General features: G+C 35.7%; 1 protein-coding gene and 1 long non-coding RNA gene across 2 annotated transcripts; both read right to left on the reverse strand.

The window, feature by feature from the left end:
• Positions 1 to 25,914: 25,914 nt before the first annotated feature.
• Positions 25,915 to 43,084, reverse strand: LOC105032385 (uncharacterized). The gene is made up of 8 exons (XR_012140850.1): positions 42,977 to 43,084; positions 38,346 to 38,387; positions 38,119 to 38,292; positions 35,069 to 35,425; positions 34,919 to 34,981; positions 26,763 to 26,864; positions 26,601 to 26,677; positions 25,915 to 26,110 (listed from the first exon to the last, which is right to left on the reverse strand). It is a non-coding gene; the product is annotated as an uncharacterized lncRNA (long non-coding RNA).
• A 6,899-nt stretch (positions 43,085 to 49,983) lies between these two features.
• Positions 49,984 to 52,286, reverse strand: LOC109504900 (transcription factor LAF1-like). Its single transcript, XM_019846268.3, has 3 exons — positions 51,786 to 52,286; positions 51,327 to 51,456; positions 49,984 to 50,692 (listed from the first exon to the last, which is right to left on the reverse strand). Exons 1-3 carry the CDS (start codon positions 51,919 to 51,921, stop codon positions 50,098 to 50,100), a joined length of 861 nt encoding a protein of 286 aa, XP_019701827.1. The 5' UTR covers positions 51,922 to 52,286; the 3' UTR covers positions 49,984 to 50,097.
• Positions 52,287 to 72,089: the final 19,803 nt, after the last annotated feature.

Consider the following 72,089-nt stretch of genomic DNA (forward strand, 5'->3'; position numbering starts at 1 on the left):
CGCAGGACAGTGCAGGCCCATGGGAATCATGGCTCAGGCCTACAGCATGCGGCCCAGGCGCCCGCAGGTGCATCTTAGCGCGGGCACACGGGGGCGTGGGTGCGTGGCCCAGGACGCTTGTGCTCCCACGTGGCATTTCCCTGAGGCGGAATTGGATGCAGTCCACCATGGACCGCATGGAATTTTGTGGTCCATGCAAGCATCATGGACCGATGCAGTCCACGCAAGCATCGTGGACTGACGTAGTCCACGAGCCAAAAATTGAGGCTTACAACTCTATTTTGCGCGATCCAACAATTGTGGGAGCTCATGGTCGCGATCGAATGGCAATCAAGCATTATCGAGCATGATTGGGTAGCCAGGAGCATGATCTTGTATGATTTGATGGCCAGAAAAGTTTGCAGGAAAGATCGGATGGTCAGGGAAGCTGTTGAATTCTTTTGAAAGTAGGATTTTGACCCAGATTAAGTTTTCTGATCTACAAAAGACCTTGATGGCCCGTGAAGTAGAGTGAAGGCATCAGGTAGGGCTGGCAAAATATGATCCGACCCACCAACCCAATCTGTATTCGACCTGCCATAAACAGGTTTGGATTTAGGCTAAACGGGTTTGAATCATAAACGGATCAATCCGTTTAATAATTGGATTAGATATGGGTTTTAAATATCTGATCAGTTTAACCCGTTTAATTCGTTTAATATTTAGGTTGGGTTGAGTCAGATAATCCATTTAACATGTTTAACTTGTTTAATCTATTTCTGACCCATTTAATCTGACCTGTTTAACCTATTTAAGATCTATTTAACCTGTTTAAAACATGTTTAACCTGTTTCTAACTCATTTAACTTGACCCGTTTAACCTATTTAACCCGTTTAACCTAATTTGATCTATTTAATAAATGGGTTAAACGGATCGGGTCGGATTACTTGTTTAATAAATAGATCGGATTCAGATTTGAATTTTTGATCTGTTTAATAAATAGGTCAGATTTGGGTTGACCATTTTTTGACCCGACCTATTTATGATCCGACCCATTTATGACCGATCCAATCCGTTTGCCACCCCTAGCATCAGGTAGTAGCCGCAGAGGTCTCAGATGGTGGCTGAGACTAGCAGAAAGTGTCCAAGGATTTTAGGGGACCTTGGTTCGGTAGGCCTGAGTCTTCTTGAATTTTTGTGAGAGTTTTTATAAAGGATGAGAGGTGAGAGCTTCTTATTGAAAGAAAGAAGTTTATGAGAGTTGAGAGTATATGATCTCCTCTTATAATTATTTTATTTCATAATGAAGCTTTTGCATGTTCCGTGGAGATAGATCTTGATCTAGTTCACATATTTGATTGTATTTTATTTTATTTTATTTTTTTATCATAATAATTGATACAAGATCCTCCAATACTATTTTGCTAAAAAAAAAAAAAATTGATGGCCTGACAAGCTTCAAAAGTACCTTGCTTATGTTGAAGCTAAGATGAACAAAAGCTTGAAATGGAGAACCACTACATTCTTAAACTAAATGCGATATTTTTATCCAAATGATATGCTAAATTCTTAAAAAACCATAAAGATTGATTAGAAAATATCAGCAAAAAACTTCAAATTTTAACTATGGATGCTCTGATGCTGCTCAATCTGTTTTTACTTCATAATTATGTATAAATAACTAGTCTCTTGTACTATATACACTTTGATGTAGACATGTATGCAATCATGATCCTAGCTCTTGCAGAAGCATAGTTGTACTTTTAGCTCATTATAAAACGATTAGATCTTTGCACGGCGCTTCTTGCAGAAGTGTAGTTGTTGCAGTCCGCCTACTCGAGAGAATGTTAGGAAGAAAAAGAACGTTGGTAAAAGAAAGTCTACTTGCTCGGGACCCTAGGGTGGAATATCGTCCTACTGGTATCCAGAGAAGGCATAAAGCATGGTACGAGGACTAAGGTTTAATCGAGGGCCAAAGAGGCACAAAAGTGATCAAGATTTCCCTATGGAAAAAGTAGGCCGTCGACGTCCTAACATCAAAAACTGAAAATAGAACCCAGACGGCTTCTACTGCCACTTGCACCCCCTATTAATTGGTGCAAACTCGATACCGCTGGAAAAATGTTATCGTGCTCCTCTGATACCCCCTCTCATCATTCCAAAATACCGCTCGAGGAGATCTTGGGACCTTTCCCATCACAGTGGTGGGTTCACATAGCTCCAGAAGAGGATCGATCTAACCCCAACACTGACGTTAAAAGCCCGCACTTATGCTGAAGCTGTCAAAGAATCTTACACCAGCAGGATATCCATTGCCTCTATATCCGAAAGAATTTTCTCTTCAACTCCCACAACTCGAGGTAAACCTCCTAAATCTTTCTCACTAAGCCAACCTGACCTTGTCACCTCTCATCCTTGACCCTTCAAGAAGGGTGAGTGCTTCCGGTGCAGAGGTAGCAATCACACCAAACTCTCTTCTAGAAACCTTATCAGATATTTTTCTTGCCATTGTTTTGGTCTCTCCTTTCAGAACTACTGAAAAGTCCCACTTCCAAAAAACACTACTCAGCCTCAAAAAAATCTCCGTCAAATTCATTTATAAACATTCGAAGACCTTCTGTTATGGACCACCCGCTCCTAGATCATCCTCTTCATGAGAGCCCTTCTCTTGCTAGTCTTGTCCCATCCGTGTGCAAGGCAAAGGCTTTCATTTCGAACTCCTGTAGATTGAATGAAACTCAAGAATACTTAATGAGAACCGTGTTTGTAGAGGCTATATGTTGTCCCATTAAGATGAATGACATTGCAATAACCCAAGCTCAAAGAGCTAACAAATCGGGGACTAGGACTATTTGGAAGCTCCCAAGGGAAAATTATTTCTTCGTCCCTCGTTCGCAGTTGTGCAAAACTTAGTAGCTTTGGGTCCAATACGTGGAGACAGTTTCACCTTAAGAGTACACAAATGGGATCAAACACAAGGAGGATCACCTCATAACCTGAAAATCAAGGTGGCTGCTAGTCTCCTTGACCTCCCTTTACTTGCCGGAATGTCGAAGCAGTAGGTATACTACAGTATAATGAAACATTGCCGGCACAAAAATAGCCCATTCTCGATGCTTATAAGCAATGCAAAAAAGAACACCGATGCTTTATAAAGCGTTGAAAAAGTGTCATCAGATGAAGTGTGGAAACTAATTTTACTTATGCTTAAAGCATCGGCAAGTTTACAAAATTTTTTGGCGCAAGCAAAAGCATCGAAAGATTTATCAGTGCCGATATTTATAAGTGTTATTGGCTACAAAAATTGCTGACGCCTGTCAGCATCGTCAATTTTATAATAATTGCTGATGCTTATAAACGTTGGCAATTGATAACTTGTCGTCAATTATGCTAATGCTTGTATGCATCATCAGCAATTAATAATCATTGTCGATGCTTTAAAATATCAATATTTTTTAAATTTAAAAAAATAAAAAAAATATATAATTCAAAAATAATCCACATAATAACACATATATCTATCCAAAATTTAAAATAAAATTTAAATATTATAAATATAATAAAGATTGTATGACATCACTTTAAATACATATCTACGGAATAAAGTACCACCGGCCCAGCATCATTATGGAAGACTTAATCATTAACTTGTTTCATAATAAAGACTGTATGAACATTAGATAGCCCAATCTGGGGTACGATGACTTAATGCACGTGTAATTTGATTGGAAGGTGTATTTGATGGAAGGCTGTAGATCCATCAACTGACAAAATGTATCCATTGCCTTGAACATTTCATATTGACGTGAGCTGATAACTGCACTCCCTTTTTTGGTTGATTTGCACCACATACATCACGAATGAATCCATATAATTTATTTCACTGCACAAGACATCACCCAGAGATTTGAGGTAGCTAGCAAGTGGGTTCTGGAACCAGCCCGAGTGCACACATATTCCCTTAATGTCCTTCCATTTAGTTCACCATGCTGCAGGATTAGTTCATGCACTGCATACGTATAAGTGCCAGGTACTTTCAAACTCAACATTCTAGAGATGTAAAATTAGTGCACGCATAACTACTAGATACACCAATACTAAGTACATTTTGTCATGTTAGAAAAAGGTCTAAGATGCTAAGGGGATGGCGTCATCTACCAAAATGGAGTACCGAATACAGATACTAAGCAGTTTGACAGAAATAATAGACTAGCAAGGAACTCGCAACATTGTTTCAATTTGCAAAATCAAATCTCAGCAGAAGTATGAGAACAAACAAGAAAAATATATGATATGTGCAATCACCAATTTATTTATCGGTAACGCTTTCCTCTCCTAGCAAAGGTACTATAAGCAAAACTTTGGCCAGAATATCTGATGGCTGAAAATAACATGTATCGATATCGACTTTTCTGGTTGCAACACATAAATATGATCGGTAGCATATGAACTCTAGTAATCTCAGGTGAATGCTTGAACTATTATCTCTGTTGCGGCTAATTCTCTGTTGCGTCTAACTCCAACGAAGAGCAATCTGCAAAAGAAGTTCATAAACCAGAATTATGTCCGACGAGGACCCTCCGATGCTTAAGTCAGTGGAGAGTGATAAACAGCAAATAGAATATTCAAAGTCGCAGAGTGTTAGCTCAGAAGAACTTTACCAATGCTGCTCATTTACCTCCCTTTTATAGATGAGTTGTTGGTGATTGTTTGTAACGGTTAGGCATGTGAGTCCTGCTTATTTTGGTGTTATGTGATCGTAGGATGGACAGTTAATGCCCACTAATGATCATGGTATGTGGCTGTTATGCGCTTTCTACGCTGATAATTTCTAATATATCGACTTTATGTCGATAGTTAAAGTGCGCTAACTGTAAGTCGGCAATTGTAGAAATCTGAATAACCATCGGTTGGAGACTCTGGTATACCGACTGGCCATTGATTTTGAAGTTGATAGAGTCACTATAGTTGAATTGTATCTATCAGAAAAGTTGATTGAGAGTTGCCGACTGTCAGTTGGCTTACTGATTGATAGTCGGTAATCTGTGCCTATTAGGATGATTGAAAGTCAGGTGGTATGTTACAATTGAGCCGAAATTCATCCCATAGTATAGCTTTGACAGTCTATTACTTGCAACCGACAGATGGTCGGTTGGCTGACTATGAATTGGAGAAGCAGATTGAATTAGTCTAACAGTTGCCCCTGACTTCCAAGTCTAAGGTAGTGTGACATGTAGATTGACACGTGCCTTGACACGTTGGATGAAGGAAGTTGTCACGTGTTACCTCGAGCCCTGATTTAGCTGCAGACATTAATGATTTCTTCAAAAAATAAAAAATCTTCAGCCATTTTGTAGCTTCGATGATCGCAAGACCATCATTGGGATGTCGATTCGAGAAGATGGTTAGGCGGCCAGACGATCTGATTGATTTAATTTTGACTAGTCGATTGCCACTACGTGTCCGGATGTTATTGGCTTTTAATCGTTCACGCGGATAGAGATGATATGACATGATTTGACGGTTAGTGCATCGAACCGTCCGATCAATGGTCGGTCTTGATGTGGCCACGTGTCAAAATCTGGGATAATCTTGATTTGAACAAATTTATCTCGACCGTTGACGGGCCCTATATATATATGATGTCACTTTCATTGGATTTTTCTATTTCTTTACTTGTTATTCACTCCTACAATTGAGGACTTTGTTTTGGGTGTTAAGAGCTTCAAGGTTCTAGGAGCTTTCCTCCTTGTATTTTCATGGTCTCCAAATCATCCTTTAGTTTCGAGTTAGGTTTCTCCTTTTTTTTCTTCCTCTTCTAATCTTCTTTGATTTCTTTCCCTCCCATTTTCAATGACTAGTAAAAGTAGAAAGGATAGAGAGAAAGTTAGAGTAGATGAGGCCCCTCGGGATAGTCGATCGAGTGATCTGATTGATGATTCTCTTTTGGGTCCAAACATAGAAGTTTCTTCCTTATCTGGATCCAATGTCGATCGGCTCCGAGAACAATATCATATCTCGGAGCAGTTTCAGCTCTTTGCACCTGGTCCAAACGGTCGGATGAGTTCTTCCCCTCCGGATCAGATGGTGATTTATATGGAAGACCTTCATGCTAGTCTTCATTTTTTGATTCCAGAGTTTATCTGGAATCTCTTTGATTATTACTATCTTTGTCCTGCTCTGCTAACTCCAAATTTCATTTGATTGATCATCAGTTTCACTCTGTTGTGTCACATGATCCAAACCAACCCTCGGCCTTGTCTTTTTTGTGCTTTTTTCGTTCTTCATCCTCATCCAAAAGCTAAGGGCTGGTGGTTCTTTAATTCAAAAAGGGTTTGTCTTTTATTTCTGATCTTCCTTCGTCCATCCACGCATGGAAGAACCAATTTTTTTTTATTTTTTTTTCTTTATCCTGGGGCTTTCCTTCATCCTGGAAAGATCCGAGAACAAGTTCTAATGAGCATAGTCGGATCAAAGTTATTGATCGAAAGGACTTTCTCTGACTGAAGAATATGGAAGTCCCCGCACAAGGAGAGTTGCTGATGGAGCAAGCTCTCTATGATGCCGGACTTAGTCCGATGACTTTCTTAGGCATAGCTTAGTCGATCTTTCACTTTACTTTTTATTTTTCTTTGAATTTTGTAACGGAGTCATTTTATTTTTTGATTGCAGCTATGTGACCAGCGGTGCGAGTCTCAGTAGCTGATATTCGATAATATGCCACTAAAAAGAGAGCAGCGACTAGTGCTAGACCATCCCAAATGACGAAAAAGAGTCGGGTCGATGGGGAGTCGGCATCAATGAGGGAGATCGAGATTCCGTCAGTGGTCATCCTATTGGATGTACACTCTAGAAGCCAATCTTGATGGAAGCATATCATATTTTTAGGACATATTTTTGTACTTTATGGGCATTTATATTACCATTCATGTTTCATCTATCCATAAATCATCCAAGAGATTAAAAAGATGTGACACATATTCTCAAAGAGTTGAAAATTTGAGATATATGTCACTGATGGTTAATTCCTAAATTGCTCCTGATCATAGGATCATCATGGAGATGGTGATTGATCCGGATAGATCAGTGCATGGATCGCTTCCTTCGGACAGATGAGTCTCAAGTCTATGGTATAGTAACATTGGAGCGAGAGTGCAGGTGGTTGTTAAAAAATAACTAGCACTGAGCGTGACCAACACGAGAAGTTACATAAATATCTGCTCACTCGTTAGTGACTTTTTCGATGCTGCAGTTGTATAACTGATCCTTTGACCTGCGGTGCTACAGCTGCTCGCAGTGAGACTGCTGAAATTTGACTACACATAAATATGGATCTCAATGAGCCCTTATAGTGGATGTTGGTGACAGTTGGTCCACTATAAGAGTAGGGTATGCACCTAGATGGAATCTATCGATCCTAGCAGAAGAGAGTAGTCCTATAGAATTTAAGAAACTGAGTCTTTAAGTCTATGGTCATAGTAGTGTGATTGATAAAAAAGAGTTTTTATGAGAATCATAAATAGACTTAAGCTAATTGAATCTATCATATGACCGATGTTGAGGTTTGACGAATCATCCATGACTTGCCATCTGATCGGGACTTATGATAGAGGGATTGTATCATACGTTAACTGCACTTAGAGATTCATCACTTTTTATTCTTCTGGATTACCACTACATACTGCTAGGTATCACTGATAGATTATGAGACCCTTGAGCATTATCTTGATGATCGATGATCCTTGATGGATAGAGTTGGAATAGTTCTAACCCATTAAAAAGAGTTTCAATGATATTATGATAGAGATCACAATATATCTCACTATCAGATAAAATAGAACCTATGGGATCACATACAAAGAGACTTTCGACTAATTAGATGGTTGAATTATGATTATGAATCGTGATAGGATTTGATTATCAATTTGATTCATGATTGATCCAATACAAAAATTGTATTAAGTAACTCGTTAAAGAGTTAGTGAGTTATAAGAAGATTATTTAGCAATTGGATTACTAATTGGCTCAATTTGATTGAGCTATGGGGCTTGCATCAAGTCTAGTTAAATTAGATTTAATTTGACTTGATATGGGTTTGATTTTTGAGTTATGAGATAATCAAATTGTATGGGAGAATGATTCCAAGTTGAATTAGGATTTGGGTTTGACTTAATTTCTAATTAGATCAGGATCTAAATAAGAGTGTTTGAGTTTCTATTTAGACTAAAAATTTTCATTTTCATAGGTACACCAAATTCTAATTGGATTAGGATTAAATTGAGTTTGACTCGAGCATCATGAGAGAGTCCAAAAAGACTAGGACTCCTTCTCTAATTAGGTGACATCTAATTTGAATAGTTTGAACTTCAAATCAGATTTGAATTTTCATCTATTTTGGTCTAATCAATTTCTAATATGATTAAAATTGGTTAGATCTTAAATTGGTTTAAATCAGCCACCTAAAGAAGAGTCACATGATGTTAAAACTTCCTCCTTTAATGCGCCATAAAAGACCCCATGCCCAAATCAGATTTGGATGTTAAATAACCCATGCCCTTTCCCTTTCTTTTGTGTGTAATAGGTCATGGTTTCTCTCCTTCTTTTCATGAGATTTGTGGGTGCACAAATAAGAGGTAGTAGGCGGCATAAAATTTTAGAGTCCTAAGAGAATTGGACTCTTATCTCCTACTCAAAATCTAACTCCCCTTTGTCTATTTAAACATAGGTCATGAGGGACAGTTAGGGACCTAATAGAGATCAGGTTTGATGCCAAAATTAGAGAAGATATGTGCGTGAAAAATCAAGGGAGAGAGAGGGACAGTGTGAAGGCCATGGGCATGAGGTAAGATGGTCGATATCTCTTCTTTATTACAAACAACCAAACATTAGTTGTTAGGACACCTTCTCTCTCATATTTTGTCCTAGTTTGGGACATGGTTTTTTGTCTCCTCTTCATCCAAAAATTGGATAAAATTTTTATATCTCTAGTATAGAGATTTGATGCATGGGTTATAGGAAGAAAAGAGAAGAAAAGATTCTTCTCATGATCTCTAGCATAGAGATCGTCATCCTCCTATTTCTTCTTCTTCTCTAAGAATGTCTTGAGAGAAAAGAAGATTTTTAACCATCAAAATACGATCTCTATAAGAGAACTAGCACCTTAGTGAGATCAAGAAGCTTCTGATTAGATCAAAATCTCGTGTGGATATCCGTAAAGATCGGATGCTTGTGCAGCTTCAAGGGACCTTCAAAAGACATCCATGATCATCAGTTCATGGTGAAGATTGATCCATGCCAAGGTATGAAGCTTATTTATTTTTTTATTTAATTTTTATATCTGAATCCTAGCTCACATATGTCGATCCTGTTTATGGTTTTAAGATTTGATCTTATGCATGCTTAGATTAAATTAGATTTAATCTGAAATTTTTTAAATTTTGCTACATACTTGTTTTAAAAATATTTGCATGCATGAAATCATGAAACTCCAATAATGGTATCAGAGCCACATCATATGTATGAGATTAAGATTTAGATCTGAAATCTGTAGGAAAAAATTTTAGATCTAAAAATTTTTGATGTCGTTCTGACATAAAGTTGCCCTAGCATAACTTGTTATGCTGTATGATTGTCCTAGAATGATATTAAAATTTTTAATTAAATAAAATTTTAGATCTGATTTTTTAGCATATATGTGATATATGTTTTATTGTATAAATCTGAAAAGAATTTTGAGATCTATTTTGATTCGTATATATGATATATGAAAGCATGTTTAGGACTGAAATTTATTTTTATGATATGAACTTATTTATGTATATGATATATATTTGTATGTATGATCTAAAAATTATTTTGAGATCAAAACATACTTTTCATGTAAAAAATTTAGATCTAAAAATTTTGATTTAAGATATAAAATTAGTGTTTATGCATGAGGGATTGATCATGGGTCAATCAAATTAGGTCATGTAATTAGATTACATTTAGGATTTTTGATTTGATTATATTGGGTCTAGATCGATTTAACAATTAATTAAATTGAGTTAAATATTAATTAGGATGAGGTCAATAGAGCTTAAGATCATACAATTATTGTGGATCGAATCGATTGACACCAATATGTAGAATCGATTAACCTAAGAATCTAATTCGGCTCTATGGCTTGAATCTAGTTCACCTAAGCTAATCTATTTGGACCAGTTAACCAATTGATATTTAAGGTAAGTAATTAAAAGATGATTATTTAATTAATTTTGTTCATTGATCTGGTCAATTTATTGGTGTCTAAGAAAAATAACGGGGGGACCCCCACTAGTTTCCACTTACCTGATCAATTTGAAAGATTGAGTCTCAAATATGGTTGCTTGGTGATTTGATTTAGCCCATGCCAATTAGATCAGTCATGTGATGATTGATTATATGAAATATAAACCCAAATCTCTCCATAAATATTAAATCCAATGGTCTTCCATCGTTGTAGATGTGTGGACGTGCTACCGGCATTGATTGTTCTCGGTTGGTCATAGTGGTTCAGTTGCATTGAAAACACGCAACCACTCTATTAGTAAAGAGTTACTCCAAAATAAAGATGGAGTTGGACCCAATATCTATTAGGTAAGGGACCCAATGACGGCTTTGCATCTGCTTGCGAACAGTGGATCTGATTTAACTAAGGAGTGCGGATAATAACTGTTAGGTGAGCCCACATGACTTAGAAACTAAGTAGCTGCAATATATTTGGAGAAGCATCTGGGCAAAGAGTTATCCATGCATCGGTGTGCGTATTATCAATAATTGTTAGGTAAGGTGCACGGTATCGGTGGGACAGCAATTCTCATTAGAAACCCAGTTGTCACATTAGAATTTTCGTTTCTCCATTCGAAGGTGTGGGAGATCTTATAAAATAGTGGGAGTCTTTTTGCATCTAAAAATCTCTAGAATAAATTATAAAATAAGTATAAATATCTAATTAGAATCTTTACTCTCTGCTGTTTATTGTGTCAGCTTCCAACCCTCTAGCTTAAATCCTAGATATCAACCGTTTGATCGAAACCAATTACATAGTCTGGCTCACAAACCTAGGAATCATTCTTAATCTTAGAAAACTATGCAATATTCTCTACTAGGTTATTCTGATGTTAACAACCTATCCAACCCAAAGTCAACGAGCTATACTTGATGAGTGGATGGACAATGACAATAAAGATAGGTGCTATATATTGAAGTCCATGTTAAATAAATTCCAACGTATGCATGAGCATATGTACACTGCCAACGACATATTGATTCATCTACAAGTATTGTGAGGTGATTAAAGTCGCACAGTATATGTGATGCATCATGGACAGTCAGTCTATGATCGTTATTTGATAATAATCGATGACGTTAAGGAGCTTGAAAGGCTCGACATGATTATGCACAAGGAATTACTTTTGAATTTGATCATATAATCCCCATTTAGTTTATATGGATAGTTTATGGTAAACTACTATATGAATAACCATCTTGACATATTATCTGAATTAGTCAAAGTGTTGATAAAAAAAGAACCATGAAAGAGTTTAGAGGTAAGTACCTGGAGAGTCTAAAAAAATAATGATACGCTTTAAGTAGGCATGTCAAAATTGCTCAATACTATGCTTATGATTTTTTCTTCTCCCAGTTGAGCTATAAACTCTAGTGATTTTATATAGAGTCGATAGAAAGGTAGAGGGCTGAGAAAGTAATCTTTAAAATTGGCAAAAGGACAAGAGTTGCTGCTGTGGCCATAAGTATCTATCCTTTATGATCATCATTTGGATTTAGTTTTTAGAGACAGTCTCTATCTTTTGTGTGGTGATGCATCTGTGAACCTAATTGAGCAAGCAGTGAATGCAATTGAATCTGAGAGATCCAGAGTTAAGATAAAATTAAAATATATGTGGAATCTTAGGCTAGATTGTATTGAAGAAAAAATAATTAACAAACTGGAGAAATATGGACTTTGAGCTCATTGACTATTGAGTCACATCTAGTTTGTGCATTATCTCTTTGAGAAAATATGATCAAGCTACTCTTATGGGATAAGAGAAAAAGGACCACTAACATACTTATCCTTGTACACATTTGATGTGTGTAATATGATGTGCTAACAAAGGAGTTGTCTCTACTTCAGTACCTTTATCGATAATCAATCATGGTATGGATAAGTATATAAGATACAAATCTGAAATTTTTGAAAGGTTCAAAGAATTCAGATGTAAAGTAGAGAAATAAATCGAAAAATTTTTAAAGGTACTTCGATCGGATCGACGATGCAATACCAAAAAAAAAATTTTTGATTATCTCATACAATGGTATAGTTTCATATTGGACTCCTCTTAGTACATCTCAGCTCAATGAGATAAGAAGAGCCATGAGATTATATGAGATATGGTCTGGTCCATGATGAAATTTATTGATTTATTTTTATTTCTTTAGGAACATGCTTTAATTCTATAGAATTGGGTTCTCTTTAAACCTGTTCTTATCATACCGTATAAGATATGGCATGATGAGAACTAAATCTTGATTATTTCAAGATCCAAGGATGTCCAACCTGTGTCAAGGACAGTGAATGGATATGTTAGAGGATAGGTCTATAAAGCTCATCCTAAAAGAGTTTGGAATGCTACTTTCTGAAAGAATTACAGTGTGATTGTGATCCGACATGCTATCTTCTTGAAAAATTATTTAACCAAGATGAAACAATGGGAGAAAAATTTAGCTCGAAGAGAGTGTCTCTGAAGAGCAGTGAGCTATAAGACCTAAAAAACCTATTTATGATGAGCTAGTATACATATATTCCTCCTCCACCTCGTACATATAGTAGGATCTCCAATCCTCTCGAAAGGTACTTGGGTATGCTTAACAGAGGATATTAAAAAATTATTTGTCAAGGAAGATAGAGAACATAGAGATGATCCCAAAATCTATAAAGAGACGATGCTAGACATCGACTTTAAGAAAGGATATGAATTAGCTTTCCTGACTAGATATCTTTTGAAGATTTCTATATGGAGTAGCTCATGAATTTCACTTCTTATAATAAGAGATCACAAAGTCTACGATACTCTTGAAGTTGGAACATTCATTTTGATGATATAATCAAATTCTTTGATAAAAAATGAGGAATTATATATTTTCAAAAGGGTCAGTGAGAGTGTCCAATACTGACATCGATTAATATATGGTTGTATATAGAATTCTCCATCAAAGACATAAAGCAAGCATCCTATATCCTGAGAATATAAAAATCTATAGAGATAGATGCAATTGGATGTTTGTATTTTCACAGATAAAGTACAGAGAGTAGATGCTGAAAGGATTCAACATAAAAATCTTGAAGAGGGGTCTACTATCCTCTTAGATATAGATGTATGCCATATAATATACTTGAACTGATATAGTTAATTCTGTGAATATCACAAGTAGATATCAGTTATATCCAGACTAAGAGCATTGGAATACCGTGAAAACATCCTTAAGTACTTGAGAAGAACTAAAGATTTGTTCTTAATTTTGAAAAAAGATCAAAGCTAGGAGTGGAAGGATACATCAATTCAGATTTTATGTCTGATATTGATGGTAGAATATCTACATCATGAGGTGTAATCATGTCGATATCTTGGAAGGGTTCCAAATAATCGATCGATAGAAGCTGAGTATACTGTAGATGTATAGGATGCATTCTGATTCTAATAATAGTTACAAAATTGGATGTCATACCATCAGATACCATGACACTATATTGTAAAGACAATGGCACCATATCTCTAGGTAAATAGCCTAGGTCTCACCAGATATCCAAGCACATAGAGCAGCAGAACTTGTGACTACCTCAAGTAGAAATATATAGAGGTGTAGAGAGCAAACTCCACGTGATGTGGTTGACCCACTGGTAAGTCATTTAGCTAGCCGAAGACTTAAGCCTATTTTGAGAAGATGGGGCTTGGTATATGACAGATTGACTTTAGTGCAAGTAGAAGATTGTTGGATGTATGCCCTAGAAGCCAATCTTAGCTAATGCATATCATATTTCTAAGACATATTTTTGTACTTTAAGGGCATTTATATCATCATTCATATTTTATATATCCATAAATCATTTAAGGGATTAACAAAATGATGACATATATTCTCAAAGAGTTGAGAATTTGAGACATATGTCATTGATTGTTAATTCCTAAATTGCTCCTGATCATAGGATCATTATGGGGATGGTGATTGATCCGGATAGACTAGTACACAGATTACTTCTTTCAGATAGATGAGTCTTAAATCGACAGTGTAGTGACACTAGAGCGAGAGTGCAGGTGATTGTTAGAGAATACTTAGCATTGAGTGTGATCAACACGAGAAGTTACATGAATATCTGCTCACTCGTCAGTGTCTTTCTCGATGCTGCAGTTGTATGACTAATCTTTTGACCTGTGGTGCTGCAGCTGCTCGCAGTGAGGCTGCTGGAGTTTGAATATACATAAACATGAGTCTCAATGAGCCCTTGTAGTAGATGTTGGCGATAATTGATCCACTATAAGAGTAGGGTGTGCACTTAGATAGAATCTATCGATCTTAGTAGAAGGGAGTAGTTCTATGGGATTTAAGAAGTTGAGTCTTTAAGTTTATGGCCATAGTAGTGTGATTGATGAAAAATAATTTTCATGAGAATCACATATGGATTCGAGCTGATTGAATCTATCGTATAATCGATGATGAGGTTTGATGATTCATCTATGACTGACCATCTGATCGGGACTCACGATAGAGAGATTGTATCATACGTTAACTGCACCGAGAGATTCATCATCTTTTATTCTGCTCGATTACTACTATATACTGCTAGGTGTTACTGGTGGATTGTGAGATCCTGAAGCATCATCTTAATGATCGATGATCCTTGATGGGTAGAGTTGGAATGGTTCCAACCCATTGAAAAAAGTTTCAATGATATTATGATAGGGATCACAATATATCTCACTAACAGATAGAATAAAACTTATGAGATCACACACAAAGAAGCTTTCGACTGATCAGATGGTTGAATTATGATTATGAATTGTGATAGGATTTGATCATCAATTTGATTGATAATTGATCTAATGCAAAAGTTGTATTAAGTAACTCGCTAAAGAGTTAATGAGTTATAGAAGGATTAATTAGTAATTGAATTGCTAATTGGTTCAATTTGATTGAGCTATGAGGCTTGCATCAAGTCTAATTAAATTAGATTTAACTTGACTTGATATGAGTTTGATTTGATCAAACCTAATTGGATTATGAGATAACCAAATTACATGAGAGAATGATTCCTAGTTGAATTAAGATTTAAATTTGATTTAATTTTTTATTAGACTAGGATCTAAACAAGAGTGTTTGAGTTTCTATTTGAACTAGAAATTTTCATCTTCATGGGTGCATCAAATTCTAATTAAATTAGGATTAAATTGAGTTTGACTCAAGCACCAAGAGAGAGTCCAAAAAGACTAGGACTCCTTCTCTAATTAGGTGACATCTAATTTAAATAGTTTGAGCTCCAAATCAAATTTAGATTTTCATCTATTTGAGTCTAATCAATTTTTAATATGATTAAAATTGGTTAAAATTTAAATTGGTTTAGATCAGCCACATAAAGAAGAGTCCCATAATGTTAAAACTCTCTCCCTTCATGCGCCATAAAAGACCCCATGCCCAAACCAGATTTGGATGTTAAATAACCCACGCCCTCTCCCTTTCTTTTGCATGTAATAAGTCATGGTTTCTCACCTTCTTTCTGTGAGATTTGTGGGTGCACAAATAAGAGATAGTAGGCAGCATAAAATTTTAGAGTCCTAAGAGAATTGGACTCTTATCTCCTACTCAAAATCTAACTCCCCTTTGCCTATTTAAATGTAGGTCATGAGGGATGGTTAGGGACCTGATAGAGATTAGGTTTGACGCCAAAATCAGAGGAGATATGTGCATGAAAAATCAAGAGAGAGAGGGGGACGGTGTGAAGGCCATGGGCGTGAGGTAAGATGGTCCATATCTCTTCTTTATTACAAACAACCAAATGTTGGTTGTTAAGACACCTTCTCTCTTATATTTTATCCTAGTTTGGACATGATTTCTCTTCTCCTCTTTATCCAAAAGTTGGATAAAATTCTTACATCTCTAGTGTAGAGATTTGGTGCATGGGTTATAGGAAGAAAAGAGAAGAAAAGAGAAGAAAATGTTCTTCTTATGATCTCTAGCATAAAGATCGTCATCCTCCTATTTCTTCTTCTTCTCTAAGAGTGTCTTGAGATAAAAGAAGATTTTCAACCGTCAAGATATGATCTCTTTAAGAGAGATAGCACTCCAGTGAGATCAAAAAGCTTCTGATCAGATCAAAGCCTCGTATGGATATCCATAGAGGTCGGATACTTGTGCGGCTTCAAGGACCTTCAGAAGACATCCATGATCATTAATTTGCGGTGAAGATTGATCCATGCCAAGGTATGAAGCCTATTTATTTTTCTCTATTTGATTTCTGTATCTGAATCCTATCTCATATATGTCGATCCAGTTTATGGTTTTAAGATTTGATCTTATACATGATTAGATTAAATTAGATTTAATCTAAAAATTTTTAAATTTCACTGCATACTTATTTTAAAAATATTTGCATGGATGAAACCATGAAACTCCAATACATCTTCGAAGTCGAGCCTGGCATTGCACTGTCTGCTTCGAGAGTGCTTCCACCAATCGATGCACAGCTTGTCAAAGAGGAATCGGCCAAAGATGGTGAGGTCACGACCGTCGTGTCTGTACTGACCAAGATGATGCCAATTATGGTTTCAGCAGTGGGGGTTCTGGCAAAGTCTGCTACTATGCCTGAATCAGAACTGACTATTGCTATGTCGATAATAACTTAGGCACCTTCGACTGGGCCGATGCTGTCACAGGCACCATCAACACCCGACTGGATGGCAGCCTCGAGTGAGTGACTACCATCTGGAGAGCAGGAAAAAGCACGAGCTATTTCTGCTGAAGACGGATTGTCGACAAACTTCACTGTACTTTTTGATGTCCGAATTTCTGCAGGTGAGTCGGCTTTGGCTAATCCAAAATTGGCCAAATGACTCATCGAAGCTGCAGTTGTTTTGACTGATAGTGAGAATAGAAAAGATCAGACTGTGTCTGAAATATTTTCATCTTTCTACTCGATGATGCTTAGCATAAGTTGATGATGCTCTTCTTCTTCTTCTTTTTTCGATCTAACTCATTTTTTTTCAGCTAGCACATGATATGCAGGAATTGAAAAGTGGGTATCAAAAAATCATTGACTTTCATCGAATATGGATGGAGAAAATCGTAGCTGCGAATGTCGAGAAAACTATGGCCACTGAACAACTTCAGATGGTGGCCGAGCGAGACACAAATTATCAAGAGAAGAACTCTCGCATGAAGGCTGAATTGGAATCGACAAGAGCCGAGCTGGAATTGACGAGAAGTGAATTGCAGTCGGCTCATACCGAGCTGGAATCCTTATAGTAGACTGTCAAATCTCAGGAGTCTCAAATAAAGAAGAAAAAGCATGAAATCAGTCGGCTCTGGAAAGATCATCACAGTTGCGCTAAAGAGTTGGAGCAGGAAAGAAAAAAATATCGGGCCACCAAATCAAAATTGGCACTAATCGAAGTAGAGTCGGCTTTCGCTAAGGAGGAAGCATAGTCGGCCAAAGATGCTCTGAGTCGGGGATGGGAGCAGGCTGTTGAGGATTACAAAGAATCACAAGACTTCAAAAATAAAATCCTCGAGGGTGGTTACACTTTTTATTGTGTCGGCCATGAAGACGGTAGGGATACGATTGGCAAGTTGTACCCAAATTTGGACCTGAGCAGCATTGCCGTCGTTGGTTCAAAAGAGAAAACTGTTGAGAAAATAGAGTCGATTGAAGAAGTTGCATCGGCTGCACCAGAGTCTGTTCCCACTGCTGAAGAAGCCGTACCAAAGTCGGCTGCTACTGAAGGCCATAAGATTGATGTTACAACGACTGTCGATATAGCCGAGGAAGAGGCCGACTGGTGACCAGTATAAAAAATTTTTCTTTCTTCGTAGTTGGACAATAATCCAACTCGATTTGTAATTGGACTTTTGGCCCAATTTTGTAATCCTTTCATTTATGAATGAAAAGATAAATTTTTCTAAGTATCGACTTCCTTTCTAATCTTGATGTACATTGTTGTTGATACTGTTGAGTACCAGTCGGATAAGTAAATGCCAATCGATAATCGAAGTTGTAGAATTGTATGTCGTTTACCAGCCAAGTGAATTGCAGGTGAAAATTTTTTCAAGTATTGTCGAATGTCAATGGACTAAATTTTTTAGATAAATTAGATTTTTTTAAACATTTTTTATTAAAATTTGATAGATGGAGCTAGCCAAATATTCTTTGACTGATCGAAGTCAAGTCAATTTATTATTTTGTTTAATCATAATTAAATCGACATATTGTTCTACTTAGCCATAGCTAAGTCGACATAAGTATCGTTCGACTTGTGTCGACTTTCAAAGTCATCCGATCGAGATGTGGTTGGTATATGTTGATCGATTATTTATCGATCTGATATCACTTTTGTAGATAATCGAACATTTGAAGAAGATTCTGAATCCGATCATTCTATTTCAAATGTATCGCATTTGTGAACAATTTTTTTCTGATAACACATTTTCAAATTATCGACATTTCAAGTCTGAGGAATAGCCATTCCATCGAGAGTTTCTAGTCGGTGTGCACTTGGACGAAGCATTTCAGTCATCTTGTAGGGTCCTTCTCAGTTTGAAGATAATTTTTTTTGGTCCAAAGGTCTTGAAGTTTTTGTCTTTCTTAAGACTATGTCTCCTGGATGGAAAACCTTCGGTTTGACCTTTGCATTGTAGTACCGGACTATTCTCTTCTGATTTACTGCCATCCAAATTTGAGTTTGTTGTCGAACTTCTACAAGCAAGTCTAGGTCGGCCCTTCAACATTCGAAATTACTTGGCTCGGCATACTGTTCGACCCTTACTGATGATAATCCAGTCTCCAGCAGGATCACTGCTTCTGTCTCATAGATCAAATTGAATGATGATTCTTCCGTTAGTATATGAAGAGTTGTCTGATATGTCCACAAGATCGGATATAATTTTTTTATCTAGAGATCTTTAGCTTCATTCAATCTGATTTTGAAATCATGTAGAATCATTCGGTTTGTCACTTCTACTTCACCGTTAGATTGTGGATGGTCGATTGAAGTGAGTTTGTACATAATATGAAGTTTCACACAATATTCTTTAAAATTTTGATAGCCAAATTATCGATCATTATCGATGATGATAGTATGTGACAAACCAAACCTACATATGATTAATTTCTGAATGAAATCTTTCATTTTACTTTCAGTGATCTGTACCAAAAGTTCGACTTTCACCTATTTGGTAAAGTAATCTATGGTGATCACTATAAATTTTTTTTGATCAGACGTTGGAGGGAATGGACCGAATATGCCGATTCTCCATTGTACAAAGGGCCACGGTGCAATGACTAATCTCAACTGGCTGGCTGGTTGACATTGTATGTTAATATATTTCAGACATGGTTCACACTTGCAAATAAGTTCGGCTGCATCTTTCTTTATGGTGGGCCAATAGTATCTTTATTGCAGGACTTTATAATCCAATGATTTGTCCTCCAAGTAATTTTCATAAATTTTTTTGTGAACTTCTCGGAGTGCATAGTCAGCATCTGTAGGTTTCAAGCACTTCAGCAGTGGAAGGAAGAATAATCTTTTATAAAGTTGTCTATTCATCAAAACATATTGTGAGGCCACCCACCTTAGTCATTTGGCCTCTGAAAGATTTTCAGGTTGAGTCCCGTCAGTCAAGTATTGGATGATCGAGTTGATCCAACTTAGTTCATCATTTATTTGTAGCACTTCATCGATTTTATCAGTACTCGATTGTTCAAGATATTCAATGAATATTTGATCGAGAAAGTTAGATGAAGTAGTCGTGAATCGAGAAAGTATATCAGCTCCAGCATTTTCTATTCTTAAAATATGTGAAATCTAGAAATATTTTAAGGTTGATGTAAGATCTTTCACTTTCTATAAGTACTTCATCATAATCGGGACTAGGGCTTCAAACTCACCCTTGACCTATTCGGTGATCAAATGTGAATCGATGAAGATCTTTAAATTATCTATATCGAGTTCTTTGGCAATTTGCAATCCAGTTAAAAGAGCTTCATACTCGGCTTGATTATTAGAGGCTTTAAAATTAAACAAAAGAAAATACTCAGTCATGATCCCTTCGAAATTGGTGAGGATGAGATTAGCTCTACTACCTTGAGCGTTGGATGCTCCATCAACATGTAACATCCATATCGATGCTAAGTCGGCCTCAAAAATTTCAATTTATTTTGATTTGTCATCGAGTTTATCTTCAGGATTATCATTGGACATAGTGCATTCGATGATAAAGTCGGCTAAAACTTGTGCCTTTATTGATGATCATGGACGATATTGAATATCAAACTCACTAAGTTTAATTACTCACTTTGCCATCCGATCAAAAGTATCAGATCGGTATAAAATTATCTTTAAGGGTTGATCTATCAAGATGACTATCGAATATACCTGAAAGTATGATCGAAGTTATTGTGCCGATATGATCAGAGTGTAGATCATCTTTTCTACCTTTGAGTATCATGTTTTGACACTATGGAGTACTTTACTAGTATAATAAATTGGTCATTAAATTCGATTTTTATCCTTCCGGATAAGTATCAAACTAATCACCTCTATTAAGATCACTAGATAAAGATACAATGTTTCTCCTATCTTCAGTTTTGTGAGTAATGATGAAGATGTCAGATATCTTTTTAAGTCTTCGAAGGATTATCGATATTCATCTGATCATGAAGAATGTTTCATTTGTCGTAAGGTCTCGAAGAAGAGTAGACATCTTTCTGCCAACTTTAAGATGAATCGGCTAAGTGCAGTGATCTTTTCGTTGAATTGCTGTATCTTTCTTTTGGAACTTAGATGCTTCATGTTAATAATAGCTTTTTTTTTCAAAGTTAGCTTCAATTCCTTGTTGCGATACAAAGAACCTCAAAAATTTTTTAACAGTTACTCCAAATGCACACTTGGTTGGATTGAATTTCATCTGTTATCGTCGAAGTGTATCGAAAGCTTCTTCTAAGTTTCGAACATGATTAAAAATTTTAAAATTTTTTATCAGTATATCATCGACGTAGACCTCCATGTTACATCCAATTTGTATCTTGAACAGTTTGTTGACTAACCATTGGTAAGTCATTTCGGCATTCTTTAAACCAAATGTCATCATTTTGTAGCAGTAGATGTCTTTGTCGGTTATGAAGGCAGTATGCTTCTCGTCTTTAGGTGCCATCAAAATATGATTGTTGCCCGCAAAGGCATCCATAAAATTTAAAAATTGATGTTTTGAAGTTGCATCGACTAGTTGATCGATCTTTGGTAAAGAGAAGCTGTCTTTGGACAAACTTCATTTAGATTGGTGTAGTCGATGCAGATTCATCATTTTTCATTGACTTTTCTCACCATTACTATGTTAGCGAGCCAGTTTGGATAATTAGCTTCTCTTATGAAGCCAGCTGCGATGAGCTTATCAACCTTTTCATCGATTATCTTCTGCCTTTTAAGAGCAAAAGATCTTTTCTTCTGCCTCATCGATTTAACTTTGGATCGATGTTTAACCAGTGAGTTAGTATTTTTGGAGGAATTCTTAGTATATCGATTGCTGACCAAGCAAAAATATTGGCATTTGCTCTTAGTAGGTTCATCAGTTGTTTTCGCTCCGGATTAAGTAATTGCAATCCGATTTGGACATTTTTATAGGGTAATCTTCTCTTAGTGGGATCGAAACCAGTTGTTCAACTGGTTCATCCCTTTCTTCATTTTTTTTTGGTCTAGTTTATCAACCGATAGAGGGTCTTCAAGTTTAATATTCCTCGCAGAAACCATAAAGCAGCATCAAGCCAATTGTTAATCTCCACGTATTTCTCCAACTCTACTTTTTATCGAAAATCGGATCAGTAAATGGTATGTCGACACTACCACTCTCAAGGCATTGAGTCCTGATCATCCAAATATGGCTTTGTAAGTCGAAAAAATTTGGATAACTGTAAACGTCAAGAGAACGATACTCTATTGTGGATCTATTCCCGCAGTTAGTGAGAGAGTAATTTCTCCTTCTACGGTGGCTGCATCTTCAGTGAAACCGACTAATGACGTCGAGACTCTTCTGAGTCGATCAGTAAGTAGTCACATTCGAGAGAAAGTTAAGTAAAATAAAATATTATTTGAACTTCTATTATCTATCAAGATTTTTTTTACATCATAATTTGCTATCATCATTGAAATGACGATAGCATCATCATGGGGAGTCTGTATTCTCCGAATATCATTTTTCGAAAAAGAGATTACATTATTATCAAGTCGTCACTTTTTTACAGACTCTTCTTGAAAAGTTGCCCTCCAATCTTTCGATTGCCTAGAAATCATGTTGATAACTCCCACCATTGATCGATTGTTGATTGCTTTCTCAGATTGTGGTTGAGGTTATCGATCAGTAGGAGGTTGAGTTGCACAGACTCGTCGAAATTTTTCAAGATAGCCTCATCAAATTAGGACTTCTATTTCATCCCTGAGTTGAATATATTATTCGATATCATGATGAAACCGATAGTACTTCTTCTTATCGCGGCTCCTTAGCGAATCTTTTATTGGTGGGAGGTGATGAAGGTACTCTTCTTCCTCAATCTCCATTAGGATCTACGCACGAAGAGCAGAAAGAGGAGTATAGGAGTCATACTTACCACTGTAATTATTTGACTTTGGGCTCCATCGATGGGGTGAAGCTCCCTTATTGATCGTTGACTGATTTGGTTCGGTCGGAGCTTTACTTTTCTTCTATTTCTTTTTCTGATCTTTTCCTTCTGTTTGGTGCCTGCAAGCTCCAAAAGTTCAGTATAAGTTCGAGGGAGAGTTTTATCCAGGGAGTAAGTAAACCTAGATCCCTTTAGACCTCTTTTCATGGTCTAGATGGCTATATCTTTATTGAGGTCCCTGACCTCAAGTGTTGCGGTATTAAAATGGGCCACAAAGCCTCTCAGCATCTCTACTTTATCTTGTTTGATGGAGAAGAGACTGTCTGATATTCATGATATTTTTTGATTGGTGCTAAAGTGGGCCACGAACGAATATTTAAGCTGTTCAAAAGAATTTATACTCTCCGATTGGAACCCAAAATATCAGGCTCGAGCAGCCTTCCGAATGGTAGCCGAAAAGCTAATGTATAGGAGGGCGTCAATTGCCTCTTGGATTATCATGAGAGACTTATAGCTCTCCTGGTGGTCAATCGGTTCGGTGGAGTCATTATATGGCTCCATTTATGGTATTTTGAATCAAGACGGGATTGGCTCATTCAAGATATGCTGAGAGAGAGGTTGAGAAATTTAGAAGTCAAGATCGTTGAAGGACCTTCGACCATCTCCTTGGAGTCAGACGAGTTGGCAATCGATCTTCTTAAACTTACATTCATAGTCATCGAGCTGCCGTTGCTAGAAAAATATAAGCGTAGAGTCTCCTGAAGAACTTTAGGATTGAGAAGTGGAAGGTGAATGCGGCCTCTTCCCCTTCTTGATGCTATATCCATCAGAAAGAGAAGAAGATCATCGTGAATGGCGGGCGGCACGATGACAGTGTGGAGAAGGTGGTGGCTCGACATGGTGAGAATATCGAGATGGTCATTGTTCTGAAGATGGAGAGAGACATTGATGTGGAGCACGGCAACTGTGCCTGGATGGCACTGAACGTGCCGCCGGCTCCTCCGCTAGTGGTTGCTGCTGCTGCTGTATTTATTGTTGTTGGAGGCTATGCACTGCCTCCATTAACACTTTTATTTGCTGTATTAAAGCAGTAATTTGGACGTCTGTAATGACTACAGGATATGAAGAACTGGGTTCTGCCATTTGAGATAGAGGAGGAAGGTCATTCCGATGGAAAGATTGCCTTGTAGAGCCTGTAGAATTATTTTGGGTTCTTGTTTTTGCCATAATTTTGTTTTGTTAATCTCACTTTCTCCCTTCCTGGCACGTCAATCTGCTGTGGCCAATCCCCTGTTGCGCCTAACACTGGTGAAGAGCAACCTGCAAAAGAAGTCCACAGACCGAAATTATGTCCGGTGGAGATCCTCCGATGCTTAAGTCAGTGAGGAGTGGTAAATAACAGGTAGAATATTCAAAGTGACAGAATGTTAGCCCAGAAGAATTTTACCAATGCTGCTCATTCATCTCTCTTTTATAGATGAGTTGTTGGTAACCATTTGTAACGATTAGGCATGTGGATCCCGCTTAGTTCGATATTATGTGATCGTGGGATGGACAGCTAATGCCCACTAATGATCATGGTCTATGGCCATTATGCACTTTCTACGCTGATGGTTTCTAATATACCAACTTTATGTCGGTAATCAGAGTGCGCTAACTATAAGTTGGTGATTGTAGAAATTCGAATGACCATCGGTTGAAGACTCTAGTATACCAACTAGCCATCGATTTTGAAGTCGGTAGAGTCGCTATAGTTGAATTATATCTGTCAAGAAAATTGGTTGAGAGTTGTAAACTGTCAGTCGGCTTACTGATTGATAGTCGGTAATCTGTATCTATTAGGATGATCGAAAGTCAGGTGGTGTGTTATAATTGAGTCGGAACTCATTCCATTGTATAGTTTGATGGTCCATCACTCACAATCGACAGATGGTCGGTTGACTGACTATAAATTGGGAAAGCAGATTTAATTACTCTAACAATCTCAGTGCTGCAAACATCAAACTGTCTGGCCAATGCTTGGCATTGAGAAAATTGCAAAATGAGAAAGGATGTCCTCTAATTTTTCTAGTATTACGAAAACAAGAAAGGTCATGTAAAAGAGCAAAAAGTTGATTTAGATTTCTCAGCATGGTCAGATACCTGAATCTCATGCTCAGCCACAACAAACTGTTTTAGAAGGCGGTTACCAAATGCACGTGACATTGCCAATACACCTGCTACCCTCCACGTACCGGCCAACCAAAGCCCCCTAATTAACTAACAGTTACAACTTACAATTGTGTGATCACTCAAGATGCTGAATCTTTTCTTTCCAGATGTAATTAGCATGCAGAACAGGTTAAACATCCTAGCACACAACAAAATCAAGTGTTTAATGCTGGCACCGAAATACTAAAATGTGAAGTATACTTATCCGATGGACGTGTTGTTTTTGCCCAATATACATTGCTGGCACCGAAAAGCTTTTTTATCTGCATAAAATACTCAGTGAAACATTTGACGTAGAGCATTAAAATAAAATTTTGAATAAAAAAGACATTTCATTAATTAACATAATTTAAATAGGTCATTGTTGGACTAACCTGACTCAAGAAGTAAGAACCCACTGCATCTCTTGTCCTTACATCTATAACCTTCCAGGATAGCATTTTCCCGAAGCTCCTCATATGAATTCTTGACAGTTTGACAGCAAAATCAGATCTTGGCGCCGCAAGAACATGTGCAGGTGAAAAAATATTGCTTGAGATCTTTTTGTTGTGTCTGAGTGGTTGCTGCGGTCTCTGTATAACTTATCAAGACCTTACAAGGATGAAGATATTAGTAATTTCAAAACCAAGTCCATGCAAACATACACAAACATAAACATAATAAAGAACCAACATGTCGTAAAGAATATGTACATGCAAACAAGCACACATGTATACACATTTATAAAAAGATTCAAACACCAACATAAACATAATAAAACTGTATAACATCACAATCAATATATAAACCTGTCCAATTATAACAAAATTCAAACACCAACATAAAGTCATAATAACATTCCATATCATATAATAAAGTCATGATTACACTGTCCATCATGTTCATGAATAACAATCCACAACTAAAGAGAAGGAAAAAAAATCTATAAAACTCAAAAGAAATATAGAGGCATCGAGCTATCAGTCATCCATAGAAGCATGATCATCATTAACTCCACCATTGCTGGAACCATCAGGAGCCTACAACAAATATATAAAAACTTCAGTGTTGAGAATATGAAAATTATAATATAAATTAAATGATTAAGTATATGAACAAACATAAATAGAGAAAAATATGTATCCTAGAAGAATCTACAAATGTCTGTAATGCGGATATCAACTGATCAACCTAAGTCTTCATAGCGGATATCACAGTGTCATAGTTCTATCTTATCACTTCCGCCTATGCCTCCACCTATGCTTGTATCTGCACCTGCACATATGCCTGTACCCACGCCTCCATTCGCACCTCCAGCTTCTCCTAAATTTATGCCTCCACCCGTGCCTCCACCTGCTGCTCAATCTGTGCCTCCATCCGAGCCTCGAGCATAAAAATATCTGTATTGCTAGAGCTCTCTCTAGCATTCTAAGTGTATCGACATATGTCAAATAACTAAGTAGGGGCGACTCCAACTCTATAATCCCTCACTTGACCATAGCGGTCCGATCCCAACAGTTTTGTCATCACCTGAGCCTCGACATGACTGATCTCCATAGATACTGAGGACTCGCCGACACGCTCAGCAACAAGAGATGAAGCTCTCCCTTATATTTAGAAAAAAATATATATTAATTTTATAATTGAAAATAAAACTATAAATCACTGCACTAAATGATTATACATACATACAAATATATCTCTCGACTCGTCAGTAACAAAATGGCCATCTCGATGAATATGAGTCATTTTGTAAAACTCCATCTGACCAGACTTCCTCTCATGCTCATCCATCTATAGAAAATATAAATTTTATAAAATATATAATCTATAAATTTCAATTGACAAACTATAAGAGTTTCAACAAAACTTATATGTATCATGATACATGATACGTAGTTTCAATAAGAAGTATTCAGATCGTATACATCAAATCAATCTAAAAAAAGTTTGTAATATGCTAAATATTTTGAAAGAAGTATATATATTTTTGTCTGCATCGTACAAAGCTCTGGGATTCTAATGTATGAGGAATAGACTGAGCTGCTTGTGCAGCTCTACCAATAGCAGAATATGCCTATAAAATAAAGTAAACAGTATAATATATTTTATATATATCTAAATTATCTATGTTAGTAATCAATATAATATAAGATATATAATAAACGTATACAATTTTCTGTCCGATCTCAGAGAACTAATAATTAACAAGCTCCCTTCACTGATGAGGATCTACATCAGAAGGACAAATATGAGCAACATTATCATCTATCAAACCCTCTCTCTTATAGTCTCTCTTTACCATTGCATTAAATTCTTTTCATTTTCGATTGAGGGACTTCAGCACCCATTCATGACTATCTTGAGAGAGTATAAATTTACTCTACAACAAAGTAATAAAGGATATTTAATTATTAAACAACATAATTAATTAAGTATAAACAAATTAACATAATTAATTATTAAGTCATATTTTTATCGCTACTAATTGTAGAATCTCAAGCTTATATACATGAAGCATATCATTTCATCTAGCATAATTCAAAGGACAATGCTGACCCTTTCGTGCAATAGTACCTAAGAAGCTCATCAACAATCTAGCTATCTTGTTAATGGGCTGCCCCATCTAGTTGCACCAGATGACAACCCACTCATCCTTAGCTAAGTGCCAAATATCTCTAGTCCATGTAGGTCCACGTCTAATTCATGCTCTCTTGGATGCATCTACAACAAATACAAAATAAAAATTAATATTAAGAATCAATCAACAAAAATTAATATCTAAGTCTTAATAGTCATGAATGTATAATACTTCTATTAAAATACCCTGGATATATATCTCATTCATAACAAGATCCTCCTCAGTAGGTGGATCCTACTGTGACTCAAGCTGCCGTAGGATAAAGAAGGACCAGCATCAAACTGTTGTGCAAATGATGAAAGACCGACCTCGGATTATTATGGCTGCCTCGATTGTTGGGATTGATCAGAAGACAATCGACTTTAAGAAGTATGTAACTCCATATCATCGAATCGTCTACGTCGAAGCATGATGTCACCCAACATTAACAAATAGAAAAAAAATCAGTGGACATAAATTATGAAATGATAAATATAATATGGATTAAATTGCTAATAGAAAGTAAGATCTACTAAATAAAAATGATAATATAATAAATGTCAACATCCTAAATCTCTTATCAATTAAAAATCAATCGACATTTTTTTCTTCAATATTCATCCTAACTAAGCTTGTAGCATTTAGATCATCAATCGATGTAAATTTATAATGCATATACTGCATATAAATCTCATCATCCTCTACTTCTAACCCATTTTTCATATCATACAAGTCTTGGGATTTCGTTCTCACCACAACAACCCATTTTTTATCTTTGGAGTCTTGCACAAAAAAAAAAACTTGACGAGCTTGAGATGAAAAACAAATGGATCATCTTTTAATAATACACCAGTATGTATCAGTTTTGAAAAATTTATAAGTATAAATTGATTCATATCTTGCTTTAAGCTCCTTGGCAAGTTTATGCCCATAATAATTACATTGAAATAATATAATTTTAATTTTTTTATAATAATCTAACTCAAAAATATCTATAAGTACACCATAATAAGTTTTTCCATCTACTTCTACCATGATGTCACTATTTTAGATTTTTCTAAATTTTTTACATTCTCATGTATAAAATTTAAATTCATTAATAATGAAATCATTATATCTATTCATAATACTATTATGACCTCGAGCAATAGTAGTTAATTCATCAGAATAGCTACTCATCATCATTGGTACCTAAAAATCATAATAAAATTGTTAATATATTATTTGATGCTGATAAATGTATTCCAACATTAATCCTTCCCCTCGTATAGATGACTAACCTATTTAAAAAGTCATTTAGAAAATAACTCGATCAACCATCATTGTTCAATCCTTGGACTGGATCGAATGCTATAGTTTGCTCATCTCTGAGCGACCAAAAATTTGCTACAAGAAAAATTAATTCATTACTTAAGAACATTATATATGATGGCAACAAAATAAATCAAAATATGACTATACTAACCTGCGATACTGAGATATTATGTTATTATGAAGTAACACGTCATGATAGACTTGTGTTTGGGATTTTTTGTTAGGAACCACACTTTCAACCTTCCCTAGAACTCTTCCAGCAGTTGAGAACATATAAATTTCTGAGTTATCGATAATATCATAATTTCTTTGAGATTGATTAAAAATAATTTTTACCCTTTCAAGATATCTTAAATAAAATATCAAATACTCTTCAGTAATATATCCTGTCACAATTGAGCTTTCAGGATAGGCTCTATTTCATACATAATCCTTTAAACATACAAGATACCTTTAAAAATTAAAAATTCATTAAAACATCAATATGGATTTGACATTACTTATACTAAAGATTTCTTAATTATAAAATTTAGTAACACATCTAAATAGGATACATCCATCTATAGTGTACTGACCCATCAATTTTTGCTTCTGCAACTAAATGAATAAGTAGATAAACCATGATAGTAAAAAATTTGGAAGAAAAGATCTTCTCCATATGGCAAAATGTAAATGCAGCATTAGACTCTAATTGATCAAGCTCTCGTGGATTAATAACTTTGAAATATAATGACTTAAAAAATGATGACAACAGAGCAACAATAGCAACCACTTATTTTGGCATTGATTAAAGCTAGTGAAAAAATATCTTGCATTAAGATATAGCTATCATGACTTTTAAGATTTGAAAGTTTCCACTTTTTGAGATTTACACATTTTGAAATATTTGATGCATAGCTATCAAGAATCTTGATATTCTTTAGAAATATCAAGAAAAGATCTTTCTCTCAAAAAGACATTATATACAATATAGGAGGTATATAGACTTTACCATTAGTAAATTTTTTGGGATGAAGCTCTTATCTTATGCCCATCTCTTTCAAATCTAAACATATCTTTAAATTATCTTTACTCTTTCCATCAACATTTCACAATGTGACAATCAAATTATCACAAACATTCTTGTTTATATGCATTACATCAAAATTATGCCTAAGAAGATTATACTCTCAATAAGATAAATAAAAAAAATACTCCTTTTCTTCCACAACTGCTTAACAACTCTATGTGTAGATACCTCCATTATGTCATCATCATTCTAACTTTTTTCTATATAATCAACATCATTGTAGAAGTTGTCAGCATCTTCAAACACTCTTGAATCAAGATTGTGAGTAATGACATCCTCTGTCAACCCTTTGTTGAGCTTTCAATATCTTTTCTTTTTCTTTTCTTAGAATACTTGAAAATCTTACAATACCTATAATACATGCCTTGCATTTTTATAAAAATCTCAATTTTAGATGGTGGTACAGGAGTAGATCATAATTCTATAGTACCATCAAATACATCTTATTGAAATCAAAATGGATGGTCAGCTTCCAACCATCGATGATGGCCCATATAGTAAAACTTTCCTCCATATTTTAACCAATATGAATGGGTAGAATCCCTACATGAGGGACATGCAATACGCTCATTTGTGCTCCATCCAGATAAATTAGTATACGTAGAAAAATTATTGATAGTCCAAATAAGAGCTGTTCTCAATTTGAATATCTGACCACTATAAGCATCAAATGCATCGATACCTTTCTATAGCTTTTTCAATTCTTCTATTAAAGATTCTAAAAAGACATCAATGTCATTGTTTGGACCCTTATCGTCTAGAATAACCATTAACAAGATAAATGAAGATCATATCCATGGTGGCAAATTATATAGAATCAGAACAACCGATCAAGTGCTAGAAATAAAACTCAGTATTCGAAATGGATTAAAGCCATCACTAGCTAAACCCAATCTAACACTATGAACATCTAAGGCAAAATTAGAATATCCATCATCAAATACTTTTCATACTAAACTATCAGCTAAATGTCTTTACATTCCATCTTTTGTATGATCTTCAACATGCCATCTCATCGATGCAGTTGTCTTCGATGATGCATAGATCCTTTTCAATTTAGGTATCAAAGAAAAATAACATAAAATTTTAGCCAATTTTTTTTACTCCGAGTAGCATTCACTTCGCTCAATACATGTGTCACATCTTCTTTATATGATGCCCATCGTGAAGTTCCACAGATATTGCATAATTCTTGGTTAGCATTTTTCTTCCGATACAACATACAGTCATTTGGATAACTACGTATCTTCTCATATTCAAGATTCAATTTCTTTACAAGTTTTTTGACTCACAAGAAAAAGTTGGTAAAGCAATACTTTTAGAAAATATATCATTTAATAATTAAAGTAGCATAGTAAAACTCTTATCAGATCATTCGTTCAAATATTTCAAATAAAATAGATGTACAAGAAAAGAATTTTTTAAAAAATTCTTACAACTTGGATATAGTTTTTGATCATAATTTTTTAATAAATTATGATATCGATGTTCTATCTCATCATTAGATGAATGTTGGGATCTCTCAACATGCATAAGATCAGTAAATATAGATCCCTCAAACATCATATCTATTTCTTGTCCATCACTAAAATCTTCTAAATTTTTAACATCAAATTCTAGAGCATCTTTGAGCAAACTCCTCATATCATCTTCTCTTGTAGGATTTCTTTATAGATTACTGGTTCCAATATTAGATCTATGTTCTATATACAAGTATTGATTATATGAAGATGGCATTATGGAATCTCGATGAAATATCCATTCTGTATATCCTCTTAGAAAACTATTCCATACCAAATGTTCTTCGATAATTTATGGATCGATAGAAGAATTATTTACACATTTTTGGCATGGATAAAAAATCTTTCCATTCCTTGATCCTTTTTCAATAGTAAATTTAATGAAATTTTATACTCTTTCAAAATAATCTTGACTAGATCTTGGCTTGTTTATCCAATTTTTGTCTATTGTATGAGAACAATAATTAAATAACAATTTTTCTAAAAAAATTATACGGACAAAATATTAGCTAAGCTTTCCCCACAAAAAATTAAAATATACACCGAATAGAGATAACTGAATGTTCCCCTATATTATCATAAGAAGAGACTGAAATTATTCTATAAAGAAATACTCATTAAGTCAACTACAAATTCTATAAAGAAATACTTAATCTGAAAAATGGCAATTACATGCAAATCCTACTAGCTTAAGACAATTATTCCTCTTATAGCCGGAATTCAGAGAAGAGAGTCAAGAGACACATTTCTTTATGGACAATGCTCAAGGTAGAAGAATGCCGTAGTAACTACATAACCATCTCCTTTAACTTTACTTCACACATAGTTATCAAGGTTGATACCTCATTTGCTTGATAAAATAGTAATCAAGCTTCATGACTTATATCCTTGAAGTAAAACTTATTTGCACTTAGACTAATAATAACTCAGGTAATATGCACTCTCACAAAGAAGTATACATACCTATTAAATCTTGAGCATATTCAAACCAAAAAATATCAGCATTACATGTAAGCTGGAAGCATACATTTGCATTTGCAAAAGCCAGGATCGCCTGCCTATCACTGATAGAAACAATTTATCGAAATCTCTAAAGCAAATTAAAATTCATATTGCAGACAGAAGTAGAGTGTAATGAACATGAATAGGAAATAAGCTTTCAACGTCTAGCAGTAGGACAAGCGGCAAATAGTGAATATAAAATAAATAATATAAAAGAGAATTTACAAACCCCAATCTCAACAAAACTGTAAAGAAAAACTTATGTAGGGAATTGATCCTAGAATGGTCTGTTCAGCCGTCCAAACAGGCCCTACAACTAAACTTAGGGTACGCCCTGCAGCAAACAGCTGCTATGAAGTAGTGCAGTCTGGTAATTTGCATGAAAGAGCTACTCAGCATGTGTGTAAAGTAAGGTGATAAAATAATTTAGGAAAGCCGTACCAACCACCGAGCGAACATAGAGCATCAAAGGACCAAGGTAATTCAGCAACCATGAAGAGTCACCTGATGTAAGACATGACTTTTATACTCTCTCTCAAAAAGAATGGAATGAGTAAAGAAGTTGCAACTAAGCGGAGGCCTTTAGGGATGAAAGGCAGAATATTGGATGCTTAGTTTATTTTTTTAGTAGAAAAAAAGAGGATTGGAGGGGGGCGACCCGGCATAACTATCTGAGTGACCATAGGGTCCCAATTCCTATTGAAGAATATTCGATTCAGGGAGTAATTTTAGGAAGAGACTCCCCTCCCCATCGTATGGACTGACCTATGGCTAAGCCCAATAGATGAGTATATCATCCCAGCACCACCGTAGATCAGAGGATCAGAAATCTCTTCCAGACCCCTGCATCTAGACCATCAAGATCAGTTCTCTCATGGTCATACGTGGCCTGATATTTAATTGAAGCTGCAGCATCTACTGACTCGAATCCGGGCCGCTTGATTGGAAGCCAGCGGCCTGTTCCACTGAATGCTTAGTTCAAGAAGCATAAACTTAGCCGTTGAAAATGGGAGCCCGTACAGGTGCACGTACAGGTGTGGGGATGCAATAATCAAAGGCTGCATTGCTCTGAAAATGTTTTGGGGCAGATACAGACTTTGTCATCAAAAGTCATAAAAATAGATGCAAACTCGACTGGGTTTATGTTTCAATGAATGAAGACATAAAGTTTTGAAGACAGAAAATTTGGGGGGATGCAAAATTCGTATTTGATTCTTCTGAGATGTAACAATCGGTTAAGGTTGAAAAAGAAGGATGGCTGTAGGTTGATGCTGTGGCTGCTAAAAGGAGAACGTAAAGAATATTAAGAAGGCAGAAGATGACAGTTTCGTATTCCGAAAAGTGAGACAAAAACAATGAAGAGAAATAAAAAAGGGGTAAAATGAAGACAAAAACATGAATATCATAATATCAAGCGAAATTAAGTGAATGGTTGAAAAGAAGAAACATGTCGATTGTGAACAGAAAATTGTGTCTTCATAATTCTTGTTTCACAGACAAAATCTTAATTGGTTAATGGATATGAAAAAAATCTGTGGTTTTATTCAAACTGGTTTTCTTCATCCTTGCTAATATTATCGACATAATTAATATTCCCAGGTTCAGTTTTTATTTTTTATTTTTTATTTTTTTGGGTTTCGGAGTAGTTGCTGAGAAAATGTGCTGCAGAGTCCTTAACTTTTCGTTGATATATAATATATTACATAATTCCTCAGCTTATGGACTAAGTAACACCAATATTTCTGCAAAATCTACTTATTTATTGCTTTTCTTGACAAATTATCCAACACTGATGACATGGTCAGAGGTTTCACTTGTGTCTTCAAAACCTTTCTGCTGGCATGGATGTTGATGGAGAGACTTTTGCATTCAAACTGTTATTCTTATTTAAGTAGAAATGAGATAAGAATTACCCTGTCTTTTTTCTTGATGGGTTTTGGGTTTGCAACTCTAAAGTGACATGTATTCATGCATGCTACTGTATGCAAGTAGTCGATATAGTAGAGCACCACCATACTATACGTCTACAGCAGCTTATGAATTTTGTACAAGTCCAGCCAACTCCAAACTATAAATGTTTGCCAAAACTAGCCAAAACTCATTAAAAGTTTAACTTTTAAAGTTAAGATAATTAAAATTTTATAAAATTATTAGGAATACATCTAATGACAATATATGTATAAAGGCATCAATAATATCTCAATGTTCTGTAAACATATCTAAATCATATTGCAATCCTATATACAGACATTAACAATGCTTTGCAAATATTTTCAACTGCATTAAAGGCTGTTAATGGGTCAGCTCATGAGCAAGAACTTACCCCAGTGTGACCGATTCCTACAAGTTCAAGAGCACCAAGAACTACAGGAAGCCTATCAATTGTCTGCAAAGATATAATAATTTTTCTAAGAATGATGTGGATTTCTTTCCATTTGCTAAGTCCTGGATAATGATTCTGAATCCAGCTCACCAGTGTCTTGGAACTGGTTAGGAAGAAGGCTAAGCTCAGCCGGTAGAACGCCGTCCGCCTCCCCCGCACTCGGCACGATGATGACCGATGACCAGCAACGCAGATCTGGTTACGTGCAGAACTCCTTCGAATCAAACCCCAAAAAAATGAGGTGGAGGTGTGGAGAGGAGGAGGAGCATGGTGGAGGGGCGGAGAGGCTGAAAGAGGAGGGAGACTGTCGGCGATGAGACCGGAGGAGGAGGGAGACCGTCGGTGATGACGCCAGAGAAGGAGGAGGGGGAGAAGAAGGATCGATGAGGGAGTGAGAGTTGATTTGGGGAAGGATCGAGGATGGAGAGGAGAGTCTAAATAGGTGGTCTATCAGTTTTCGATCGGAGATGGAGGGGTCTGAAGAGGTGGTGGATGAGGTGGAGAAGCTTTGGAGAGAAAGAGGGCCAAGGTTTCAACTTGGAGATAGAGAGTTGGGGTTAAAGTGAATTTTAATGGTGCATTATTGTCTCTGCCGATGCTTCTAAGTATCATAAAATTTCGATATTTCGATGCTTACAAAAAGCATAGGCAAATATAAACTGCAATTTAAATTTACCAAAATGCTTTGTCCTAGCATCGGCAATATAATATTGCTAAAACCCTTAATTTCTATAGTGGTAATATTCTGTCAAGCTTTAATATCCCTATTTGTGCTAGTAGGACGAGTACATACTGAAAAGATCTTTCAAGTTTTGATGTGTATTTCCTCTGCGAGGATCTTGACATACTGTCTAAAGTGATCAAAGTTACTCTTTACCTATAAAGTTAAACTTCAAATCAATTACTCTTGCCCTCACAACTCCTCTGAGGACCTCAGCTTCTCCCAAGATGATGATCATGAAGTGAAGGACAAGGAGGAGGCAAAGTTTTGGTTTGGTCCTATAGATTAAAGAGCCGGTCATTCTAGTTCGCAACAATTGTGACCTCTCTCCAACACCAACTCACTAGAGAACATGAACCACCGCCGCAAGCAATTCGGACCTCTCCATTGCTGACGTTAGCATTACCTCCAATACAAAATAATCTCAAATTGACCATTGGCACTCTTTCTCCACAATCTAACCATGCTATAGACTTTTAAAAGTTAGCTGTGTCACGCCCCGAATCCAACATCCGGGTCGGATACGTGATGGCCGCACACTCCTTAGAACAAGCCCTAAAGAATATGCAAGGCCAAAATAAATCATTACAACCTTAACATCCATAACAATTAATTTTAATAATAATTCATAAAATCTTGCATAATTACAATTTAAATTTCTTCAATTCTCTGATCATGTACTATGACACTCTATCTATCCATTTGCTCACTCATAAATCTAAGCCATAGCCAATCATGAACGTCCTGTATCTCTGAGAAGAAAAAGAAAGATGAAAGGGTGTGAGCTTTACAGCCCAGTAAGAATTCCCATATCACACTAATATAGTAATATAGTCTGAAAATAAGGATAAGCAATAAAATATAAAATCTCATGTTCAATGTCCAGAATAATGCAAACATCCATAAATTTTCTGTCTTATTAAAATAGATGCATCATCATATGTTAACAGGTGAAATACTTTTGTTCAACAATTATCTCATGTCTTATCTTTCATTTCTCCTTTCATAATCACATGATTCTTAACAGTTTCTTTCCGGTTCTGGACTATCCAAGTTTATACCTTGGTCATCATCCGGATCGAATCCACTTAAAAAATCTTTCAAGACTGTCCCAGGATGAGCTCCTGGCCGGCTGTCCCACGTACGGAAGCCCGTGAGAGGCTGTCCCAGGCATAAGCTCCTGGCGGGCTGTCCCAGGCATGAGCTCCTGATCGGCTGATCCACCTGTAAGCTAGTGGGGGCTGTCCCAGGCATAAGCTCCTGGCGGGCTGTTCCATATGACAAGGCTAGTCCATACCATATATCTCTTTCTTTTCATTTAATCATTTTGTGTTGATTTCATCAAATCAATTCCGACTTGCATTATGATCAATTCAGATATGTATAATCATGCCATCAATCTCTGATACATATATATATTGACATAACATACTCATGCTCAAAATCAAATAACGGTATCTCAGGTATAATAAATTCATCGATCTCAAATCCGACGATGCAAAATTAATAATGCAAGACCAACAGTAAAATAGCATATATATAATAGTGATCATGTACAGGGATTCTTACCTTTATCGGTGACTGACCCAAGCACAGAAATCAATATTCTTCCTTAATTTATAAATTTTTTTAACAAAATATTCCACTCGATATCATATGCAGACAATCATCTCTTCATGGCCCTGATCAATATAAAAAATCATATATGGAAAAAATTACCGATAATCGATCCTAATAACACAGATCGAGGACCTCTCTTAGGATTAACCAAAATTAGGACTTGTCTATGTATCAGGATCCTTCATTGATCCATAAGACTTCTAGAAAGAGAAAATCCATGAAGAGAGAGAAAATTCTAGAGAGAGAAAGTGGAGAGAGAAATTTTCATATCCTTCAGATGAGGCAATCATGGTCGAGACCATCAGAGGTCCTATCAGGGTGACTTAAAATGAATCAAGTGTTACAATTTCGAATAGGATCGGACTGAGATCATATCTACCGCATGAATTTCGGAGCAATCTCAAATCATCATATTTTTATTTCAAATTTATCCTAGGGTCTGTGATGAAATCAGAGAGAGAGAAAGACTCTAGAGAGATAAAATTCATAAAGAGAGAGAAAAAGTCTAGAGAGAGAAAATAGAGAGAGAATCTAGAGAGAGAAACTGGAGAGAGAAGGTAGAGAGAGGAGAGAGAAAATTTTTCTCTCCTCTTCTTCTTTTTATTTTATTTTATTTTTTTATTTTTCTCTTTCTCTTTTTCTTTTTTTTTTCTTTTTCTTTTTTCGTTTTCTTTTCTTTTTTTTTTCGTTTTCTTTTCTTTTCTTTTCTTTTCTTCTTCTTCTTCCTTCTTCCTTCTTCTTTTCCCGTGGGTTCCTTTGGGGCAAAACAGAGGCATCATCCCCCTCCATCTCCTCTCACCCTCAAGCGGCCAAGGAGGGCCGACTCCGGCCACCCTCCAACAGCAGCCGACGGCGACGCATCCACAGCCCGGGTGACAGCCCCAACGGTGGCCGTTGCCGGTGGCATGCGGGGGAAACAAAAATAGAACAGGGATGACCCTGTTCTTCTTAAATTCGGCGGCTTGCCGTCACTCTCCGGTGAAGAAAAAACAACCAAAAAGAAGAAAGAGGAGGGAAAGAGCTTACCTTGCTCCGGCAGCCGAGAAGAACACCGGCGATCCTTTCTTCCTGTTCAAAGAACTCACAGAAAAATCTTGAAAAAATCCCTCTAAACTCTTAATAATCTCTCAAAATCCTATGATAAAGACCTAAAGGGAGGGAAAGGGGGTCTTTATAGAGGAGGTTTCCTACCCTAGTCGGACTCCTCGAGTCCGATTTCGTCGGAAACGGAGAGGAAGAAGACTCCGGTTAGGAGTCTTCCTCCTCCTCTATTTTTTTTTTTAAATCTGGATTATTACATTCTCCCCTCCTTAAAATAATTTCATCCTCGAAATTAGGTTATGTCGTTTGAGATACCTATTTCAAAGTATACATTCTTCATGTCATTCTCAAGCTTACGATAATGTCATATATATTATTTATTTCTCATGATCTTATTATAAAAAAAAATTATTTGAAATTTCAAACTCATCCCTTCTTATTGATTTCTCAATTTTTTTGAAGAACTGTAACATTTTGGACTTGTATTAATATACTACCATTATTTATCTAATACATTTCACTCGAAATTCATAATTATCTCAGACTACCCTTGATAGAAAAATAAATAAAAGTCAAACATCGGGCACTCTTCACAATCATCGATTTCTTTCTTCTCTTGACCTTCCAACAAATTTTTACATGTAGACTCTCATTTTAAGAAAATCTCAATCTTCTATATCAGTTCGAATAATAATATTAAATTAAAATATATATATATGGGATCTGTGTTAAGATATTTTAAGTTTTAACTAATAACAAAACTATCAAGCTATTAGTAATCTTAAAATATCTAAATTTTTTTGGCATTATCTATAATGAAGCAAACTACTGACAAAATTATCCGGCTATGATCAGATTAGATCAAAATTTTATAGTATCCTTTCATTATCAATAAAATTCTTCCTTATTTGCAACTAATGTATTCCATCATAATTTCTTTTGATTTAAAAAAATTAATATTTCTAATCAATTCAGACCATCACGCTTTTACTGCGCACTCTGATTTTAATTCATCAAATTATATAAGTCTATTAAAGATAAAGATATCCTTATATGTTAGATCAATCTAGAATAGATCCAACCTTCAAATTTCATATAAGACTTATGACAAAATTTTAAGTTTCTTTATCTTTACTACCTTTGGGTATAGCATATAAAAGTTAAATCTTGATCCATTTCCTATGTTTGAACTTATTGCATAAGTTTCATCACTCTTCAAGAATCCAACATATCTAGAATCGATTGAAGTTAACCTTAGATTTACCTTATAATCATTTAGATAATTTTTAAATTAATTTTTTTTTAAAAAAAATTTAAATTTCAACTTGTCAAACTAGAAGAACTCAAGCCAACATCCTTAAGTAGAATCAACTTGATTATTTCTTAGAGAGCTCTCTTCATCACAATCCTTAATATTAATCAATAAATCCATACAAAATTTTTTCCCTTGTATAAGTCATTTAAAATTTAACACTAGCAAGATGTCTTAATTCAATTTTAAAAAAAAATTCAAACTTTGACTTGAATAATTAATACACTTCACCATCTTCAACAATCACAAGAAAAAAATTAAAAAAAATCTAATCCAAAGATAGTAATACGAATTATTAAGGATTTCATCATAACCTGTATATCATACTCTGACAAAATAAATTTTCTTCTTTAATTTAACAACAATATCAAAAGACTTTTGATCCACTTAAAAAAAATAAACTATTGACTTGAAATTCAATGCAATTTGAAAGATCAAGGAATTATATTCAGAATATGATATTTTGAGTAACCAAAAATTTTACCAAAATGTGTATCTCATATTCTCATAATAAAATTTAAGTATATTTTTCATCTAAGATTGAGTTTCATATATGATCCTCTTATAGGTTCAATACTCAAAAATATTTCTCTCTCATATGATGAAATTTCTTCTTAGACCATATCCTAACTTCCTTCTGATAAATTTAAAATTTATAATGCTCAGATAATTAACATCAAAATCAGAAAAGTTATCATGATCTTCAATCATATAAGTTTTACATTCCAAAACCATCTAGTATACTCAACATAACTTATCAATACCTCCCACTTCATTCCAAGGATCAACTCTTTTCATACTTAGGTCAACCTTACTAATTGAAATCTAAGATATAACTTATCAATTCTATTATAGATATAATATGTCACTTATACCTAAATTTCATCTTAATATCTATTGATTCGAAATCTAAATATTGAATCTTCTCTTTTATATCTATCATGCTCCTCATGATCATAACCTAAGTTTAAATATCACTAAAGTCATAATTTTAAATAATTATAATCTTAAGCTTAAATACCACTTAAATTATTTATTTTTTTTTTTAATGATCATAACCTGAACTATAATATCATTCTATTACATCCTTAATGATCATAACCTTAAACTCTGATATTATCTATCATACTCTATCGATTATAATCTCAAAATTTTGATATCACTTATATGACAATCCCTAGTGACCTTAAATCTGGACTCTAGTACTGTTCTGTCATATCCTAATCACTTGTATCATTGACTCCAAATAAACGTAACCTAAGCTCTAAGCTCTAAGCTCAGATGCCACTCTGTCACATCCTACTGATCTTACATAAGGTTTTAATATCTCTTTATAATCTCTAGTGATCTTAAACCTATGCTCTGATACCATTCTGTCACGCTCCGAACCCAACACCCGGGTCGGATACGTGATGGCCGCACACTCCTTAGAGCAAGCCCTAAAGAATATGTAAGGCCAAAATAAATCATTACAACCTTAACATCCATAACAATTAATTTCAATAATAATTCATAAAATCTTGCATAATTATAATTTAAATTTCTTAAATTCTCTGATCAGGTACTATGACACTCTATCTATCCATCTGCTCACCCATAAATCTAAGCCATAGCCAATCATGAACGTCCTGTATCTCTGAGAAGAAAAAGAAAGATGAAAGGGTGTGAGCTTTACAGCCCAGTAAGAATTCCCATATCACACTGATATAGTAATATAGTCTGAAAATAAGGTTAAGCAATAAAATATAAAATCTCATGTTCAATGTCCAGAATAATGCAAACATCCATAAATTTTCTGTCTTATTAAAATAGATGCATCATCATATGTTAACAGGTGAAATATTTTTGTTCAACAATTATCTCATGTCTTATCTTTCATTTCTCCTTTCATAATCACATGATTCTTAACAGTTTCTTTCCAGCTCTGGACTATCCAAGTTTATACCTCAGTCATCATCCGGATCGAATCCACTTAAAAAGTCTTTCAAGACTGTCCCAGGATGAGCTCCTGGCCGGCTGTCCCACGTACGGAAGCCCGTGAGAGGCTGTCCCAGGCATAAGCTCCTGGCGGGCTGTCCCAGGCATGAGCTCCTGGCCGGCTGATCCACCTGTAAGCCAGTGGGGGCTGTCCCAGGCATAAGCTCCTGGCGGGCTGTTCCATATGACAAGGCTAGTCCATACCATATATCTCTTTCTTTTCATTTAATCATTTTGTGTTGATTTCATCAAATCAATTCCGACTTGCATTATGATCAATTCAGATATGTATAATCATGTCATCAATCTCTGATACATATATATATTGACATAACATACTCATGCTCAAAATCAAATAACAGTATCTCAGGTATAATAAATTCATCGATCTCAAATCCGACGATGCAAAATTAATAATGCAAGACCAACAGTAAAATAGCATATATATAATAGTGATCATGTACAGGGATTCTTACCTTTACCGGTGACTGACCCAAGTACAGAAATCAATGTTCTTCCTTAATTTATGAATTTCTTTAACAAAATATTCCACTCGATATCATATGCAAACAATCATCTCTTCATGATCCTGATCAATATAAAAAATCATATATGGAGAAAATTACCGATAATCGATCCTAATAACACAGATCGAGGACCTCTCTTAGGATTAACCAAAATTAGGACTTGTCTATGTATCAGGATCCTTCATTGATCCATAAGACTTCTAGAGAGAAAAAATCCATGAAGAGAGAGAAAATTCTAGAGAGAGAAAGTGGAGAAAGAAATCTTCGTATCCTTCAGATGAGGCAATCATGGTCGAGACCATCAGAGGTCCTATCAGGGTGACTTAAAATGAATCAAGTGTTACAATTTCGAATAGAATCGGACTGGGATCAGATCTACCGCACGAATTTCGGAGCAATCTCAAATCATCATATTTTTATTTCAAATTTATCCTAGGGTCTGTGATGAAATCAGAGAGAGAGAAAGACTCTAGAGAGACAAAATTCATAAATAGAGAGAAAAAGCTAGAGAGAGAAAATATGGAGAGAATCTAGAGAGAGAAACTGGAGAGAGAAGGTAGAGAGAGGAGAGAGAAAAATTTTCTCTTCTCTTCTTCTTTTTATTTTATTTTATTTTTTTATTTTTCTCTTTCTCTTTTTCTTTTTTTTTCTTTTTCTTTTTCCTTTTTCTTTTCTTTTTCTTTTTCCTTTTTCTTTTCTTTTCTTTTCTTCTTCTTCTTCCTTCTTCTTCTTCCTTCTTCTTTTCCCGTGGGTTCCTTTGGGGCAAAACAGGGGCATCATCCCCCTCCATCTCCTCTCACCCTCAAGCGGCCAAGGAGGGCCGACTCCGGCCATCCTCCAACAGCAGCCGACGGCGACGCATCCACAGCCCCGGTGACAGCCCCAACGGTGGCCGTTGCCGGTGGCATGCGGGGGAAACAAAAATAGAACAGGGATGACCCTGTTCTTCTTAAATTCGGCGGCTTGCCGTCACTCTCCGGTGAAGAAAAGACAACCAAAAAGAAAAAAGAGGAGGGAAAGAGCTTACCTTGCTCCGGCAGCCGAGAAGAACACCGACGATCCTTTCTTCATGTTCAAAGAACTCACAGAAAAATCTTGAAAAAATCTCTCTAAACTCTTAATAATCTCTCAAAATCCCATGATAAAGACCTAAAGGGAGGGAAAGGGGGTCTTTATAGACGAGGTTTCCTACCCTAGTCGGACTCCTCGAGTCCGATTTCGTCGGAAACGGAGAGGAAAAAGACTCCGGTTAGGAGTCTTCCTCCTCCTCTATTTTTTTTTTTTTTTTAAATCTAGGTTATTACAAGCTGTCTCAACATCATTTTATTATCTGACCCCTACTCCGCTAGACCCATCAGGCTTCTTGTCAAAGACCAACTGCTCCAGCTTCATACTGTTGGTCATGACAGTTTTGAATTTAAATTTAAAACGATCCACTCTGCATGATAGTGGCTCTCCTTCTATGCTACCCATGTCTCATCCATTCTTATCTTGCCTAAATACTCTTTTGATATAGTCGACTTAGTCCTAGTTCAACAAATCTTCTCCACCCTAAAGAGTGCACTAAGCCATCCGATTAGTTACATGGATACACTCTCTATCTAGCACTTGGCCCCATCGCCTCCTTTAGTCACCAAGAGAAGCGCTCGCCTTCGCAACAAAAAAGCTAGGGCTCTTGGACTCCAAATTAACTTTCTGTCTGAGAAAGACATCCTCTTCATTAATTCTCTGATTGTAAGTGACCTCATCAAACTCAAAGCAAAATGTGGCATCAAGTTTCTTGCTGATTCCACCAATGTCTTATCAATACGATCAAAATGCTTGAGTGGGACCACTGTAGCAAATCGATCGGAGGGTTGCTGACTAGCATAGCTTGAAAATATAATGAATGTTATAACCTTTTGGCAAGCTATGTACAGTATTTTGGTTAATCAAATCTCAGGAATGCCCATATTGATGATCGTTCCCTTTACCCTAAATTCGTGCCTTTCAGGCATCTGTAGATAGATCCTTACCTTTTATAACCTACATACATGCAGGAAGATGTACTCAGTCTCTTTTAATACAAGCTATCCACATTTTGCTTTTATCAAGCTCCTGATCAGCGGTGTTTGTTGAACCTTCACAATGATAATTCAATGCTGAAACATGTGAGAGTTGGGTCGACCCTCCAAAAGACACATCATCAAGACTTCTATCCAACAGTCAAGGTGTAGTATCGCTTGCTTACAAGAAACAAAGCTTTGAACTTTTAATAAGAAGTTGCTTGAATCGACTTGTGGGAAAGAATTTGATCACTGGGCCATTAGGAAAATAGAAGGGTCATGTGGTGCAATAATTACATGCTGGAAAAGCTCGGCCCATCTTGGTAGTTATTTTCATTAAGGCTTGTTCTCCTTAACAACACATTTTCAAAAGCCAAACTCGAACACATTTTCAAGATTGTGACCTTTTCTTCACTGAGCTCAGGCAACCTAAGCAAATAATTCTGATCCCTTGGGTCATTTTGGGTGACTTCAATGTCACTAAATGACCTGACGAAAGGCATGAACATGCAAATAATACTTTCTCTTCTTAAGAATTCATCAACCTTCTAAACGAATTGGAGATTATTGAAATCAACCTGGCCCTTAGAAGATTCACTTGGTCTAACTTCAAGAAAAAGATAAGCTTGGCTAGACTCATTAGATGCTTCATCAACTTATAATAGCATGATATTTTTCTGCCCATAAATTGCTCCGCCTTGGCAAGAATCACATCTGATCATGTGCCTCTAAAGATTTCCCTCGCAACCTCGGTAACATTGTCAATCAGAGGACAAAAACTATTTCGATTTGAAAATTTTTGGTATGTTTACCCTGATGTTGAGAATATCATCAAATCATCCTAGGTAGAAAGTACAAATATCACTGATCTGAATGCAATCGTCATTCTAAAGTTAAGATATCTCAGAAAAATTCTAAGAAATTGGTGTAAAAATATAGTAGGCGACATTTTTAGGAGGAAAATTGAGCTAAGCTCTAAAATAGATGCCTTAGACAAGCTGGAAGAAGATTTTGGGCTCTCAAATAAAGAAAGATATCAAAGAACTCAACTCAGATTGCATCTCCAAGATATCTCTGCTCGAGAAGAGAGCTATCGGAGGCCGCATTCGAGAGACCAATGGATAAAAGAAGGTGACCGAAAAACTAAATGCTTTCATATAACTACCAGCAACTGTAGGAGAGAGAATAAGATCCAGAAAATATTTGAGAATGGGAACAGCATTTCAAATTAGGAGGATATACACCAAGCTTTCTTCTCATATTACTCAACTCTATTAGGCGCCCATAGCTTTGGACACATAGAAGCAGACTGAAAGAAGCTCTACCTGGAGGGGCCAGTCGATCTATAGAGATTTTGAATCCAACTTCATCGAGGAAGAAATCAGAAGTGCAATCTTCTCTCTTGCCGAGGATAAAGCCCCTGGGCCGGAAGGCTTTCCTATTTCGTTCTATTAGGGACATTGGGACATTATCAAAGAGGATGTTTTACATCTCTTCAGAAATTTAAATGTGGGGATGGCTGATCTTTCTAGATTGAATTATTCTATATCACCCTTATACCAAAGAAAGCAGAGTGCCCATCTGTAAAAGACTTCAAGCCAATCAGTTTGGAAAATAGATTGATCAAAATTATCTCTAAAGTCCTATCGATTAGATTAAGTAAAGTGATCGATACCTTGGTGGCCCCTTCTCAAGCCGCTTTCATCAAAGGAAGGCTCATTTTTTAAAGTTTTGCACCAGCATCCGAACTTATCAACCACTTCAAAAACACCAAGAAAAAAGGTGCACCGACGAAAATTGATTTTGAAAAAGCATTTGGCAGCATCTCATGGGATATTCTCTTTAAATTGCTTGAAAAACGAAGTTTCGGATCAAAATTCATATCTTGGATGTCAAAGATCCTCACAACTTCGAGTTTGGCCATCATTCTCAATGGGACCCTAGGGAGATGGTTCATAAGCAAGAAAGGATTAAAACAAGGTATCCCACTCTCCCCTCTCTTGTTTATTTTGATTGTTGATATTCTACATCGAATGTTAGATCAGTCAACTACAGAAAACCTCTCAGAATCAGTCGGTCCCAAAGAACTCTCGACCAACATGCATTCCATTCAATATGCAGACGATACTGTGATATTTTGCCATGCCTCAAACTCTCAACTCAACATTATCGATTTTATATTATACATGTTCAAACTACTATCCAAGCTTAAAATCAACTTCAACAAATTGCAGTTGGTGGGATTGGGATTAGGCTGAAAGGAATCATAGGGATGTACAGCCATCTTGGGTTGTAAAAGCTCAGAGTTTCCAATATAATACCAAGGAATCCCTCTCTCTTACAAGTCGTTGTCTGGAAAACAATAGAATTTTTTAGTGGACAAGATTGAGCGGAAGCTGATAGGTTGGAAAAAAAGCATTCCATCCATTGCTGGATGCCACCATATTCAACTCGGTACTAAAGGTGATTCCAACTTATTGGATATCATCAGTTGCTCAAATGCCTGCTGCAGTCTTTAAGAAAATTGATAGTACATATCGGAACTTTGCGAAACGGTGGTCATCGGCACAAGAATCTGAAAATCTCGGCAAAATGATCTCAGATCTGTCGTCCTAAAGTCTTGAGAGGGCTAGGAATCATAGATCTCAAAGTTTTCAATCAGGCTTCGCTTATTAAATGGTGGGATCGATAGACTCTACTTAGCTCATCAGGGACCTTGGAAAATAATGGTCAGGCACTGTTACTATTCAAGGAGATTGTCTTTAACTGCATCCTCTTACCCCAAACAAAAATCCTAAACTTTTGGAAAAATGTTATGGATGTTGGAAATATTATGTTTTCATTTACCTTCGCCTCAGTTGGAAATGGGCTACAAACTTTGTTTTCGGATGATATTTTGATCACTGAACCTAGTCTCAAAACTCTCTTCCCTATTCTATACTGGCTTGCCACAAATGAAACTTACACTTTGCGGCCATCATGAATAAGCATTACTGGTCTCACAACTTCAGAAACCCCATACCCTAGCAACCCAAACAATCTTTTGGTCTTGATACAGATCCTGAGAAACATCCGACTGACGGAACAAGAAGCTTTCTCGGTCTCATCTTGTTATAAGTTCTTCATTCATGGCGGTCATGTTTCTCATCGAAAAAATTATACGGAGGCTTCCGATCCCGGAGAAGTGCAAATTATTCAATTGGTTATGCTGCAATAGAAAGATTCGAAGTTCTGGAAAATAAAAAAGGGCTTTACTGGAGCAAATGCTCCTTGTGTTACAATGCAGGCAAAACTATTGACCACAAAATGCTCCACTGCACCTACTCAGTGGAAGTTTGGAAAACATTGTCTCACATATGCTGGGTAAACGAGCTTCTGCATATATAATGATACTGTGGCATGTTTGGAGAGAAAAATAAAGGATTATAGCAACCTCAAGAGCAGTGGACGTGCTCATTAATTGCGGTTACCTTATGGACGTTGTGGAAAGAGAGGAACAATAGGTTATTTAACTCCGAGGGTCGCAGCTGTAGCGGGACTGCAGGGACGATCATTTTTTTCTGATGGTGGACTGGACAAAGAATGCTAAAAGAGATGATTACGAACGTTCCTCTCGCAACTTCACCCCAATCATAGGGGAAAAGGGAGAGGGGAAAGTAACCTCACTTAATTAGTGCCTACGTTTGCATGGAAAAAAAACTAGCCACACACAACAATCAAAGCACCCATATCCGCAAAAAAACAGCCCTTAAGGCAACGGTCGGTCTCATCAACCTGTTACACGTCCTCTCCTTGTCATCATTGAAACCATTTTGATTAATAGTAATATAACACACCGTAATCGGGAAAGTGACTCACTAACGTCATTTCTTTTCAAATAAATAAATAAATAAGTGAGAGATATCTTCGTCACTTTGAAAGCGATATTTTTTCTCAAAACATAATTAAAAAAAAATTTTATGCACCACAGACGATATAAAAAATTCGACGTAAAATGCATCATTTTATATAATTGATCCATGTAGCCATCGCCTTCCAACGCGTATTTAACATCTGCAGTTTCACTTTTTCGTTTAAAAATTTTGAATGATGAAAATATCCTAACTCTTAAAAAAGAATTATAATATCCTATGATATATTATGACTTCCTACACGCAGAATATCAAAATATGATTCAAAAAATTATGACATCCTATGATATATTATGACATCTTACGTCAAATTATGATTTTCTGCATATAGGATATCATAATATGGGTCAAGATGTCATAATATAGAAAGAATATTTTTGCCTAATTACTTGCCAACATATATTTAATACTTTCAGTTTTGCTTTTTCGTTTGAAAATTTTGAATGACGAAAATACTCTTGTTCTCTAGAAAAATTATGACATCTTGTGGTATATTATGATATCCTGCATCAAAATTATGATTTTCTACATGCAGAATATTATAATATGGATATAAGATATCATAATTTTTTCTACAGAACAAGAGCATTTTCATCATTCAAAATTTTCAAACGAAAAAATGGAACTATAAATATTAAATATGCATTGAAAAACAGTGACTACATTGACCAACCACATAAAGTAGTGCAACCCACATTAGATTTCCTACATTGCCCGTGGTACACAAAAAATTTCTCTAATGGTTAGTTGTTGTTTCATCATCTAATTGCCTTCAACTAAGATTGGCAATAGAACCACAAATTGGAAGATAAGTGTTCTTTGCAACTTCAGCCGCCCCATCATAGCTTGACACTGAATTACAGATGCAATATACAACCATGCCTCCCTCTGATTCATAGGGTATTCTAGTCTGCATTATAGGCTTCTTTTTTTTTGAGGCAAGTGAACAACACTTAATTACTGCTTTCGGGTGGACTCCCTTCCCACGTACCTCTCAGCCTTTGTTTCTAAAACAATTTAATCCCTTCCGTTCTTGTTGAGAAAAAATTTATTTATAGTTAGAATTCTGAACATTTTTTTTCTCAAAAAAGAATTCTGAACACTCGAATTGAATTTGTTCTCTTATCATATAACCAGCTAAGCATAGGCAAACTTGGATGTTTGAGAACTTTTCATGTTCTTCAAGAGGCAGATAGAAGGCCTTCTGAACCGAAAACATTCAACCACCCAACTCCCACAGATAAGTATAGTTAATAATATGTTTTTCTTGCATCTCTCTAGCACTTCATTTGTTAAAGCAAATTGTTATATTATGTCATGGTATTTTTTTGGTCCCTTAACTACTAGTCTTTTTTTGAAGAAGAAATGATTAGATGGAGGTATGTTAAAACTAAAATATGTGACGAGAGTTGAAATTATAAGGAATGGACCCATCAGAGCCCTTGTTCTCTTCACCAACTCTTTCATAAAAAATGAGCCCTTTATTTCTCCTTATCATACATGTTAATTATTCAATGCCTGTTCTTTATACACCGGTTCCCATAAAAAAATGGTACTGAACAATTAATATATATATGTGCCGACAAAATGGTAGAAGAATCTATGCTGAAGTAAGATGAAGCAATATATAATCTGATGGCTAGGACTAACGAAAAAATTTATAAAATGCAACATATTTTCCATCCAGTTTTGATCCCTCGTCCACGTTTCTTACAGTATCAGACATTTTTTTCCTCGATTTATTAATCTTTGCCCATGCTTCCTGCAGAAATAAAGCATCTTCCGAAATAACAATCTGTGACATTTTCTCTCATAAAATGCATTGATGTTTAAATCCCATCTCTCTCTCTCTCTCTCTCTCTCTCTCTCTCTCTCTCACCAAAAAAGGAAAAAAAAAAGAAGAAAAGTCAATGTCACATTTATTCGCAATCAGTTCTTACTACATTAATAATCTTATGCGATGAATCAATAAATGGCATCATGGTTTGTGCCACAACTACCCCCATTCTCATCCATCGACAGATAATTGCAAAATGCACCTCCCAGGAGCTGATCTCCATGCTCAAACTGCAACTGAAACTCCCCACAGAAGCTGCTGTCTCCAAATCCATGGAGAAAATCACTGCTAGAGGGACCATCTGCTTGAAATGATCCATACTTGAAAAGATCAGCATTCGAATTGGAGTCCCATTGGCAATTCATTTCAGCATCCGAGTTTAGCAAGCTCTGATTGGTGGGATGGTCCATGGATAACCAATCTGCAAACAGAACTTTGGGAAAGGGAGGAAGGAGTGTCCCTTTAAAAGAATCATGGTCCATGCTACTTTGCATGGGTGGTTCCAGTGGTTCAAGAGAATCAGAGCCTGGAATTTGTTTATTCTCTTCTTCAGGAATCTGTCTCGTCTCTGGGCTTTGGTTGACCGAGTCTTGAGATTTGGTTGGTGAAGCATGAGAATTTGATCCCCCTAACTTTACAACCTTCTTCTTAAGGTAGGAGTTCCAGTAGTTCTTCACTTCATTATCTGTTCTCCCTGGTAGGTGCATTGCTATCTGAGACCACCTATTAGACCAAAAGCTGATTGCATTAAGCTGGTCTGCTCCTATTGCGATAATTTTCATAACAAAAACAAGAGTTGGCAAGACAGATGAATGGACATGGTGTCTTTATCACTCAGGAGGTAGAGGTCTACACGCAACTCGGCATGTAAATAAAGATATAAAAGTATAATTGGAAGAGCACTATAGATTGAAAGGAAACTATGATAAAAAAACAATATATATAGAATGAAGGGAAACCCAGCCAGGTTGCTTAACATGACAACCTATATATATTCATTTGAAAATGAAAAATAGCTAACGAAATGACATGAAGCTTTCAAACATATAGTCCATTCAGCACAACTGCATGCCGGACTAAAAATTACGATCTCTTAAAAAATTGCCTATCCCAAGGTGCATTTTACTGATGAACCTATGGATTTAAAGCTGGAACTCTTGGAATTTTAGTTCAGTATTTGTTCAGCTAGAGTTTCTTTTTTTTCTTTTTATTTTGTTTTTGGAGAACTAGGATGGGAAGAAGCCCAGTCAAAATTAGGAAGAAGAAGACAAATAAACTTGGTAACACGTAAGTGATATCTGGCCTTGGTTAAACAGTAAGATCAAGAGAGATAAGATACACTTTGAGAATTGCTTACTTGTTGCCCAATATGGCATGAAGCTTTATAACTGTTGCCTCTTCCTCAGCAGAGAAAAAGCCACGCTTTAGTCCTGGCCTCAGGTAGTTGATCCACCTCAATCTGCAGCTCTTTCCATTTCGTTGCAAGCCTGTAAAATAAAAGAGACCCGATCAATTACTTCGGCAGACATGGTTTGCTAATTAAATACTGTTGCAGCTGAAATTCTTAATTGGTTCTGTCAGTCATCTCAAATCCATCTATGAACTTCATCAACAAATAAAACAGACTGGTCCATTTTTCAGTGGACCAGCTTCATGCAATTTAAATCAAATACCCAAGTACAGTATGTAGATAAATTGTTTCTTTATGATAAAAATGAAAACAAATTTATCACATTATATCTCTTGAAACATTGTTTCTGAAGTTAAAGTTATCATTGACTACATGGAAGGCTTTGATGGAAATGGGGAGACTCACCAGCTTTGGCAGGAACAGTGCTCCAGCAGCCATGGCCATGCTTGAGGATGTAATCCCTCAGTTTCTGGTCCTCATCCGGCGACCACAACCCCTTTCGATGGCTTACCTTTGGCTTTTCACATGTCTTGCATCCCATTGCCGCTAAATGTCTGTAGGCCAGCTATCCAATACGGATGGTTGAGCAAGTATGAGATATAACTCAGCCTTTGTGGTGCACTCCGAGAAGAGGACTACAATTTAAAGAGCGATATATTCTGGGCTAAATAGTTTTTGGAACACAATAACAAATTAAACAATTACATGGAAATAAAACAGTGCAATAAGAAACGAGTGAAGAAGTCTTCTGACAGTTTTAGCCACTCTTTGCACAGCACGTCTCGGGGTTTGATTTGCCTAGAGATCAGATGGTGCTGTGGCTAGTCCTGCTAGCATGCAACTGGCATTCAGTGGTTTGCCAAAGAAAAATAAATGAATATGACCATGTTTCTGATATTAAACAAAGAAGATTGCATTCATTTATCAATCATTGTGGTGATATCCAACTCCTATGATGTGTAATGTCAAACAGACCTAAAAGACATGGGTTCCCTGCACCACTTTCTAAAATGCTTCTAAAATTTTAGACCTCTAATATGAAAATGGATGGGATCTTAGGAACAAGTACAGGCGTGCTCCTTGCAAGGAGTATTTATATATAATAAAAAGAACCCACAAGCATATATTGAAATGACTTGGAAGGTCAACTTTGTGCTTCATCGTTTGTGATGACACAAAAACATCACCTTCCAACTAATCTCTGTACTTGCTATCATTTTTCTTTTCACATGTGCTCCGAAAACATAATGCTGCTAGGTTACTAGAAAATATTATAGATTGTCCTCGTCGACAAGGAAAATCTACTCCTCATTGTTGTCATGACTTCAGCTGCGTGCTTGTGACTTGTCATTCTTGTGATGGCTTAAACCGATGAACCAACCTGCGACAAAGAAGCTTGTTCCATGGAACATGGCTCCAGAAAATACACGAGATCTAGAAAACCGTACAAAATCTCATTTATGTTGGGGAAGATATAAAGTATAAATATTATTTCAAAATAAAACAATCAAGCTTCATGACTAAAAGATATACATATGTTAACTAACAACAAAGATTTCTGAAGTCCAAAAGATAACTAACAGATTCTTCATTCACTGGCTATCCAAGGCCATGGAAGAGTATCTTCGTACACAGACATAAATTTAAATATAGAAATTAATAACAACCATCCTACAAACAAGATAATAATTAGAATATGATTATAGTATCACTTACACGAAAGTTCACATGCTGGTTAACTAGTTTCTATTATCATATCAACTACTTAACATGTCATAATTTATCATTGCATCTCACACATCCAAAATCATAACTAAATTGATCGACAGTTGTTCGAGTAGAGGCTCCATTATTATTTCATTATGATAGAGTTCAAATTCAACAAGACAATCCAATATATTGGTGCACTTACAACATTTCTAAATGCATTTACAACATTTATATATAGATCTAATGAGCAGGGTTTTCAAATTTTTCTTGAACCATTTATAGTGGAGTTCATTGATGATATATTGGTACACTCAAAGAGCCAAAAGAAGCATGAGAAGGATTGAAATAGTGTTGCAAATTCTCGGAGAGATGAAGCTTTATGTGATGCTATAAAAGTACAAGTTTTGGTTGTATGGTGTTTCCGATCTCCTGGACATATTCTTTCTCAAAATAACATTCATTGGACAACCCCAATACTAGCTATTCCATATAGGATGGGAGGTTTTGATCATTTAGGGGGCCTTTGGTGTATTACATAGGTAATATTGTTATGGTAATATGATTACAGAGGGAATGTGATTACCTGATAAAATAACAGAAAATCCTATATTGCAATGTTTGGTATGTGCAGTAATGTTATTGTAAAATAACAGGAAATCCTATATTACAGTATTTGGTATACAATTTAGATTATATAAAATATAAGCTAATTTTTTCAAAGTACCTCCATCCTTGCTTATTGATTATTGTCTATTTTCTACATGGACAACTTAATTTCGGAACCCAACTATTTTCGGTGACATCACCAGCCGAAACCACCCATTATATTTTTTTTATTTTCACCAATCGAGACTATCCATAATTTATTTAATATATATTTTAATTTATTTTGGTGGAGGTATTTGGATTCTAAAGTTATTTTGTTGCAAGATTGCGAGATTGCAAAATTATATATAATCACATAGCCATCTCCCCTTAGGCAATCAAATTACCTCTTTTTGAGGTAATATTGCATTATATGTAATGCAGCATTACCTGTGAAAATGGCAAAATAAACAGTATAATCTGATTATTTATTACAAAATTATATGTAATCCTGTCAGAATTACATGCTACCAAATATCCCCTTAGAGTGATGTATCTTGGAAGTGTTTGGGTGGTATGCTAACTGTGGTTTTTGCTTTAAAAATATAGAGACAATCTTTGTATGATGAACCTTGTGAGATATATATTTTTTGATGATAAAGATCTAAAATTTATTTTCACCCATAATGAGTTGAATATGAGGTAGAGAAGATGATTAGAATTATTATAGAATGATGCAGACAATTAGTTATCACCTTGGGAAAGTAGATATTATGGTAGATGATTTAATCAAAAAATCCTCTGGCGGCTTACTCTAATTGTTTGAAAGAAGCACATTTTGGAAGATTTGAATAGGTTGGGAATTGAATTACGGTAGCACAATCCTGATTCCCAACTTGCTATCATCAAAGTCAAAGTGTAAGCTATCTTGATTGAGAGGATCAAAACATTCTAGGAAGGAGATCCATAATTATAGACGGTTACAAAATAAGTATAATCTGATACCTAGTTAGAATTTAGAGTGGATGAGGATGGTTTTTTATGATTTAGAAATATCTAGGTATTCACAAGATTCTAGAGTTAAAAGAAAGAGATTTTGGAGGAGGCTCCTAACACTACTTAAACCATAAAATAATGAGGCACCAAAACATATAAAGATTTGATGAAAAAATTTTAGTGTAATGGAATGAAGAGGAAGACTACTCAATATGTCATACAACAATTGGTGTGTCAATAGGTGAAAGCTAAGGATTAAAGACATGCAAGATCATCGTAGTCTCGTCTTATTGCTTAGTGGAAATAGGAATATAGTACCATGGAACTTTGTGATTGGTTTATGCAGAAACCTCAGGAAATGATGTTATTTGGCAAATTATTGGCAAATTGACAAAGTCGGTTGGTAAAATTTTATCCTTCAAAATCAGTCTTTTCATGTAAAGGTTGGTATATTTGTATATAGAGCAAATCATAATGTTGCATGATTTTTCAGTAGTTATTATGTTAGATAGGGATATCAAATTTGTGTCTTAATACTAAATATAAAGAGGACCATAATTCCATGATTAAATTAAATTTCAATTCAGCCTTCCATCCATAAACTGGTAGCGAGATAAAGAGGACCAATTAGATACAAAAAGATATGTTGAGAGCCTGTGTCTAGGTGCATTGAACAATCATTTATCTCTTATGGAAATTACCTACGATAATAGTTACCAATCTAGCATGCAAATAGCTTCTTTTGAGGTCTTTTATGGCATGAAGTGCAGGTCTCCAATCTACTGGGATGATATTGGTGAAAGAAAATTGTTAAGACTTGAGATAGTGCAATAAAATATGGAAAAGTTTCAGATAATTGAGGAGTAGCTCTATCAATTTAAAGCACGTAGAAAAGCTATGTAAATAATAGGAAGAGAGAGTTAGAACTTCAAATAGGGCACTATGTTCTCTTTAAAGTATCTTTTACTATGGGTGTATAAGATTTGAAAATTTGAAGCAAGCTTAGTTCCAGATATGTGGATCAATTCAAAATTTTAGATAGAGTAATAGAAGTAGAATTCTAATAAGCATTACCATACACTCTATATGACATGCAAAATGTATTTCATATATCAATATTTAAAAAGTACATATCAGACCCTAGTTATGCGGTGAAGCTTAAACATCACAGGTTTGAGAGAATCTAATTTATGAAGAGCATTCAACATGAATTATGGACAGGAAGGAGCATATTTTGAGAAGTCATATCATTCCTTACATCAAGAATCAATAAAACAATCTCACCAAAAGGGAGGCTGCTTGACAACTCGAAGATGTAACGAGGACCAAGTACTCTTAACCTTTTGATGATCTAGGTATATAATTTCGGGGTTGAAATTCTTTTAGGGGGGGAGGACGAGAGAACTCGGCCTAGTTTTCGAGCCATCCTAGATATAATTTGAAGGGTTAGGCAAGTGATCCAATGTCTTCGTTGGGCGAGACCCCTCGCCTTCAAATCTCTCAATGTCTTCTTTTATTCTATTCCCTGATCTCTTTCTCTTCCTTTATTCATTCTTCTCCTCTTCTCTAGCTTCCTTATTCTTTAACCCTCCATATTACGATCCTAATCTTGCTAGTCTTCATCTCCTGCTCATCGATCTTTGCTGCTGGCCACATAGACTGATTGATCTACTATTTAATCCTCTCTACTGCCTCTTACCCTCTTTAATTTTCTCATTTTCTTGTGCTATCTTACCAACTTTAGAGTCTCCTTCTCTTTGATTCAGCTAGTCTTCTTGTCCATTTTGTTAATCTTTGCCACCAATTGTCCTTATCTAGATATGTTGGATTTCTAGATGATTAGCATACAGATTTTTCATCTCATAAAAATACACAGTAAAAAGATAAAATTAAAACTATTTTAATTTTAATCATACTTGGATCTAATCCTACAGTCACCTATGGATCTTTCTAAACATGCTATAAAAAAAATACTTCAGATTAGATCTGAAAAAAAATCAGAAAAGAAGAATGATTACCTTAATCACTATCCTTTCTTCTTACTCGGATCGGATCTATCAAATATCTGAGATTTTTATCATAGCCGTGCAAGTATCCGACCTCTGCTAGTATCCACATAAAGATGGCTTGATCGAAGCACTAAGGCCACTGGAGTGCTAGCACTTTGTAGGCCTCACTCTTTAGCTTGGATCTGGATCTTCTTCTAGAACTCGAAGAAGAAGGCTGCAGCACGAACTCTTTGTGGAGATCTGATGAGATCTTTTCAGGATGTCAAGAAGAGATGAAGAAATATTCTTCTTCTCTTGCTCTCTCCCTAAACTCTCTCTCTCTAATCTAATCTCAGAAAGAAGTGGGCATCAAGAGGGAGAAGGAAGGGAAGGGAGAAGGGGTGTGGAGAATTTTTCATGCGGCAAGAAGAGTCACCTACACCTTCACGCATGCCCCAATTCCTTCTTATTTTTGTCGCACAAAAATAACTCCCAACATCCAACCTGATAAGGATAGGATTTTCTTTTCACGCACGCAAGCAACCAGACGTGTGCCCTCTCTCTTTCTACATGAAAGAAGAGAGAGAAGCTCAATAAAAGGTGGGTTGACTTCTTAATTTGATTGGATTTCAAATTAAATTTAATTCTAATCCAATTCGAGTTCGATTCGAATCAAATTCGAAAATGCTGTCAAACCTGATCCAATCAGGATTGAAATCCAAATTCAATTTGGATAATTAAACCCAATTAGCCTCAAATTAAGTCAAGCTCAATTAAATTAAATCTAATTTAAATTAATTAGGACTTGATCCATAATTTAATTAAGTTCAATTATATTACAACACTTACAATTAAGTCCTTTATACCAATAATTAGCAGTTACTAAATATGTAACCTTTACATAATTAGCAGTTTCTTAATTCAAACTATCGATCCAATTGATAATTTAATTATGATCCAAGCTATTGATCAGGTCATGCTCCTTTTGTGTGTGACCTCTCAAATTCTATTCTATCTGGTAGTGAGACATACTATGATCTCCATCACAGTATCATCAAAACTCCTTTTGATGGGTTAGAATAATTTCAACTCACTCCAACAAAGATCGTTGATCTGAAAATGATCCTAATGAGTTCTCACAATCCACTAGTGATACCTCACAATATGTAGTGGTAATCCAGCAGAACAGAAAGATAAAGCTCTAGGTGTAGTTATCGTGCGATTGAGTTCTTCTATCGAGAGTCCCGACAGGATACAGATCATAAAAATTTATCAAATTCTAAACATCCATCCTATGCAAAACTTAATTAGCTTGAGTCCAATTATAAATCACATAAAAGCTTCTTTCTATTATCACATTGTTGTGGCCACAGACTTAAGGACTCAGCCTCTTAGGTTGCATATGACTACTCCTCAACTACTAAGATCGATAGATCCTTTATAAGTGCACATTTACTCCTACAGCGAACTTACTGCAGCCAACGAACACCACAAGGCTTTGAATGGCTAGGGACCATATTTATGTGTTGTCAAACTACAACAATCTTACTGTGAGCAGTTAAGGCACCGTAGGTCAAAGAACACACAACTATAGCATCAAAAAAGTCATTGATAAGTGAATAGACATCCAAGTAATTTTTCATTTTTGATCACGTTCAGTACCATTATTCTTCAATAATCACTTGTACTCTTACTCTAGCATCCCTACACTATAGATTTGAGACTCATCTTTCGAAAGAAAAGTGATCCGTGCACCGATCTTGATGGATCAACCACCATTCCCGTGATAATTTAACGATTATGAGCAATTCATAAGTTAATCTATAATAACACATCTCAAATTTTCAATTTTTGAGAATATGTGTCATTGACCATTAACTCCTTCGACGATTCTAGGACACATTATTCTAGAATAAAAATAATTATTCATATTATTAATTTTAATAAATCAAATATAAAAATATGTCTTAGAATTAATACAATATGTCAACCAACAATTGATTTTTTAGGTCATACATCCAACAAGATAAACCCTCTCTTTAGAGCTTATTCACCCCTTTTTACTTTGTTTTTCTCAACCAGCCTCACTCTTGTGGGTGCCAGATTTCGCCTTGATCATACTACTTCCTTTTTGGCCTTGTCAGACTTATGTTCTACTGCATCCAACTGTATCTTTTGCTCCCAAATCTCTATCAAGTCCTATTCCTACGATGACCATCTTTGCTTCTTTCCCTTCCCCTCCACCATCTACCCATACTTGGGGTTCATCTGGAGCCTTGACCCTCACAAATCCCCTCCATCTTAGGTTTCTTTTGCTAGACGGTTGCCTTGGGTTTTTCATTTGCCAGGGACTCTAGTTGTCCCTAGATGATTATCTATTACCTGCTTAATATTTAGCCTCTTGGATGTAAGAAGGCTAGGATGGTCCAATTGCTGAGAACCCGATTGGCGGTTGTCTTAAAGTCCCTCTTTGCTTGTAAATATTCACTGAAAGGCATCTTTGTTAGACACCTTTGGTTGTTGTGGTAGCAAACTTAAGTCAAGTACCTTTTAAAGTTGGTTGCTCATGTTGATTTTAAGAATGCTATCAGATATTCGATTTTATAAAGCATATAAATTTTTATAATCTTATTAGATATTAATATCAATTTTATTGGATATGTGTAGGTGTATTGTTAGGTTGATTGCCATATCTTGATTGGGTGTTGCACATTAAACATAACAATCCTTTTGTATGTTTTCTTTATATATATATATAATAAGTAAAATTTGTTGTGACTCTTATTCATTACGAATGCTTATGAATGGCTTTGATGTGGTTTGTGGCAACAGAACAAAATTCTCCAACTTTAAATTATGATTTGGAAACCATGTTTCTTATCGAATATAATTACTTGTGTGTAACCCAAAATTTAAGTCGATTATGATGGAACAAAAATTTTCAATCTGAAATTTATATTTTGGAAACCCTGAGTTCATTGTAATGATCTTGTTTTTATCATGGTAATGTTGAGACCAATGGGTTGCATGCCAACTATTATAAATGAGATCTTCACGTGATATGACTAGAAGGTTAGGTATGAGCTCTGGACTAACCTATCATGTGCAGGAAATAAAACATTATCATCTTGTCATAGGTTGGAAAAATGGCACTATGGTGGCCTCATCATAGGCTAAAAATGTGGTATTATAATTACCTTGTTAAGGGGCTGGAAATGTATGAACATAGATGGTCCAAAGTTGAAATTTTCTCATTGTACACTTTTTGAATGTATTGTTTACCTTGAACGAAGATTTGATAAGGTGAACCAGCTACTTGAGCAACTATTAAATGATGGTATGATTTTGGTTGTATGAGATGCACTAATAAATTATGACATGTTGGATAGTTGATTGAGAATGTAAAAGTATTGATTAATTGACACATGAAAATTCCTGTTAATAATACTTTATCATATGTTAACTATTGTCATTTTTTTTTTGGGTTATGTTTCAGGATTTTTATTGAGCTTTTAAGTTCATATATGCTATTTCATGATTTTTCGGAGCTACAAGATACTTGGTACTCTTCTACCGCCTTCGATTGTTGGTGAGAGAAGGAACCTTTTAGAATGCATCAAATACCTTTGAGATTTTAGGAATCATTGTTGTCAGTCAACATATGTTGAGATGTTCATGGTGGATTTTAGTTATATTGTTTTTAAAATAATATTTACAGTTTATATCTTCTCCAAGCCATGCCCCATGGAATGTTTTTGTAAGCAGTGGGTTTCAGGTGTGACAGAAAAGTGGATTTTTTTTTGGGGGGGTGGGAAGGAGTGGGGTGGGGGGGAGAGGTTTTGTTGGTAGGGGCTGGGTGGTTGGGTTTGCAATTGATTAGTTGTGGCTGGCGGTGGAAGAGAAGATGGCCCGCAGCGATGTGAAGTGATGCTTAGAGGAGGTTTTGCAAATAGAAAGATGAGCAAAAGAAAAGAAACAAAGGAGAGTTTCGAAATACAAATGGGAACGGGTGCGCGTCGCATGTGATTGGGTCCCATATTTTGTTTTTTTTTTTTTTTAAAGAAATTTGTGCCACAAACCTTAGTAATAACATATGTATTTCTGAGAGCCATGCCCACACTGTGAACTCGCTGCTGATGCTACCTGCTCTCCAATACTTTTGTTCTTTGTAGTGGCTGCGTTCCCATCTAATGAGACAATGACTTCATCAAAACCGCCAATATTTTATGTTTTTCTTAAGCATTATGCTACCAATCGAATCTAGATGTTATTATAATATATATTACATCAAAAAAAAAAAAAACTTTTGCATAAGAATTAAGCATAATTAGATCAATAGTCTTTTTAAACAGTTCCCTTCATTGAACCCTAATACCCAAGCTTTTTTTTTTTTCTTTCACTTTGGTGACTATAATCAAACCAAAGGGAAGATAATGATGCTTCGTTGGATAGAAGTGTGGCAGGTAATTTACCTAAAAGCAGGAAACGGATACATGGGATTCTATATTAGTAGCAAATAACATGTGGACCTTAAAGTATTCAAAAGCTTTTTTCTCATGTCTAGGGAGTTCAAGATTTTGCAGAAATTGCTACTTCTTGGATTAAAATAGAAGCCGTAGATTACTTCAATGGCACTCAAACCCAAACCTCTAGAACGAGAACCAACTCTCTGGTACTATTTAAGATCTTCTTGGATGTTGGACTATCATTTGTATATAGCATGAAAATAGGAGATTTTTTTAATCTCAAGTTGATTGGGAACATAGGTTGGTGATTTGTATTTCTCATCAAAAAGTTGAAAAACAAAAAAGCTGGTAGGCTTGATTCCCAACAAAATTTTCTTCTCAGGAGATCAAAACAGTACTAAATCGTCTCTTGCATATATTTGACAGTTTACTAACATTATAACTTACAGTCTATATGCTTGCAAGAACAACAACTATTTCTGTTAGTCTCTTCAAATTCTTCATGCAGTGAAAAAGTGATTGGGGATAATCCACCGTCAGTTATAATCTACGGTTTCATTGTGTAACTCGACATTGTCAAGAAAGAGACAAAAGTTTATAAGTATTTCACCTATTGATGTCAGTAGCACTTCATAGATTCTGATAAGATGCAGCCAAAGTTAAATATTGCTGATAGTCAAGAAGGGAGCTGGGTCAGGTCATACATTAGAGGTCTATTTAATAACCAATCAACTTGGACTTAGATAAACTAGCACAGTACCTGCTCAATTATATGCAACTCTCATGATAAACTTCTTTATTTTTTCTGCAATCCAAACTGGCTCTTATTGAAATAGATCATAAAAGAAAACTAAAACAACAACAAATTGATGCTAAAGAATGAGAGTTTTCATGTAAAATATTTTTGTTGCCTTTCATACAGCTGTTATATGTGCCATTTTTTTAATCATTTGAAACAGTCTACATGATCCAACATTCATGAATTTTATAATGAATATGAACTCTAGAGATATTGAAGTGCACTGTGGATGCTAGTTTTCCATGCTATTGGTTCCATCTTCTTACTTTCTACTTGTCAATAAAATGATGGCATGTCCTAACTGAAAATTAAAATAATGGAACAAAAGCGAATCATGGTAGCGCTTACCTTATTCTTATTAAATTCACAATAAAAAGAAGATGTTGACTTGGGTTTTTCATAATTAAGTGCTAGCACCTACTCATTGAAAAAATGCACTAGCTACTATGCTCAGCTATTTTCTTTGCACAATGACTGATTAAATAAGTGTTTTTCCGTTACCATTTTTGCTTATGAAAAGGAATTTATTGGGGAGCTTTTGATTGATGGAAGAATTTCAGTGCACATCAGAGTTTGAGAATTTGTTGACTTGTACATATTCTGTGTTTATAATATGATTGTAATAAGCTTGCTCATTTTGTTGAGGAGTAAAGGAGGAATTAACTACAGTTAAGATATTTAGAAAGATGAATTGAGACTTAGAGACCTGAAAAGTATGATCTTCTAGATAGCTTAGATGTCTAAACTTATGAAGTGTGATATTAGGAATGTGGTGTGTGTGTGTGTGTGTGTGTGTGTGTGTGTGTGTACCCAAATTAACCTTTGTTTTTCTATTGACCATTCTGCTGTTTCGATTAAACTAATCATGACCATGGTGGGATTGATTGTTGATCTAAACTCTATTTTAAAAATTCCCAACACTTCATTGATTATTTGGGGCTCACTGATATGGATTGGCTCATTTAATTTAAAGCTGTTTCATAAAGGAAAAAATGTGGTTAAAATTGTTCATGACAAGTTAGCGGCTCATTCTGGAACTGTTTCATTCTTAGAGCAAGATTTTTTTTCTCATGGCTGTTCTCTGAATGTTTAACAATCCTTGGATCAAGGAAGGATTATCAATGTATCTTCATGAAGAAATATTTGGGAGGCAGAAATTATGAAATCTCCTAGATCTAATATGTGCACGTCATATTTCTTACATGACTGGCATATTCTTAAGGAACAAAAACAAAATCACTTCTTATAAAACTAAGTAGCTTATTGGTTTTTAACATGATTTCTCTAATATCAAGGAAGATGTTGCATAACTCAAACTTATTAATTCTTCTCTTCACCTAACTAGTTTTCTTTTTCCGGTCAAAGATGTAATCCAATTATTATCTTCCCCATTTTTCCTTAAACTTTTTGGACGAGGGTATCTCCCCTCTGCAAAAATTATAAACATTAAACATATAGATATCTTAATTTGTGTTTTTTTGTGGTATTGGAAGTTTGGAACAGCTGTTAGTCCCAAGATATAAGTCATATAGCTCTATGTAGGACTAAAAGACAAATTGTATGAATAATCATATCTAATATCAACATATGTTAAATGGGTAAAAATCAATTACCTTTGTGCACTCAAATGATGGAACTGTAGTTAACCTCTATTTGTGCTAACCATTGACCATGTCAGTCCATGATTGACTGCAAGCATATGTTGGTGACCAAAATTCTTTCTTTTTAATCTGAGTTGCTGTAATTGATCAAATTTTTTTGAGGAAAAGCAATCGATCAGAGCTGAACGTGCCATTTTGTTGCTTATGGATCGAGTCATGCTGAATACTTGGAATTAAAATTTGGATCCATAGAAATTTCTTCTATCAACCTTTACATATAAGTGCAATCACATAAACACTAGAGAGTGGAGTAAATCGCTGGCAAGGGAAGAAATAGGTGTTCTTATTGTATTGGTCAAGAGGGAAAGATTAAATAACTAAAAAAATCTTTAGAAGAAAAGGGTGCAGAAAGTGTGCCTATAATGGCATAGTTAATTAATGGGGCATCATGATCAAACATTTAAGCACTTAGCTAGGGCGAGGGATGCTTGAAGGAGAAAAAGAGAAATGAGGAACTTTTGAATATTTCACCAGGTACTGTTTCTTCCTGACACTGCTCAAAAACTTTATTTATCACATTACGAGAACCCCCAAATACCAGCTCTTCTTTTGAGAGAGGAGGTGTTTAGAAACCCCAACCATGCTGTGTGGGAAGGTCTTATTCATGCAACAAATATACTTTGGAGGATGCAATGTACTGGATGGTGACCTGAAAATTGTGATTAACCAAATTACAAAGTTGGATGCTCATATGAATGTTGCCCATCTGTTACTTTATAACATTTGGAGGATTGCATCTTCTCTAAATTTCTTGGAGGCAATGCATATCTACAAAGAGTCAAACAGTGTTGCATATTTGAATCAGCTTGTATGTCGCGAATTATATGAGATGTATCATCTGAAACTCTCCCTACTTTCTTCCTTGTTAACTTTATGATCTCATATTTTATGATTCTAATACATGTATTTATTCTAGAGCTGCATAATGTCCAGTTTACCAAGATAGAAAGGTTAATATGTAACCAACATCACAACAGGAGATGATCCACATTCACAATTTTTCATGGAAGACTATTACTTTTGATTTTTAACATTGTTATGATTCAAAAATATCTATAAGAGACATCTTTTAAGAATTTCATAGTTATTCTCCAAAAGATGTACCTTTCCTTCTTATAGCAACTTTTTATAAAGAGCATATACATTTATTAGAAAAATTGCATAAAGAGATGATTCTAAAACATCATGTTCACCTTTTTGAAACCTACAAATAGGAGGTCATAGTATAGCATCAATATAACCAATTAGAGATGAAAAGAATGAAAGAGTTCTCATTATGTCCATTCCTCATTTTTAGAGTTTTACATTATATTTTTCCAGTAATATTTGGGCTTAAAACTATATCCCAACTTCGTTCATCGTATTGTAGTGTACCTTAAGGCAATCATAAAGTGGTTTAGAGTTGACTCCTATCAACTATTTATAACAAAGCTGGGTGAATTCTACTTTAAAGAGAGCACCATTAATAGCATGTTTTGAACCATATTATCTCTTTGTAACTTATTATTTATTCATATGTACTTATTCCAATATATTTTACGCTAATTAATTTATATTATATGATAGAACAGTGCTAAACTAGATCCGTCTTTTGTCCCTTTTCTTTTCCTTTTGGTTGGCGTCCATCTCCAAGTTGACCCTAAATATCTGTTTAACCAATGGACAGATATTTCACGAGATGACGATGCACCACCAGATAGGCTGGCAATTTTTGATACGATTCATTAACATGAACGTAACATGATACATATTTAGACAGATTTAAATTTATAAAAAATAAATTTTGATCATAAATAGATTGATCCATTTATAACAAAATAAATTTATATTTTAAATGGGTTGATCCGTATAATTTATTTTGATCCATTTTGATCCGTTTAATTAAAAAAATTAAAACATATTAATGGATTACACGGCATATTTAAATATGTTTATTTTAAGATTATTTGAGGGCAAATGAGGAGTGTTTGTAAATAAGATTAATTTTTTAAAGTTGTTTAACTTTGTTTTAAAGCTATGAATTAGCACAGGAGATAACTAAATTATTTTTATATTATTTAATTTTTTTATTAAATTTTTATTATTTTGATTAAATTTTGTAAATAAATCAAATAGCTAAACAGATCATCAGACAGATCGTGTACCTGTTTGACTCACCAACATGATTATTAATCATGTAAGATGAATCGTGTCATGTCAATTCGTATATATTCATATCATGTTTGTTTTTATAAATTGATCCATTTAATTAAATCGATCGTATTCGGATAGAGCTAATCTATGTTATACTCATACATCGACATGATTCGTTTACCACCCGCCAATACGAATTGCCGGCCTTACCGCTAGCTCATTGATGGTCTCTCTAATTTTGTTATAAAACCAACAATTGCTCCTAATGGACCATATGAATTGTCAAATCCCATATAGCTCTTATGATGCATGTCACTTGTCGACATGATCTGCCCTGCTTACATCCAATCTAAATGCATTTGAAAGTACTTGATTGCAAATAAGTTAGAAAATGTGTTTGATCCTGGAAATAGCAAATATGATCAAATAAAAAGATATCCAACTGCAAATTTAGGACCCACAGTAAGTTACGCTTCATTTAGCCTTTTTTTTTTTTTTAGTAAGTTATTTTATGTTTCTCATAGTTTTCAGACCAAACTTACTAACAAACACATCATGACGTCGTGACAGAACCAAAGAGTAGGACAGTGAGATGCAAATTATGGAATGAAAGGGATGGTTTGTTGTTCCAGCAATCAGAGATCCCCAATACCTCAGGATATACAGAAGCCGATGTGGCAGGGAAAAAAAAAATATGAGCCAGCGATTATTGTTTATCTGTCAACAAAATTTTTAAACTATCGAGACTAACGAGAATACAGTAGATTAAAATTAGGAAGTTTGAACACTGGAAAGCTCTTATACTGCCTGACCTGGTTCTGCTTTAGAGGTGTGCATGAAAGCTAAATTCTGATGTAGATGTTAAGTATTGTTTGAGGTAGATATAATTGTGGTTGATATGTCATCTCCTATGATCACGGAAGGTCTCCTTCAGCCCATTATCGACTTATTATTCTTTGCCTGCCATTTCTATTCATCAGCCTAAAAATTAACTATACGGTTTATAAAATATTATTTTACCAACGCTAATATAATTGCTTTTATCATTGTTATCTACATATATTCCATGAGAATTCATGAGCCTATATTTGGTTTTTGAGGCTTCAACTCATTCTGTCACCTGATTGCTTAGGTATAAGCTTGGGTATCTAGGACTCAAGTGGAGCATATAATTTTCACATTAAAAGTTTATTTGATATCAGGTAGTATTTGCCCTTTTGTGAATCAGTTCCAGGGAGCTTCTAATCTTTAGCTCTAACTAGATCATTCAACATAATATTAACACTATCAAATTATCAACTCTGTGTCTTTTGCTGTTACATACATAAAATGTAGTTTGCATGGTTATGCATTGAAGTCTAAAAGAGGTTCAAAATCTGAATTGAGGAATTGATAATGAGATTGGAAATGAAGTAGCAATTCTTAGTTCTGTTGTTATTATTGTAGTTATGATAATGTGCTTATGCATCTTATATTTGTGCTCATGCATCCTATATTTACAATTGATTGTTATGACAACTGATTGACATGGCTCGCTTGTGTCAAAATATAGAAACTATAAGTTATTTTGCTTGTCAAATAGTGGTAAGTTATATAGGTATTCATAATATATTTTTATATTCAGATTTAACAAGGATGAAGTGTGTCCCAATTGATTAATCTCATATTACATGTTTGCTTTGATTTTTCCTTTAAGTTACAAGTATATGTGGTTGAGAATTTACTAGGGACCAGTTTGGTGTTGAGATTGCCGCTGAAGTGATACGTGGCATAGTCGAGGCAAATCTTGATCTTTTCCTTTATTTGAGAATTCGTTGCTTTATATCCATGCATTAAAGTTGATCATGCGGAACAATGAGTTAAAGACAATCATTAATTACATTTCATATTCTTTTGCTTGCATAAGGCACTGATTTTGCTATTCTTCTTAATGGAATTAGTTTTATAAACCTTAAGCTGATTTATACTTGTTGACTTTTTGAACTCTTTTTATCTATTTTGTTGGCATTTTGTATCATTGGTTGGCAAGATAAACTTTGTACAAGGTCTAATGAGGTGTGTGGTATGGCTTCGTATATCCAAGTTTGAATTCGATCAAAGTAGAATATCTAACTTCTCATCATCCTGCTTGACATGCTTAACTAAATTTGAGAAAAGTGATATCAACTATCCATGTCATAAACAATTTTCATCTTCCCCATCATCTTTAATCTTCCTCATCCTCTCATCTCATAAGTCTTGAAACATACTAAAATAATGAATATGACAAGACAGAGTGGATAACTAAGTTATTCACAAAATTTTGGTTTCATCCAATATTTCATAACTTGTTCTACAATAAATGAATTGAAACATTAAAATATATATAAGAAAATTTTTGGAAAGTTAGAAAGATTTTGGAAAGCTCATTATTGCAGATTTTAACTTCTCCAACAATATATTACAAAGTAACTTTTGGATGGTAAATTCCATTATTTTGTAAAATGCAAAAGCTCATGCCAAATCAATTAAGCAATCATACTAAAAAAATGACAAAATAAGATAAATACATTATTGTAGAGATGAGATTCTTACTCGGGCAAATTTGTAAGTTGCCCCAATTGGCAAATAACAAACTTGCCTCCTTCATATTGCAATAGCTACTCTCACATGGATATATCATTTTTCATTTCGTGAATTTAAAAAATTGAAAGATGAAGCTAGTATTGTCAAACAGCGACAGGCATATCCCAAATAACAAAAATAACTCGTATATGCAATATAATGAAATATCTTGTGGTCTAGTAATGCAATTAACTCTAGCTTAATCAAAGACCTCTCGGATGAGTTTAAAAGCAAAACATTGTATATTTACAACTTGACCTGGCCTAATTATAAAAATATCACATCTGAAATAGGTCAAATATTAGATAGCATGATTCCATCCAGCTGGTCCAATCTAATCTAACTTGACCTAAAATCTAATGTCTTTGAATTCCCTAACCTCTCTAGCTAATATGTTGGATATTAAGGCTTTCTATGGCTAAATGAAATCAAGAAAAATTGAGGATGTTAGGGTAAGTCAACCAACCCCTGACTCAAGTCAACCAACCCTCGACATCCGACTCAACAAAGGTCGATCGATCGAACATACAACTCTGACTATGCATCGATTGATACTGACTCATGATCGACGAACTGATTGACATTCGGCTACTATTGACCAATAGTAGAACAATCTCCAACCTGAGACTGTCATCATATCAGAACTACTAGCCGATGGTCACTCGGATGTTCTATCGACATACCAACATAACCGATATATAGTCAGTCAATCTGCTCAACGTGCTGTAACTGTTATGAACGGTTATCGACTATGTGTCACGGCAATTACTAAAAATTAACAACTCACTAATTCCACAATTATGATCCGATAATTTAGTGCCATAAAAAATGAGATTACGTGCTCGACGGTTACATCAGATTCATCTATAAAAGGAGGATAAGGGAACAGTACTGGTAAGACACTTCTGGCTAGAGTTCTACTACATTCGATACTCAAATCTACTATTGTTCATCAATTTCTGCTGACTTAAGCATCGGACGGTCTCTGTCAGAAACAACTTTGATATGTGAGGATGCTGTTTTGCAGGTACTCATCATCGACGACAGACGACAGAGAATTGGCCGCAATAGATTGGTGCACCAGGAAGGGGAGAAAAATCTACAATCAATTATGTCGAAAACTAGAGCCCAACTTTTCATCGGTTCAGCGAGGCATTCTTCCCACCGAGAAGATCCTCCTCCCCCATCTTTGGTAGCAGAGCCTAGTTCCTCACGTCCTGTGGTCACCACGGACGTCTAGATCGCTGTACTTGTGCAACAAATAAACATGCTAATGGAGCTGTCAAAAGCCTCCAACAGCAGCAAACCTAGCAGCAACAGCAACCACCGGTGGCACAGTTAGTGCCTTCCAGGAACAGCCACCGTCCTCCACGACGATCACCTTCTTTCTCCTCGGAGTGGCCATCTCAACACTCTCACCGAGACGGACGATCACATTCTCGGTACTCTCAACGTGCCACCCACCATTCACGGCGTTCCCCCTCTCCTTCCCATCTCCACAGTGTTAGGAAGGGAAAATGGCTGCGGATGCCTTCTGCTTCTCCTTCAAATTCGTCTGGAGGTTCCACCCCAGGAGTCTCCCGGCAACAGTGGTTGGATAACTATGAATGCAAGTTCTAAAAAATCGAGCGCCAACTTGCCCGACTTTAGGTAGAAGATTAGAAATTCTCCAGCGACTACGACTTTCACACTATCCAACCTCTCTCTCGACACATCTTGGACGAGCCGATCCCGTCTCAGTTCAAGATGCCATAGGTGGAAGCATACGATGGCTCCACCGACCCAATCGATCACTTAGAGAGCTATAAAGCTCTCATGATGATCCAGAGGGCAACCAACGCCCTCTTATGTATCAGCTTCCCGGCAATACTTCGGAAAGCTGCTCGGGCCTGATATTCCAGACTTCAGTCGGAAAGCATCGATTCCTTTGAGCAGCTTGAACATTCCTTCGTGGCTCACTTCAGCACTAGCCGAAGGCCGTCATGAACATCCGATAGTCTCTTCTCAGTCAAACAAGGAGAGATTGAGACTTTAAGAGATTTTGTGGCTCGTTTCAATACAGCCACGCTTGAGGTCAGGGATCTCAACGAAAATATAGCCATATCGGCCATGAAGAGGGGTCTGAGGGGATGCAGGTTCTCCTACTCTTTAGATAAAACTCTTCCTCAGATCTATGCTGAACTTCTTGAATGTGCGTACAAGTACATCCACACGGACGAGGCTACTTCTGACTGACGCCAGACAGAAGGTAAAAGTTAGAAGAAAAAACAAAAGAAAGATGAAGCTTCGATCGAATCAAGTCAGCCACCCTCTAATAAACGAGCTTCACCTCAATGATGGAGTCCGAAGCCGAACTATGGCCCAAAACTGAACTACGACAGGTATGACTCCTATACTCCTCTCTCTGCTCCTCATGCACAGATTCTCATGGAGATCGAAGGAGCAGAATACCTCGACATCTCCCACCGATGAAGGTGCCCTCAAGGAATCGTGATCGGAAGAAGTACTGTCGGATCCATCATGACCATGGTCATGATATCAAACAATGCATCCAGCTCAGAGATGAGATAGAGGCCCTGATTCGATGAGGCTACCTCAGGAAGTATCGAAAAGATCCGTCGACTCAACCTCCTGCCAACTGATGACCTCAGCCGTAAACTGATGAGGCTATCAATAATCAGCCGACTGCAGGAGTGATCAACATGATCTCTAGATGACCGAATTGGGGGGCAACTTTCGAAGAAGAGTCGACGAAAAGGTGACGACTCAATGATGTAATAATTTTTTCAGAAGAGGATGTTCGAAGAATTCAAACTCCCTATGATGATGCTGTTGTTGTTTCGACAACAATAGTAAATTATGATGTAAAAAGAATCCTTATAGATAATGAAAGTTTGACTGATGTTCTTTTTTACTCGACTTTTTTTCAAATGCGACTACCGACTGATCGACTTAGAAGAGTCTTGACGTAATTAGTTAATTTTACTGGGGATTCTGTGACTGTGGAAAAAAAAATTTTTCTTCCCTTAACTGCAGAAATTGAACCACTACAGAGCACTGTTTTTGTGACATTCATGGCTGTCCGAGTTCCTTCGGCCTATAACGCCATACTTGGATGACCTAGCCTTAATGCATTGAGAGTGGTAGTCTCAACATACCATTTATTGATCCAATTTTCAACAAAAAATAGAGTCAGAGAAATGCATGGAGACCAATAGTTAGCACGACGCTGCTTCTTAGTCTCCACTCAAAATAATAAATCTGAAGACTCTCTACCTATCGACAAGTTAGAGCAAAGAGAGAATCAGGAGAGGGATGAACCAGCTGAACAACTAGTTTTCATCCCACTAAAGGAAGAAGATCTAGAAAAGACAATCCAAATTGGATCATAGCTGTCTGATCCGAAACGACAACAATTAATAAATCTATTAAGAGCAAATATCGACATCTTCGCTTGGTCGGCCACCGACATGCCAGGCATCTCTCTGGATGTAATAACTCACCGACTCAACATCAATCCAAATGTCAAGCCGGTGAGATAGAAGAAACAATCTTTTATCCTCGAAAGACAGAAAGTCATTGACGAAGAGGTCGACAAGCTCATCGCAGCAGACTTTATCAGAGAAGCTACTTATCCTGACTGGCTTGCCAACATGGTAATGGTGAGGAAGGCTAATGAAAAATGGAGGATCTACATCGACTATACAGATTTGAATAAAGCTTGTCTAAAGGATAGCTTTCCATTACTAAAGATTGACCAACTGGTT

The sequence above is a fragment of the Elaeis guineensis genome, chromosome 4 (assembly GCF_000442705.2).
Source record: "Elaeis guineensis isolate ETL-2024a chromosome 4, EG11, whole genome shotgun sequence".
Taxonomy (NCBI): Eukaryota; Viridiplantae; Streptophyta; class Magnoliopsida; order Arecales; family Arecaceae; genus Elaeis; species Elaeis guineensis.

Excerpts from the sequence above, each read along its gene's own strand:
- LOC109504900 (XM_019846268.3), bottom strand. The coding sequence starts at position 51,921 with ATGGGATGCAAGACATGTGAAAAGCCAAAGGTAAGCCATCGAAAGGGG. Across the intron at positions 51,457-51,785 it reads CACTGTTCCTGCCAAAGCTG|GCTTGCAACGAAATGGAAAG; the intron begins GTGAGTCTCCCC and ends TTTATTTTACAG. Across the intron at positions 50,693-51,326 it reads CATGCCATATTGGGCAACAA|GTGGTCTCAGATAGCAATGC; the intron begins GTAAGCAATTCT and ends TTGGTCTAATAG.